The 71,717-nt window shown below is 48.1% G+C and overlaps 1 protein-coding gene across 1 annotated transcript; it reads right to left on the bottom strand.

The window, feature by feature from the left end:
* Nucleotides 1-16,129: 16,129 nt before the first annotated feature.
* Htr4 (5-hydroxytryptamine receptor 4) lies at nucleotides 16,130-51,523 on the bottom strand. Its single transcript, XM_048331627.1, has 8 exons — nucleotides 51,459-51,523; nucleotides 51,287-51,355; nucleotides 50,916-51,041; nucleotides 49,481-49,681; nucleotides 36,467-36,620; nucleotides 35,249-35,908; nucleotides 18,525-18,577; nucleotides 16,130-16,217 (listed from the first exon to the last, which is right to left on the bottom strand). Exons 1-8 carry the CDS (start codon nucleotides 51,521-51,523, stop codon nucleotides 16,130-16,132), a joined length of 1,416 nt encoding a protein of 471 aa, XP_048187584.1.
* Nucleotides 51,524-71,717: the final 20,194 nt, after the last annotated feature.

Below are 71,717 nucleotides of genomic sequence, written 5' to 3'. Positions count from 1 at the left end.
TTGTTTTTATTACTTATTTATCTATATTCTTTTCAGTACTGGGGCTTGAATCTACTTACGGCTTCTTTCTCTGGTTGGCTTTTAGGCTCCTGACTTGTACTCTAGTTCACTTTCAGCTTTCTGCTTGTTCACGGAAGAGAAGAGTCTCACAGATTTGTCTGCCCAGAGTGGCTCTGAAGCTTTATTTACAGTTCCCAGCTAGGCTTACAGGTGCGAGCCACTGGCACACCGCACCTTATTTATTTTTAATATTTTATATGTAGCATTTGGCACCATGCTCAGTGCGAAGAGTCTCCTGGAATATGTCCATGGACATATTTGTTGAGTAACAGAAGAAAACGATCCTCTTCTAACATTATGTAGCATTTAAACCACTTTCAAAGGATGCTGGGACCATTTGGCTGTTGATGCTCATTGTTGTCCTTATGTATTGAACCACTCAGGACCGTCTCTGTCTTTGTACCCTTTCTTCCCGTTCCTTTATGTGTAATCCCACATGTTTACTGGTGGATGTCGAGAGAGGAACAATCCCCTTGACAAATCCATCTTGAAGACATAGGCTACATGTGGAAATGCCTGGGTTTTGAATTCAGAAGGGGAGAGCTCAAAAGACGATAGTGGCCTAGCACCAAAAAAATAAGAGCACTAACAAACAAACCCCCCACAGACGTGGAGATATTCCCGGGAAAATCCTCTCGCACAGGGTTACATTAATGACATTTCTGTTTTCTTTTTTCCATTTCTTTATTGTCCAAGTGAAGTACGGAGGGGCTACAGTGTCATACGTAAGGCAGCGAGTACATTTCTTATCCAACTTGTTACCTCCTCCCTCCTTTTCCCCCGCCTCCCCTGCTCACGTTACTGAAGAGTCTTTTGCGAGACTTATTCCAAGTCAGTTAGCCGCCCTCTGCTGCTCTACCCCCGCGCGGGGCTTACCCAAGGCCGCCCATCACCGGGGAAGGGGTCACAGAAATGTGAACTTTTTTCTCATCTTTCCCAGGTTTCCCCTCAGAAAATATCTAGGCTCAGTTTGTACCCAGTTCTGGACGTTTCCCTTCCACCCACAGCAGAGACTGGAAGAGATGATGCTATGCCAAGAGTCAGTCGGCTGATAGATCATATGTGATACAGAGAACAAACCAAAGAAGTCAAACAAAAAAATTAACACACAGTACATCAACACAGCAATACGAACAAGGCCCACTCAGAATGTTTTAGAGAAAAATGTTTCAGCTATCTCCTGAGGTCTTTATGCTTAGTGCAGGATAACTTAAAACGAATTCAAAATGACAACGTTGAACAGTTGTTCCTAAATAGGTTTGGAGCTAGGTAAGTCCGAATGAAGTTTAGGGTTTGGTTAAAGGTACTGGAACCACGCTAGGTTTCAGTCTGTGGGATGTGAGCACTCGGGGCTGTGTAAGGAGTAAGTGTGTTTTCCGCACGACTTCTATTTGCTTCATAGGTCGAATTGCCTCAAAATATAAAGGTTTTATAAGACTGAAAATAAAAATATCCAGTTTGGCTCCGACGTCATTGCTCTATGCTGACAGCAAGGGGAAAGCTAGCGAAACTGAAAACCCAGCAAGTTTAAGACATGTAAGAGAAATGAGGTTGGCAGAGAAAATCACTGACCTGAAATGGGAGAGACGGATAGGCAAGCGCAGCGAGTGGGAACTTGCTGGAGCAGAACGCGCCCCGGGACCCGGGGCTGGGGCGGGGAGGCTTGAATTCTAACTGAAAAATTGCAGCCAAGTCTGAGAGCCGCGAAGGGCTTCAGGGAGACTCAGCAGAGCGGCAGCCCGGGCTCAGCAGAGCCAAAGCGGCTCCCCGTGCTTCTGGCAGGGAGAGGGGAGAACCAGTGTGTTGAAAGACTCCAGAGCATTCCGCCCTCCTCCGGGGGGACCCTGCTCCATCTACTGGGACTGTCTCAGAAGGAAACGCACTGCCGCACCTTCTCGCTGATCATTCATTCTACCCGGGGGGTGGGGGGGACTTGGGGGGCTGGTGAAGGGGACCTTCCGGAGGTGTCTCGCTTCAGGTCTGAGTGCTCATCACAGCGCCCCGGAGCACCTCCTTCCCCGGCCATCTCGCTGGGCCACGAACTCCAGCACATCCTGTCCAGTCACCAACTCGTCCAGATCACACTTAGAACCCGGCTCAGCAGAGGAAGCCATTCTCGAGTCAGCGGACTTGAGACCTCGATGGACAAAGCAAAGCGCTTCCAGGAGAGCGCAGAGGAGGCCCGATAGGAAGGCCATGTAGACAGGGGCACGGACAGTCTAAGACAGAACTACAGAGACATGCTAGAAGTTGGAAACACCGGCAAATGTGAAGCAGGCCCTCGGTGGGTTGATTGGACCCGGCTGAGGAAAAGCCGGGGGTGGGGAGGGGGGCTGGGAAGAGTCCAGTGGGGGGGAAAAGTAAATAACAAACAAACTGAAAACAACATCCAACAACAGGGACGAGGGTAAGAATACAAACAACAGGAAAACCTGAAGCAAGAAACAGAAGAGATACTTGCAGCAATCCTGACGGACAATTTTCCCCAAATTAATATTCAATATCAAATCACAGACCCAGGAAGCTCAGAAAAATAGCAAGCAGGATAAACGTCACTAAAATTACACCTAGGTAGATCATATTCAAATGGAAGAGGATTAAAGATAAAGGAAAAATTCTGAAGGAAGCCTGAAAGGAAAATAACTTATCTGCAGAGGAACAAAGATAAGAATTATATCCAGCATCTTAAAACCCACATAAGCAAGCATGTATCTTAGTCCACCAGTCTTAATAATCCATTTTATTAATGACTGTCTGAACATCCCGACCCAAGAGCCAATTATTATCCCGAGAGATCAGGAAACACAGCGAGGGGCGTGGCGGTGCCCGTCTACAATCCCAGCCAAGTCAGGAGGAATATGAAGGCCTGAGCTACACAGCAAGACCCTGTCGCAATACACCGCAAGCTAGAGCTGTCACTCAGTGGTAGACTGCTTGCCTCGGTTGGGTTGCCTAGACCCAATAACAAAGGAACAAAAACCAAGGCCCAACTACATACCATGCATACGAATCTCACATTGAAGACACAGACACACACATAGGTGTACATATGGAAGGAACGGGTGGGAAAAGATAAACCATTCTAACAGTAATGAAAGGCAAGTGGGAATCCCTGGATGGCAGAGCCCACACCTGAACCCCAGCTACTCAGGAGGCCGAGACTTGTTGGAGGGTGTGCCATTCCAAAAGACCCACATCCCACTCTTTTGTGCCAGTGCTGGGGCTAGAGTTCAGGGCCGGGGCATTGACTCTTAGCTTCTTCACTCATCACTGGGGCTCTACCTCTTAACTCACCATTCCATTTCTGGTTTTTTTTGCTGGTTAAAGGGAGGTAAGAGTCTCACAGTCTTTTCTGCCCGGTCTGGCTTCCCACTGCTACCCTCAGATCTCGGCCTCCTGAGTAGCTAGGAGCTAGGAGCACTTGTGCCAGTGACCTGAGGATCATGGTTTGAAGCCAGTGCAGGCAGAAACGTCTGAGAGACTCTTTATTTCCAATTAACCACGTAAAAATCCAGAAGTGGGGCTATGGCTCAAAGTGCTGGAGCACTATTCTTGTGCAGAAAAGCCCAGGGACAGCACCTAGGCCCTGAATTCAAGCCCCGTGACCACCTCATCCCAACCCCTCTCCCCTCAAAAACAGAAACATGAAGGATTTCACTATTTATAGCCAAGGAGACAGGTGCTGAATCAAGGCATGGGAATAATTCTGATAAGAGAATCCAGGAGTACAGGGTTTCATAGTGTGAACTCAGCCTTAACACAGTGCTGTGTGCTTGGGTCTAGAGAGGGCAGTCCTCCCAGCAGAGGGCAGAAGCCTCAATAACATCATTACAAGATTAAGAAATGCCAAAGACTCTTCCTAAACCACTGGAGTGATTGCCCAAGGACCTTCCGTTAATAAGTCATCAAAGTCCAGAAGGAACCATCAGTCAAGCTGGTTCTAGACCCACCACGGTGTCTGTGGGAACTCCTTCCATCTTGTTCAGGGAGGTGAGACGTGGGGACACACAGTAAGGATGTTCCATATGAGGAAATGAAGGGGCAGACTCAGACAGACCCACAACATAGAAAGGGACAGACTTACAGAGCGTGTTCAGTTAGACAGGAACTGGTCTATTGCAGAAGAGCAGGAAGAAGCTGGAGACAGAGGAACAGCCACTTTTAGTTGAAACAGAAAACAGCCACAGATGAGGAAGAGCCAAGGGGAAGGTGGGGAAGAAACAAGAGAGAAAGCAGAGAGGTTAGAAGACACCCAATCTTAGCTTACATGAACATCGCAAGATTCTTAAAGGCTTTCAGGGAGGGTGAGAAGGCGCCATTCCCGCCAAACACGGTTCTGCCACTTTGTGTGGCTCAACGGCAACCTTGCAGCGCGCTGCGGTAATTTAGGGCGCTCACAGAACAAGGCAGTGCATAGCTTAATTCCCCGATAAGGAGACGCAGCCTCCTCTACCCACTTCTGCAGCTAGCCTGCTATGGTATCTCCATGCTGAGGAATCTTTGAAACTACAGTGGGATATCCATGACACTTCCTGAATATGGTTATTTCTGACGGTTCCAAAGTGGTACACTCCTTCCTTCATTTCAATAAACATAACGCTTTCTACTTCTATAGTTTATTCGACAATATATGCTCTTGCTGTGGCTTGTTAAATGCCACTGTACAAGCATTTTTTAAAAGCACGTTTGCAGATAAATTACAAGCCTCTCAGGGAAGGGAGCCATGACTTATTCATTCAGCAGAGTAACGTATTTCACCGGCCACTCGCTGAACCATGGTGGAGAAGAGTCAAACATCTAGAATTTCAGTCTTAGTTCCATCATTTCTAATCGTGTCTAACTTCGAACACGCTCTCTAAATCTGTCCCCCGTGTGATGAGTCTGTTTGTCTATTCATGTCCTCGTGCAAAGCATATCCCTATGTTCATTCTTCTGTCGCGGGGCAAGAGAGAAGGTCTCGCGAAAATATCGCACCTGCTGGGCCCCCGACGGCCTTGCACACTGGAGCCTCCCTTGGCTCCCTTTCCACAGGGGCTATGAGGAGAGACTCGCAGGACCTCTCGGTGGGTTATGGTGAAAGTAGAACAAGCGTCGTGTGCGGGCCGTACCTCACACCAAGCTCAGACGCAAATTCACTGACACCCTCTTAGCCCAATAGTGATTAAACAGTGATTAGTGTTTTGAACTCTCTTTGGAGCCAGTTCTCTCTAGCTGTAATCTTCATTATCTTGGCACTAACAAAGACGATACTTTTAGCAATGTTTCTAATTCCACATGCCATCATTGAAAACTATGAGACATCCAGAAGCTTTTGGTAGATGCTATCTAGTCAGTGAATTCAAATATCTGTTGGATTTATTTTTTTTGCAAGGTATTAATTTCTGGAAATCAGACTTGAAGATAATGAAGACCTAGTCACAATTCATGAACCACACTGGGTTTTAGTGTGTGCCACTACTTTGCTTAGTGTCTTCCACTCCTAAACAGTTTTGAGTACTCATAAGAGGCTGGGGTTATATGCAAGATAATACTCTTGTAAACTCTTTCAAATCACTTATGCTTCACATGCGCACACATATATTTGCAGTACTAGAGATTGAACACGGAATCTTTGTTCATGCTATCCCAGCGCTGAACTATATACCCCAACCCATGATTTATCAGACTTCAGCAATTAATGAAGACTAACAATATTTAAATATCATTTATATATTTTCTTTTCACACATGTATGTATATTTTTATTTTTATTTAAAGGTGATGTAGGGAGGGGTTACAGTTACACAAGTCAGGTAATGAGTACAGTCCCTTACTTTCTCCTTCCCATCCCTACCTGCAAGTTGTACCGTTCATTTTCTTTTTCTTTTCTTTTTTTTTTTTTTGCCAGTCCTGGGGCTTGAATCCTAAAACATTATTAGCTCAGAGTGCTTCAAACACCCACGTAGCAACCGGACCAGCTTTACCACTGGAAAAACACTGCCTTTCCTTATGAACCCAAGAAACTGCTAAGACTTAAACCTGTAAATGGAAACGTAGAGACACCATTACTTCTACTAACACGCGGTGAGTCCCGATATACAAAAGGTATCTCATCTTTCTGCCTTACACAACAAGGACAATGCTAACGATTCTTAAAGGCACGTTTCATGATTTTTTGCATCAATCTTACCAGGATTTTCATACTGCCCAGCCTTAGAGCTTATTTGAATATACTGCCTTGAAAAAAAAAGTGAGCTCAAGCAGATTTCAGTCCTACGTGACATGACAGGGTAGTATGTAGACATAATGATTCCTTTCACGAACGAACCTTGAAATGTCACCTATTTTTGTAGTCCACTCCTCCCTCTGGCGCTGTGTCACTGTGCTTTCTCTACACATCACTCCGGTGCACTGTGCTCAAACGAGCTTCGTCACTGCCTTTGGTGGAAACCACATTGGAAATGGGTTCTGATCACACCAGCTTTGCTGCCAGGCGCGTCCTGGCTCCTCCCGAAACACTTCCCTGCTCCAGGTGCCTCTGCTGAGCTCTGGCTGGCCCGGAGGCCAGCTCTGCCCTGGACAGGGATCTTTAGAAGACGGTTGGCTGCCACGGATGGGTCCCCCACTGCAGTGGAGACAAGGCGTTCCCACACAGGGGGTGCGTTGGTTTGCTGAGCACTTTTTCCACTGGGCTTGGCCATCAGCCGTTGGCTGGTTACAAATGCAACCCTGAGACCAAATGGCCGGAATCCAGTGGTCCCAGCTTCCTGTGTGCAAAGCCCTGCCAAGGGGGACGCGGGCACGCTCGCCCCCTCTTCAAGCTCCCAGGCATTTGATGAAAACTAACCAACCACAGATCCCCCGCTTTTTGGTGGAAAGGCATGTGGTGTGGAAAGGGGACTCACAGATCCATAATAAGGAACCTCTGATGCAGGTCAATATTGTGCGTCTTTGTAGCTCAGTGTCTGTCTCTGTACCCCTCCAAGTTTCAGCTCCTCGCTCCTTAAGGGAGGGGTTATAACACTCACCACAGCCCACTGCGAGCTTCGGATACTACAAGGTATGTGAAAGCGCTCTGGGAATTCTAATGGGGAGGATGGTGACATTTAGTGGCGGCCTACCGTGGCAGGTGTGCATCTACGTGTTTCCTATGCGCTACCTCTTTTAATATCCACAAATACCTTCTGATTCTTTGATGACGATGGTAGTGATGATATTAATAAGAACAGCTAATACTTCAGCCAGGCGTCAGTGGCTCACACCAGTGTTCTTAACTATTCAGGAGGCTGAGATCTGGAGAATAAATTCACAGCTGGCGCCAGCAGAAAACTCTTAGACTCCATTTCCAAAATAAGCATCAAAAAAGAGAAAGGGAGGGAGGGAGGGTGGGCGAGAGAGAGAAAGAAAGAAAGAAAGAAAGAAAGAAAGAAAGAAAGAAAGAGAAAGCACGCATGTGCGAGAATGGGAAGGAAGAAAAATGAAAGAGAGAGAAAGGGAAAGGAAGGAAGAGAGAAAGAAAGACAGAAAGGAAGACAGGAAGGAGGGAAGGAAGGAAGGAAGCAAGCGAGGAAGGAAGGAAGGAAGAAAGGAAGAAAGGGAAAGGGCGAAAAAAGAAAAATGGTGTTGAAGGTATGCTTAAGTGGAAAGGCACCAAGCAAGGCAAGTCAAGTGAGCATCAGGCCCTGAGTTCAAATCTTGGTGCCAGAAAAACTAGTATTCATAAATGTGCACCACATACCAGATTCCAATAGCAGCATTTTAATGTTAACGTATATAACATTACATCATGTAAAATAAGTACCATTATCTCTACTTGACGTTAGAGGGATATTAGATGTGAAGTTAGATAATTTGCTCAAGATTACGCTTCTGGAAAGAGACCACAGCATTTGCAAGACGGCCTTGAAGGTCCCAAGACAGGGGTTGCTGACCTTTCCCAGCAGGAATGAACTTCTCCCACGGAGGGCTGGCTGTCGGTAATCTAGGTTCTGAGCTCACATTCATCGCGCTTGTATTTATTCTTTGCTTTTATTTCCCAACTTGATATAATGTGGCTGGTATCGTCGTTGCTTTTAATACTTCTTTGCAAATGGAAAATGTTTTATGTCTCAAGGATCATGATGGCTGAACTTGGCTTAGAGAGCTGGAGTTGGCGAACAAGGGCACTAGGAAAAAAGTCAGTCTTACCGATAAGGAGACTAAAGCTAAAGAAACGAACGCTCAGTCTCCTAGAGTCCCACAGCGAGTGCTGAGAGCAAGGTTCTAACCCAGCTCGTGAGCTTTCAGAAACTCTGCGGGCGCCCGGGTGCTTCCGTGCAGGAGGCGGATCGCTGGCTGCGGCACGCTTAACTCACCGAGCCGGATTCCAAGCGGAACCTGCTCCCCCCTTGCATTACACTCGGGGGCAAAAAGGGGGCCGAGAGCCAGCCGTCCCAACGCCTAGAACAGCCGTGGACGGTTCCACAAACCTACTGACGGAAGCAATTCTAATTTCCGACCAGATTCAGTCCCGCTCCAACATTCTGGCCCTCGGCTCAGACGCATCCGGACTTGACGTCTGAGTCAGTGAATGCTCGGAAGGACGCACGGAAGGACACTCCCTCAAGGTCAGGAATACAGTATGTTGTGCGACACGAGAGCCGTAGAGTTATGTGGGGAAAAAAGGGAGATCTTATCTGAACAAAGAATGTCTCTACAACGAGCCGTTCGTCGGCACAAAAGCACGATGGTACCGCACTTACGCTTGAGACGGGTGCGTCACTAACCAGAAGCAGGACAAGAGGGAAGACCTTGATTTCAGCGTAAATATGGCTGTAGCTGTCTCTACAGTCACCCATTAGAGCAGCAGTTTGTTTTTGGTTTCGCCTTAAGCTCTTATTGTAAGACAAAGAATTGGGGGGATGTATTAAAATTGTGTGCATTATGTTTCGATTCCAAAGGAAAAGGCCAGGTTACGTGAAACTCAAGGGATTTTTTATTATGGCTTCTATAGTGGCACTATAGCAAAATGCTTTCAGTGTGATTTGCACCTGGCTGAGTTGAAGATGCAGACATGGAGTCATCAGAGGCTTTGTCAGTAGGATGCTCCATTATACTCTTGGGATACTCCCAGTATTCCTCACTAACTCACCAGGTTCCAGCTGGAAAATTTATGTGTGTGTGTGTGTGTGTGTGTGTGTGTGTGTCTACCCCATATGCACAGTTGACCACCAGTTCGGGCTAACTACGCTGACTAAAACCCAGGGACTCAACGGCACAAACAGCTACGGAATACAGCAATTCAGAATCTCTCATTGCATCTCAAGGTGAGGCCTACAGATCGCCACAACAAGCCCTAAGTTTATTACGTCGCCTTTTAGCATCGACTACAGTGCCCGTCACTGGTGTTGTTGTAGGCCACTGATGTTGTTTTACTTGTTATACGAGTTTGCTTACATTAAGACCAGTGTGTGGGTAAATTTGATGGCAATTATCCCTTGCATTCTTAAAGAGGTTAATGAAGTTGTTTCATTTTTATTATATCCAGATATAGTCTATAGATATGGGATCATGTGCCCTTGTCTCTATCTTGTTTGCACTGATAGTGGTGTTTGGTTTATGTAGATATTGATACTTCACGCATTTCTGTTTAATGTGTAGGCCCAAGAGTACCCACGGAGGCTATGGAAAATTTATTAGCGAGGTCAAGGTGGCTTGAATCAGGTTTCACAGTCAAGACAAGCCGTGAACTAGGACCTGCCTTTAATGGACAAATAAAGGGAGCGGGCATGGTCAGTGTACTATCGGAGAGTGGGGAGACCTTCCAGACGTCCTGAGCACTGGAAGACACGGGGGGGGGGGGGAACCCGGCCCAACTTTGCTTCCTCTTCTCTGAGTTGGGCCCTGCTGTGGGTGTAGACAGCATGCTAATGGCGGCCGGGACCCCCGTCATGGCTTCGAGCCAGAGTTGTGGAAAATGGAAAGATTCAGAGGTGCGCATGACCTTAGTTGTTTTGCTATTTGATATTGTGTGTGGCTGTACCATGCTTAAAGACAGACTCAGCTGGCGGCGCCTGCAGATGTGGACGGAAGAGTCGAGAACAGAGGGCTGAAGGGATGAAACTGCAAAGCAAAGCTGAAGCGCTCTTACGAGGGACAAGAACTCGGAGACCAAGTGAAGTAAGTCCAGAAGGTCTGGGAATCAGAGCTGACTTCCCACCAGGAACATGGTGAAGCAGCGGTGGTACTGTGTCCGTGCCACACAGCTCTCCGTTCTGTGCTCTGGTGTGTAGAACCTGGCCTCTCCCAGCTGCCCACACCCCACCCCGCTGGCTGGCCCGGACCGGAGGCCCACGGAGCCCCTTTCACCGAGCGATGGGGCGCACACAGCCGCCCTGGCAGCAATCCCTAGGAAGGGCGAGGAGAGGCCGCTCCAGGCTTTGGGAGGAGGAGGTGGCCTGTGGGTCCTAAGCGGGGGGGGGGGGGGGGACTTGGGCCCCGGGCCCCGCTGACAGGAGCACCCTCTACCCATGGCTGTCCGGTGGGCCGTCTGTACCGAGGTGGCGTCACCGCCGAAGCAGCGCCTACCGACAAGAAAGGCTCAACGGAAATTAAATCATCCAAGTATTTAAAACATGAAGACAACGTTTGCCCTTTCGTGTCAGGGACCTCGCCAAACTTCCGTGATGGAGCATCTGAGACCCTGGACTACCGAAAGCTTCTACCATGGGCAGGCTCACTAGCTCGTCAGGGTTTCATGCCGCCGACTCTGGTGGGAAAATCAAGCATAGATTCTCACACTGGACAAATCCAGGCCTGTGTCCTGCCTGCCTGGCTCTGTCCCTTACATACTGCATGACCGGAAGTCAGAAACGCAGCCTCCTTAAGTCTCCTTTGACTTAGCAATAAGAACGAAAACGATAGAAACTCCCGATCATCTGCCCGGGACTGTCCTAATTGGTATGACACACACAATTTTATTGAAATGATACAACCTCACGAGTTAGGTAATGTCGCACCTCTTGATTGCGTGTTGTTTTTGGTGCTGGTCCTGCTGGAACTAACAGCCTGGGTGCTGTCATAGCTTTTAGCTTTCTGCTCTTGAGCCGCAGCTTTTTGGTGATTAAGTGAAGCTGAAAGTCTCATGGCCTTCCCGCCCTGGGGTGATTTTGAACTACGATCTTCAGATCTCAGCCTTTTGAGTAACTAGACTCTCCGGCGTGGGCCTCCAACACCCAACACCTCTATTTTTAATCAATGAAGAGTCAGAAGCCAGGAGAAATCAAGGCACTTCTCAACTTCCCTTCCCCCCTAAACAAGCCCCAAACTGTCCCACAACGGGCAAGTGAGGAGGCTGAGACTCGAGCCAGCCCATCCCGTTTGGAGACTGAAGTGTGGTAAGATGAATGAAGTGTGCAGGCAGCAATAAAGCCGCACCCCTCCCCCACGGCGAGGCGTGCCCACGACCCTCCTGGATCCGAGGACATCCAGAACATTCCTGTACACGGTGCGGAGTGAGACGTGGCGGGGCAGCTAGAAGGTGTCCGTCCACACTAGAAGGTGTGCCTTTCTCGCTCGGCGCGTGTGCGTGTGCGTGTGCGTGTGCGTGTGCGTGTTTTGACATTCTAGCCACATCCCTCCACACCTCCCTTTTTCTCCTGAAGCGCCCCCTGCTGGCTGAGACGCGGGCATGGGGACAGTCACGGCCTGAAGCCCCCGCCCACCGCTTCCCGCGCCGGCTTCCTCGGCGCGTCTGATCCTCCGTGCCATTCCCGCCGCAGCGCAAATGTCAAGGAAGCCCGAGTCATTATAGGAACAGCTATTCCGCGGCGTGAACGCGCGGTGCGCCAGAGACCGCGCGCCTCTCTACCGATCTGCTCCAACCCCGGAACCTCCGCACAACAGCTTGGGGAAGTGCCGGCGGTGTTCCTGCTTCAAAGAAGAAACTGGCGCCCAGGCAGGTGAGAAACGGGCCGGCAGCCACCCGAGCAGCAAATGGCAGCGCCCGAGTTCTCAACTCAAAGCCTGCGAGTTTACACATGGCCCAAGTTAGGGTAGAATCCGGCAGGCTCTGCCCCGTCCTAGGAAAGATATTGGAGAAGAGGTTGGATGTTAGCTAACGCGCGCATGCGCACGTGTGTGTGTGTGTGTGTGTGTGTGTGTGTGTGTGTGTGTGTGTGTGCTGATCCTGGGGCTTGAACTCAGGGCCTACGCATTGTCCTTAGCTTTTTCATCCAAGGCTGGTGCTCTACCACTTGAGGCACAGCTCCACTTCTGGCTTTTTGCTGCTCAGCTGGAGCTGGGAGTCTCACAGAGTTTTCTGCCCAGGTTGGCTTTGAACACTGATCATCAGCTCTGAGCTTCCCGAGTAACCAGGGTTACAGGCGTGAGTCCATGGCTCAGCCCGCCCTTCGCTCACGCCACACTGTCTCAATAAACGTCACTAGGGATGAGACGGTGACCAATGTCCAGGAACTCAGGCAACTTGCATCGGATGCGTCACTGAGTTCTGAAAATACCAAACTTGAAGCCTCAATTCCTTGTCGAAAGAAAGACATGAACCAAGAAAGGAAATAATACATTTGCAACAAGCCAAGGAAGTAATGGTATTTTGAGACTCGAATCCTTTAGCTCCTTGCAAGAACTATGCTAAACGTCCTGAGTTTATCCAAACGGTCACAGAAGATTTCCACAGCTAGCCTGGAGAGGAAAATCTGTGTCACCCTTATCTCCAGTTAACTACCAAAAAAAGTTGGAAATGGAGCTAGGGCTCAAGTCGTCAAACACCAGCCTTGAGCACAAACGACAAAGGACGGAGCCTAGGCCTCGAGTTCCAACCGCGGCACTGGCTACACACACCAAGGTTTTCAGCAAAGAGGCACGTCCCTGGTAACCTCAACCCAAGACTTCTGCGCGACAGCCGGCACTCCTGCAAAGGACTCTGGTTGGTGGCCTGAGAGAGGCCAAGCTTGCCCGCTAGCGTCTACTTGCAGGAGATCTAGCCTCGTGCCTAAGGCACTGGTGGAATGATGGGCAGATAGTCAGGCATCGGAGGTTTCTGGGCCTGTGGCTTGATAGTCAAAGAACCTTCTATTGGAGAAAAAAGTTCTCTTGCTTCAAAGGCAAAGAGCTTTTGGGGGGAGGCACCGGGCTGCGGGGTTTCAAAGAAGCTGCACGGCGCTGAGGCACGGAGCTGACTTTGACGTTGACGTTTTATTGCATCATCAAAAAGTCAGCTATGAGCATTAGGTTTTCATTTTTTCTTTAATATATAGTTTATATAAACATGTACAGAATGCATTCATATAAACATATGGGCAATATATCAATGTGTGTCAATAAATAAAATTCATCCATTAAAAAGAGTTGTGCAGGCTCCTGGTTTTTCCAAGAAAATATTCCTGGGAACTGCATCAAAAAATTGATCATCATGAAATCATGAGTGCTTCCCATGGAAACAGAATCAGGGATCCTAGAGCCTTCAAAGCCGTAGCTTTAAATGAAGCACAGACATCACTAACAACCTCACCAAACCAGAGATAAAACCATCATCCAAATGTCGCAGCTTTCGGAAATGATGACATTACACGTCCTGGATAAACGGGCACCCGTGCCTTTTATATGCTGACTGTGTTGGGGGGCACGTGCCCCGCTGCAGCTGTACCTCATTCAAATGTAAACAAAAGTAAGAGGCCGGCTAAACTCACAGTAAGTAACCATGAGCAGTGACTGCCTCGGACCGTTAGGCCGGGGGCCACAGCAGAAGGAATCTCGTTGGGTTTCTTAGCAGAGTTTAGGCGTCGTTCCCGCCGGCTGGCCGTTATTCTCCACGTTCCTTTTGTTTTCTGCACGTTACACTGTGGAAGCGAGCGCGATGCTGACCGGGACCCTTTTCTGAGTGCACGCGCACCCGGCGCTGGCGCGGCGGCGTTGACTTTGAAGGAGGAGGAAGAGTTGGGCTCATCCTCACGGCGCAGCCGGGGGGCCTCCTGGCCGGGGGGGGGGGGCAGCGGGGAGGCCCGGGGCGGGGCTCACGGGAGCCTCTTCCTGTCCTGCGTGGGCGACCGCGCGAGGGGCGACGCTCGAGGCCCCGGGGGGACGCGCTCCAGGGCGGGGCGGGAACGAGGTCCGGGTGGAAGGACGGCCCGGGCGCGCTCCCAGCCCAGCAGAGCCCAGTCACACAGCCGGGTCTGTGGCTGACGACAGCTGTGTCCTCACTCCAGGTGTGTCCTCACTCCATCTGTGTCCTCACTCCAGGTGCGTCCTCACTCCATCTGTGTCCTCACTCCAGGTGCGTCCTCACTCCATCTGTGTCCTCACTCCAGGTGCGTCCTCACACCCCCTGTGTCCTCACTCCAGCTGTGTCCTCACTCCCCCTGTGTCCTCACTCCAGGTGTGTCCTCACTCCAGGTGTGTCCTCACTCCATCTGTGTCCTCACTCCAGGTGCGTCCTCACTCCATCTGTGTCCTCACTCCAGGTGCGTCCTCACTCCATCTGTGTCCTCACTCCAGGTGCATCCTCACTCCATCTGTGTCCTCACTCCAGGTGTGTCCTCACTCCAGGTGCGTCCTCACACCCCCTGTGTCCTCACTCCAGGTGTGTCCTCACTCCCCCTGTGTCCTCACTCCAGGTGTGTCCTCACTCCAGGTGTGTCCTCACTCCAGGTGTGTCCTCACTCCAGGTGTGTCCTCACTCCCCCTGTGTCCTCACTCCAGGTGTGTCCTCACTCCATCTGTGTCCTCACTCCAGGTGTGTCCTCACACCCCCTGTGTCCTCACTCCAGCTGTGTCCTCACTCCCCCTGTGTCCTCACTCCCCCTGTGTCCTCACTCCAGCTGTGTCCTCACTCCAGGTGTGTCCTACTCCAGGTGTGTCCTCACTCCAGGTGTGTCCTCACTCCAGGTGTGTCCTCACTCCAGGTGTGTCCTCACACCCCCTGTGTCCTCACTCCCCCTGTGTCCTCACTCCAGCTGTGTCCTCACTCCCCCTGTGTCCTCACTCCCCCTGTGTCCTCACTCCAGGTGTGTCCTCACTCCAGGTGTGTCCTCAGTCCAGGTGTGTCCTCACTCCAGGTGTGTCCTCACTCCAGGTGTGTCCTCACTCCAGGTGTGTCCTACTCCAGGTGTGTCCTCACTCCAGGTGTGTCCTCACTCCAGGTGTGTCCTACTCCAGGTGTGTCCTCACTCCAGGTGTGTCCTCACTCCAGGTGTGTCCTCACTCCAGGTGTGTCCTCACTCCCCCTGTGTCCTCACTCCCCCTGTGTCCTCACTCCAGCTGTGTCCTCACTCCAGGTGTGTCCTCACTCCAGGTGTGTCCTCACACCCCCTGTGTCCTCACTACAGCTGTGTCCTCACTCCAGGTGTGTCCTCACTCCAGGTGTGTCCTCACTCCAGGTGTGTCCTCACTCTAGGTGTGTCCTCACTCCCTGCTGTGTCCTCACTCCAGCTGTGTCCTCACTCCCCGGTGTGCTGGCGGGGGGCGGGGCGGGGGGGAGGGGGAAGCCATCCATCTCCAGCTTTCCTCCAGGTTGCTGTGGAGACCATCCCTCCCTCCCTCCCCCCACCTCTGCTCTGCCGTGTCCCGTGGTAAATAACCAGAGCATTCCCTGAGGAGGAGGGCTGCCACTGGAGCGAGGGAAGAGCGAGGGACACGGGCGCCACACAGCGCTGGCCACGAGGACACGGCCGCCACACAGGGCTGACCACGAGGACACACTCAGACCACACACGGGGACACAAGTGCTCCAGTGTCTGGCACAGATGGGGGGAGGAGAGCAGGCTGACCACGGCTGGGACGGAGGTGGCCGAGCGGCCAGGACAGGCACAGGGGAGATCCCGCGCTGACAAGGAACAGGCGAGCTTGCAAGCTCCAAGACGGGGGGACCGTGGGGAACGAGAAGAGAACGAGAGGCCCTTCTGACCTTTGACCCCACAGCCCTTTCCAAGCGCCCAGGGGCCTGAAGCAGCTGATCAAAGGCCAGGCGCCACGTGAGGCACAGGCGGGAGCTCGAGCGCTCGCTCTCTCTCCCTCCCTCCCTCCCTCTCTCCCTCTCCTTCTCCCTCTCTCTGGAAGCCACGGATGTCTTCTGGGCCACTCTCCCGGGAGCCTAAGTGTCACTGGGCCGGGCGGCCACCAGGGGAGACGTCGCCCTCCGAGGGGTGGCACTGACTCTCCCAGCGGCCCCCGCACTCCGCCGCGTCCCTGGAGAAGGAGAAGACGAGACAGCCTCAGGGTGGGGATGGAGCCAGGGAGCACCCAGGGCGGAAGAGCCCATCCCGCGGGAGCCCCCATGCCGACCCCCGGGCCTCCGCCTTCCGCTGGGGGACCCCCAGGGGAAGGCCGGCCCGCCGCCGTCTCGGAGCAACGTCAGCCCACGCGAGGAACCCACACGCCGGCGGGCAAACTCGGACCCCCCCCCCGCCAAACCACTGAAAGATGAAAACCAAACACACCAACTAGAAGCTGGCCATGCGTGACCAGCGAAAACCTGCCCGGCTATCAGCTTAACCGGGGGAACTGCTGTATCTTCCAGGCCTACTCAGAATTCTGCTTTATTCAACCGTCCAAGTTTTATCTTCGCCAGACGACACCTTTCTATTTTCTTTCACAGTTTGCTACACTTTACAGTTACTGGATTACATCCCACAATAAGCACTGTCCTGTGGCATTAATTACGATGGTCTCTCTTTTTCTATCTATGTGGTGCTGAGGAATCGAACCCAGGGCTTCATGTATACGAGGCGAGTACTTTACCACCAGGCCATATTCCCAGCCCTTGGTGGTCTCTCTTAAACTATGGTACCGGGAAGGAGCATAAGCATTCCCAATGAGCCTGATACATTATGTCCCTTCCTTTATGTTTAGGTTATTTTTTATTGTGCATGAAGTCACACTGGTTTGTAACAATGATGAAATACTACTGGTTGATACCAAGTTTGCTGCTAATTTTTGCCGGCTTGACACGACAGCTGTCAATTCTTAGGGTTCTTTATCCTGCTAGGACTGGTTTATTTGAGCCAAAATACAAGGCCTTGTAGGTGTCTCCATTCAGCTTGAACGTATTTGTTTAGAATTATTTTGGTCTACTTTAGATACCAGTTTCAATATTTTAAGACAGTTATTTACTCAAACCGGACTTGAAGTAATTTTCAAGCACATAAGAAGATCAGATACTGCTGGATGTTTCACCTTCATGTCACCTAATTTTGGGGTTTTCAGTCAGCGTAGGCATGTTGAGTAGCAGAGGGACACAGCAACGAATCACGCAAGCCCGTCACGCACCATGTCCCGAGGACAGACAGACGCATCATGCCACGCTTCGTCCCGTGACATGCTAAAATGCCTCTGCCCAAAAACCATGCTGTTCTACTAGATCAAGAAATCACTGGATGTGACAGGCTTTGTTAATGAAACAACTTCATCACAACTCACTGTGCACTAGTGTCTGAAGATTCTAGTTAAGTCGATTTCAAGCATGAATCGGTGGTTTCTGGAATTAGCGTTCGTCTTTCTTTAAGAACCGGGGCAATGTGTACTTGTTTCTGGGCTTCTAGCCTATTACCAATCCTAAGAACCATTTACAAGTGCGGGAAGCCATTGGGTTTAAGGCCCTCAGATTTAATACATCATGGCTCAAAGACATTACTGCTCTGCATCAATTCTGAACAAGTTTTCCCCACAATGCCCCCACTGCCTCCAATTAGAAGTCTTATTCTTATTGCAACCGAATAGGCAACATTTCTTCTCTAAATAATGAGCTCTAACCATTCCTATTCCTAGGCTTGCTACTTATTCTAGTTACAGCTTTTGATTCATTTTTGGTTCTATGTCCATTCTTCCAGGTTTTCTACATGACGTGTGAAAGTGTAAATTCTAGATGACGCCAAGGCGTTTCCTCACAGTGCTACATGCACATCTTACTGGTTGAATAGATCTGTTAAGGAAGAGAAGGAGGGAGGGAGGGGGAAGGGAAGGAAAGAAGGAAGGAAGGAGTAAAGAAGAAAGAAAAGGAAGAAGAAAGGATGGGAAGGAAGGAAGGCAGGAAGAAGGAAGGACCGATCATCTTTTCTTTTTTGCCAAAATCCCTCTGTCACGGCCCAGCCTCTACTCCATGAAAGACTCTCAGCGGAGCAAGTGGAACATGAGAATAAAGACAGGCGGTCTGGTGAGCTGGTGACCTCTAACAGTCAGGGCCTGGCTTGCTGGATGGGAAGCACTGTGAACAGCTTGCAGTTCACCGTCAGTTTAGTCATTGTTCAAGAAGGGAAGTAAGTACAAGGCATTCTACTGCTCCAGAAAAGATTGGCTTCTGGAGTAAACGTTTACACTCAAAGCATATGGCCCTAATCCTCTTTCACTTGAACACTTACTTCTTCCCCTTCCAGCTCGAGGCCCCAGGACAGAGCGCGCCGCCATATGAGCAGGAAGCCCCGGGACAGGGACTTCCGCCCCTAGTGCCGCGCCTCTGCTGACACGGTCCCTTCCCTGGGCCTGCCTTGGCCGGCTTACTCAATGCGGGGGAGACTGTCCACACGCTCTCGGTGGAAGCGCTGGCGTTCTGGCTGCGTGAGGAGCAGGGATGGTGGGTGACAGATAAAGGCCTTCTGATTGGGTGGCAGCTGTGTGTGGGGTGGGGGGGGGGGGGACGGGACTGTTCTCCAAAGCTGTAATTGCTTCGGAATTTGGCTTTTAATATTCTATTGTTAGTATCTGATACTTTATATTCCATGTGGAGAGAAGAGGCTCCGCTGGAAACACAGGGAGGGCAATTGTTATTTTTTTTTGCATTCGTATTAAAGAATCCGTGAGACCTCAATTTCAGCATGGGGCGAGATGCTTCTGCAAAGCTGTTAAATAGGTCTGACTGAGTGGGGTGGGGTGGGGGTTGAGATACTCCCAATTCAAATGCAGCGAGATCACAACTGCTTCAAGCATATGCTTGATCAAAAACACGGGCCCTGGCTCCAAATCCCCGAAGCAAAACAGCATAAAAAAACCACCTCTTTCCTGCAGCAGATGAGATTTTAAAGGCACAGGTTCTTGTTTTATGAGTCTCGGCAAGATCATTACGATCTGCAGTGGTCATTAGCTCCTTTTTCTCCACTTAATCATCAACACAAAACCACGAGGAAGGACTGTGCACAGCACCCTTTCTTGGCTGGCCGCCAGCGCCGGTACAGTGTGCCGGGTACAGTGCTCTACACTGGATTTCTGGCCCGTTCTGCCTCCCAAATCAGGAGTTTACTCCATCGGGGAAAGTGGAAATCACAGTTTCCTGTGGAAGTCTGACAGAAAAACCGACTGACAGTCATGGGGACCCCATAAGGAGGAGGAGAAAGTGAAAAGGAGACTTTCTCGGCAGGTCATCTCTTTCACAGGCCCGGAGATGGTGCGTGAAGAATTGCATTGTGCACCTGCGAAACAACCTGGACACACCGAGAGATTTATATTTATCAGACAGATAGACTGCATTACACAGACCTAAGTGTCGTGGCCAAGACATAAGCCACTATATCTGCAGAGCACACGCTTTGAGATTTCGGGCCAGCACCCTCTTTTGTGCTGCTTCACAACGGCGTCTTGACAGCTCAGTTGGCACAATCTGGATGGAGTGCATGTCCCGATGATCGCTGAACAAGTAAGTGTGGTCCCCAAGGCTCTTGAACTCCAGCCCTAGTCTCAGATATGTGTTCCAGTGCGCCGAAGGTCAAGACCAGGCCAGGCATGGCTGGTTCTAATCCCAATACATGTCTTTCCCTACTCCTCAGTGTGCACACCTACTTGTGAGACTCCTTGTAAGATCATTCTACATTGCCTACCACAGTGCCTAAATGACAAAGGCTTTAGGTGTGTGGGGGTCACAGCATTGCTTTTTGTCCTGAGGGAACCTAAAGATAGCTAGAAGACAGTCATAAAATGCAATGTGTGCCCTAACACGTGAAGAAATGTCACTGTTCTCACCATCTCGACTAGCAAGTCTGAAAGGGGCCCTTGGTCAAGGTGCACTGGGATCCTAAACTGCTCTGTGCAATGTGATTCTTTGGTGCACCTACTTAAAGATAGTAAAAACATAATGAGAAAGGAATGAGGTGTTGAGAAGGTAATTAGGAGATGGGATCACGAAAGAACGGGACTAGTGCCTTTATTTTTTTTAAAGACCATAAAATGCAATATATACGTGTATGGAAATACCACCATGAAGCTCTTTTCTATAATGAACACAGGTGACAAAAATTTTAAAAATAAAGTACAGAATTATACTAAAAGCAGCCAATATTTACCGAGTATTGCCTATTTTGAGTCATGCGTTAAGCAAATCACGGGTCACTTCATATAATGTTCACGACAATCCTATGGCATGGGTTTTGTTTTGGATGCGTGAAATGGACTACGTGGGCCCATGTGGAATAGCTAAGGACTGGCAGGGCTAGGATTTGAACTCAGAGCCCATTGAGCCAGTACCATGAAATAACCACCGTCGCTACAAAGCACCCTCAGCCCTGGAAACTGCCCTTGAGAAACCGTCTCGGAGGGAGAGGGGGGAGCCAGGAATACAAAGAATACTGGCGTTCTCACAGGATGGCCGGAGCCTCCAAGAGCAGGAGAAGCGGGTGGTACGGGAGCCCAGGGAAGAAGCACTGAATGATTCGGAGAGGGCGGGAGTTGGGATGAGGAAAGCTGGCGCTCGGTCTGTTCCTGCAGCAGAGCCTAGACGAGCCCCAGGCAGGTGAACGAGGCCGCTGAGCAGGTCTAGTGGCTGGAGAATCCACTATTTATTTGGGGACAGCAAACACATCTCGCATGCTCATTGTACGAAGAGCTGGGGGAGAGGAGCGGCGCTGCAAAGGAGACAATTGAGAAAAATGAGCTGGAAAGCAAGATGGGGTCAGGGCACGGAGCCGCCCGCGTTCTTCACCGGCAGCCGACTCAACCCCGCCACGCAGATCAAGGTGGCTCTGTGACAAGCCAACGCAGCTGGCATTTGGAGTTTAAATCCCACACGTCCAAGTGGCCTTTCCACCCTCCTGAGTGATAACACGGAGACAGCTTTTCTCTTCGGGGTTATATTACATGCATCTCCAAAGCAAACCGGAGGCAGAGAGAAAATAAATAAATTGCCACTGGCGACCCTGCGGAGGAAAGAGCTCCTTAGAATTGCCAAAACACACCCGTAGCCTTGAACTCGATGACAGAATGCTCCCTTCTGGAAGGTCACAGAAAAACTCAACGAATATCCAGGATGGTTTGATTACTTGGGGAACGTGAGCCTGCTCCCCATGGCAGGGCTTGGACCATCAGCACAGAGGAGGGTGATCACGTGTGTCTGCTCTTTGATGGCAACGATCTTGACTGTCTACCTCTCTGCTGTATCTCACTGCCCACAGCAGGGCCTGAACTCTGCAAAGACTGTTAGAACACGTCTGCGAAGGAATGGAAGGAAAGCCGGCTGCCGCTGACTCACACCTACAAGCCCAGCGACTGGGAAGGCTGAGGTGCGAGGAGCCGGGTTTGAAGTCAGCCACGCAGCAAAGTCTGTGAGGCCCTTATGTCCAATTAGCCACTGAAAAGCTAGAAGTGCAGCTGCGGCCCAACCGGTGGAACACGCATCCTGGGCAAAAACATTCAGGGACAACTCCAGGCCCTGAGTTCAAGGGCTAGGATTAGCGCCAAAAAAAGAAAGAGAAGGGCAGAAGGGAAGGAGGAAGGAAGGAAAGAGGGAGGGAGGGAGGAAGGGAGGGAGGGAGGGAGGGAGGGAGGGAGGGAGGGAGGGAGGGAAAGAAACTTCTTAATAAAAGCTTTGAAATCAGACAGACATGTGTTAGAATCAGAGCCCTAATCACACACTAACTAGGGGGCCCCAGCCAAATTATATGACTTTTGATGGGTTGATTTCCCTACCAATAAAATGAAGATAATAGTAGTTGCTCCATAGAGTTGATTAAGAATTCATTAAGAGGAAACAGGCAGCACATTTAGCTAAACATATACATATTAGGCAGTAAAATGATGGCCATGAGGATAAAGACTATTTAGTCTAGGAAAACATATTATTCCTAAACTTACTTGTCTACTTGTTAGTATATGTGATAGCCATTCATATCTATGTATGTCTTATATGTACACACACACACAGAGATACACAGACACAGACACAGACACACACACACACACACACACACACACACACAACTTTCCCCAAAGTCCAAAAATCAAGGCAAAAACAACATGCAAATAAAGGAAAAAGAAAATGTCCTAGACAGCAAAGGAAAAGGAAGTATACTTACAAAAGAAGGGACAACACATATGTTTGTTTCTCAGGTTTATCAAAACGTGGATTCACTTACAATTTACATGCTAAAAAGAAATCTCTTCTAAGAGCAAATCTAACTGTGAAATGCTTCCAAGAATCTTGTTAATAATAACCTAAGCAAGGCGGGGAAATGAGAAAAGACAACTCAGAAATCATTTCGTAGACAAGACAATCCCCAAATGGTTTCCTGACTCTTGGGGTGAGCGTAGCGAGCCAGCGCACCCTCGGTGCAGTGTTCCTCTAAGCCGAAGAGGTCCGGTGGGGCCCCTCGCGTGGGGTCTGCCGACGACCCAGCAGAACGATGGATGGCTTTTCCCATCCGCGCAGTCGGTGCACGATTCCTCCTCCTCCTGAGCCCACTGCTTGGGACCTGGCCTGACACCATTTCCCTCCCAGCCCTGTTCTGATGCTCACCTCGTGTTCCAGAAGCAGAGGTGTTGCTCTCCTTACCAGTGTGCTTGCTTTCGCTTAACAAGATGGAGACGAAGGTAACGAGACTAGAACGCACCAAGAACTTCCTGGGTTCCATGTCCCCTAGGTGCCCGATCTCACAGAAACCTCACAGAAGTCTCAGGAAGTAAGAACCGTCTCTGCTCTCATTTCTCACAGGACGAACTCAAGACTCTGAGAAGCTAATAAGCTTTTCCCCAGCATCTCATAGCTTCAAAAGGACAACACCACACACACACACACACACACACACACACACACACACACACACACACACACAATCAGCTCCTACACTTTAAATCCTAACATTAAACTGCTTCACTGGCAACCACGTTCTCTTAGATTGGGATTCTGCCTTGCCCCATCTAGAGCCGCATGCAAGTCCTTGCTCCCAATTTCCTCTATGAGAAAGGAATCAGCACAAACATAGACTGAAGACATGTGTCCTTACCCAGCCCCCCGCTTGGCCTTCTTATTCCTCTGTAAATAGCGATTCCATGTATATCAATGTTTCAAACATTTTACCTAGAGCTGAGGTCGAATTAACATTTTCCTCAAAGGTTCTAAGCTCAGGCATGAAGAGCTCGGGGACAAACTTCCGAGCTTTCCACTGGCCACAGGCTGCCAGACGGGTTGCGACGTGAAGGCAGGATGCCCTGGAATCGATGCTGACAGCTACGGCCGACGCGCCCGTGCGGCTCCAGAGAATCTCCCGGGGTTAACCAGGAAAACAAAATGGCCGGAGTGGGTTTTGCACTGAGCTGCACCGGAGGAAGCAAAAGGAGTGTGAACATTTCACCTTCCACCTCCCATCCCCCCGGCAGAAATGCTGGTTGCTGATTAGGAACACCTCTCAGTCCATCGGCCCCTCTAGGGGGCCGCCGGATTTTCTCCTGCACCTTACTTAGGGTCTCTGTTTGCGATGGAGTAGCTGTTCCTGTAAGTGCAATCCTATGTATCCAACCACGATCCCTTTAAACCATGCAGATCGGGTCAAATCCCTGCTTCCCACAGCAACTCTTTAAATATTCAAAACGACGACTAGGAGCTGAAAAGTCCTTTGTCCTAAGCTCACCATCTTCTTTTGCCCCCACTGTTCTTTACATATTACGGATACTACCGAGAAGACGGTATGCCCCGCCCGCGGGGCGCGCTGGAGCTTGTCGGCCTTCGCTCCCAGAGGCTGGGGCTTGCCTGGTCCGCAGAGGGCCGCACGCACGCTTCCACGGCTGGCGGTTTTCTAGTGGGTCCCCTCGCGCGCTTTGGAGGCAATTCCTTCCTGAACAGCTGCTCTGACTAAATCGGGAGGACGATGTCCATGCCAAGTACACGCTGTAAGGGAACAAGCTCGGCGCGCCGGCCGGGTGCTGGGGGCTCGGCTGCACGGTGGCTGCCAGAGCTCCGACCGCGCCAGTTCAGGGCCTACGACGGGATCTCCTCCTCATTGTCCCCAGAGGGGTACGGGGTAAGGTCGGCCAGCCGACTCCAGCGTTGCCTCGAGACTCTGCCTGCGGCTCCTTGGCTGTGACGAGAAGGTTCTCTCTTGTAAAGCTTACAGGAAATTTTCAACCTCAGGACGACCTTGAGATGTGGGAGGTCATACAATTGTTAGGGCGCAGGGTTTTCCTATACAGATGGTAACCGGCATCCCTAGCCGGTACCGGTAGCAATCTCCAGTTATGACAACTGAAAGTGTTCACAGGGCTGGCCACCGCGGCTCAGCTTGGAATCCCAGCTATTCGTGAGGCAGACATCGGGGGGATCACGGTTCAAATCAGCCCGAACAAAAACGCTGGTGAGGTCTTGGTCTAAACCAGCGAGCTAGACACAATGGCCCGTACCTACCCCATCTATGTGGGGTACCATCCCATCTATGTGGGGAGCCCTAGGTAGGAGGATGGCGGGCTAAAGCCAGCCTCTGCAAAAATGAGAACTTTTCTGCAAAACAGCTAACACAAAAACACAAATAAAAAAAAGGCTAGGGTGTGGCTAGGTGGTAGAGCTCCTATCAAGCCGCCGGGAGGCCCTTTGTTTACACCCCAGCACCTGCCCCCCCCCCCACCGTGAAAATACACAGACACTGCCAAATGACTTCTGGGAGGCGCAGTGATTCACTTGTGAACGGCCGTGTTCAGCTCACACCACCTCACGGTTGCAGGTCTGGATCGTGTCTACGCAGGGAACGCGTGAAGGAGGATGGCGGTCGGTTCATTGGTGATCAATAAGGGATTCAAAGACCGGCTTCCTGCTCTCTCCAATAATGGTTCTTAGCCGTGTTGTGGCTTACAGCTTAAAAAAAATAATCTTTATACTTCTGATTCCCACACAGACGAATAGGACTCCCAGGACCAGGAGACTGTAACGGGCAGTCAGGGTCAAGGGCCAGCGTGACCTCACGTAGTCCACGGTGGGCACCGCAAAATCCGGGGGCTGTTTGGGGCTTGCACGGCACACGGGTAGTGTGCGTGTTCCTCCTTCGCCGCGAGCACGCACGCATCCTCCAGGCCTGGCACGCCGAGCGGTGGCCCTCGAAAGCTAAGTGAGCCCGCAGGGCACAGGAGGGAGGGCGAACACACACGGAACGTTCTCAGCTCGCTTGACGCCGTTACCGTGCTTCGTGCTGGGTCAAATCGATGCCTATAGGTAATGTCAGGGCCAGAAGGCACATTCAAAATAGCAGTTCCCACTGCTCAGCACAGGGCATGATGTACCCAGGAAACAAGGCATGTCTCATGTTGCTTAAACAATTATTTATAAACAGCGTGATTAATTTAATTCATTTCTGGCTCTTCTTTTAGCAAGAGGGAGTTTTGTGTTCCCTATTTAAAGAGCAGCATTTAGAACATAGAGATTTTTTTGTTTTTTGACTCATCCCCCAGGAGATACGCATCCGGAAGCAGAGAAAACAAGTCTCTCTGAGACCCAGAGAAGGGAGCTTTATCAAGGTACAAATGATGGCATCTACACAGTGATCACAGCTGTAACTTGCCATCCATGGACAAGTTCTCGACCGCAGGGGCTGGGCGTGGCGCTGGGCAGATGTTGTTGTACGTCGCCTTAGAGGAAGCCCTGTGAGTTCGGGTCTACTAGTACCCCTATTTTACCCAGCAGGAAACCAACCCAGAGCAACTTGGTACCATGTTCTAGGTCATGGGAGTACTCGATGACAAATGTCACACAGGACTAAACCCTGCTCTGCCAGACATTATCCCCTAGAGTTAGGATGATGATGTGCTTTGGTGACACACCAAGCTCCCTTTCCACTGAAGTCAGAGCAAGAGCTTTTCCTTCAGGAGGAGTAATGTTTGGGCTTCCATCCTTTGGCCCAAGGTGGTCACCCTGGGAGAGACGAAGGCCACTGAACACATTTCTAGTAAAGAAGACTATGTCTATGAAGAAGTTTCTAGAAAGAAGACTAAGCTTTCTAACCCTGATAGTGTGGTGAGCCAAGCGGAGCACTGTACAGTCGGCTTTGCCAGTGGTTCTCTAGGAGGACAGCAAGGGGCTCTTTGAGCAGGTGTTTGTGTTGGGCAGGACTGGGGCGAGGGAGCATTGGCAATGAGGTTGCAAAGGGATACGGAGGTGGGTGAAATGGTCTCCTGCCGCCATCTTGAAGTTTCTAATAAATAGCTTTAGCTTTGGACTGTAAACATTTGTCGAATGTGCATGTATCAACAAGTGGGCTAAAAGCTCAATTAGGTTTGTGCTGTATTCTTTCCTGGCTAAAACATACATGCATGCACAACAAAATATTATAGGATATGTATCCATAAAACAAGATGTTGTTTGTGTTAGCGCAGTAGCTTGCCACAAGTGAAACATTCTTACGTGCGCATTTCAAGTCATCACTGCACAGTAATGGTAGCTTTTATGGTAACAATTAAATTTATTTCTACTTTATACAGGTAGAAAGCAAATAAAAAGAACACTCAGATAAGACAGATGGAAAGAAAAGCCTTTGCATTTCAGTACCTTAAATGGCAAATTTCCCTCGACTTTTGAACAGACAGACTACATTTCCTTCTGCACTGGGCTGTCAGTCACGCAGGCCCCGGGTCAAGCCAAGGGAGAGGAGGCAAGGCTTCCTTCCATTCACCCACACCGAGTCTGCCTCGGCTCAAGACGATGAGCCAATGCCGAAGCCAACTGTAACCCCCCAAGTTCAAAGCAAAGGTCACAAAAATGCCTTCTAAATGTCAAAGGAGTTTCTAGCATTAGCAGAAATCTGTAAGGATCAAAAGTAAATCAAGTCTAAATTATTTCTTTACCTGTGAGTAAAATCTTCCAACCCATGGCTTGAAAAACCTTTATTTAAAAGAGAAAAGGAGAACAATCCCAGCACACATTTTTCTTGCTAAATCAAAACACAGTCTTTCTTTCCTTCTTTCTATACACATTTTCCAAATGAAGCACTTTTTTTTCTAAACAAAGCTTTCTTTTTCTTCCTATTATAGAGCACTTGTTTCTCAACCTTTTTTCCCCTTCCTTCCTTCCTTCCTTCCTTCCTGCCTTCCTTCCTTCCTGCCTTCCTTCCTTCCTGCCTTCCTTCCTTCCTTCCTTCCTGCCTTCCTTCCTTCCTGCCTTCCTTCCTCCCTCCCTCCCTCCCTCCCTCCCTCCCTCCCTCCCTCCCTCCTCTCCTTCTATTTTTCTTTCTTTCTTTGTGAACTTGTTTCTCAATAAAGTGCTTTCTCTCACTCCTTCTTGGTTTTCAAACCACTCTTTCCAAGCAGAGTGCTTCTGTTTCTTTTTACGTTTTCAAAGCTCAAAACACGGGGCTTTCTTAGTAAGTCAAAGCAGTTTCCAAACACAATGCATTCTTGCTACAAGAAATGCCAATCAAAACCACACTGAGATTCCACCTCACCCCCGTTAGAATGGCCATTATCAAGCACGCAAATAATAACTGATGCTGGCTGGGAGGCGGCCGAAAGGGAACCCTACCACACCGGTGCTGAGAATGTACACTTGCTCAACCCCTCTGGAAAGCAGTACGGAAGTTCCTCAGGAGACTAAACATAGGGCTCCTCTGTGCTTCAGCAATCCCATTCCTGGGTAGTTACCAAAATGATCACAAACAAGGCCACACTTAAGCTACCAGCACGACTATGTTCATTGCAGCATTATTTACTGCAGCCAAGAGCTTGATTTTCTAAAGACGATGCTTCCAAAACACTTTCTAAAGGAAGTGATTTCTTTGTCTCTCTCCCCCTCTTCTATATGCACTTGCGTTTTAGAAATGCTTTCCTTCTTGCTTGCTTTTTAAGCACTTCTCTTCCATCTGAGCAGAATGCTTCCATATGTTTTTTGGTTTTTCAAACACTTTTTATAGTAAGTCAATGTGCTTTCTAAACAAAGCACTTAGCTCTTTTTCTAAGCAAAGCACTTTCTTCCTTTCTTTTATAGAGCTCTTGTTTCTCAACCTAACTCTTCCTTGGTGTTCCTAAGTGCATCCTTTCTTTTTAGGTTTTCAAAGTGCAAAACACTTCCCTCTCTTCGTAAGTCAAAGCGCTTTCTAAGCATTGCGCTGCCTTTGTAAGCAATGCGCTTGGCTTCCTAACGCGCTCCGCTCAATGGCTCCCTTCCTTTCCTTCCTTCCTAGAACACTGTGCTTCTCAACAATGCACTTCCTGTATTTTCAAAGGGCTTTGTCTTCTTCCTGAGCAGAGTGATTCTGCTCTGATTTTTAATTTTTATGGTTATTATAAAGGTGGTGTACAGAGAGGTTACCATCACGTGAATCAGGTCAAGGGTGCATTTCTTTTGAGCAATGTCACCCTTCCCTCCACGACTCCCGATTCCCCCCTCTCGACACCATGCACGGGTTGTATGGTTCCTTTCCAGCATCGTCACCGGCAGGCACCACCGCTGCATTGGCCTTTCTTTCCTCTTTTAGGTTTTCCAAGCTTCTTCTCATTAAATCAAAGTGCTTCCCAAACTTTGTGATTTCTTTCTAAGCAAGACACTTTCTAAAAGACACCATGTCCTTTCCCCTCCCTGCTTTTATACAGCACTTCTCAGCAAAGCGCCCTTTCCCCAGATCTTCAAGCTTTTTATCTCCTTTCTAAGCAGAGCGCTTTCTTTCTTCCTAGATGTCCAAAGTTGCTTGCTTTCTTAGTAAATCGAATCATTTTCTAAACACAGGGTTTTATGGCTTTTCATAAATAATGTGATTTCCAAACAAAAAGCTTTCTTTCTCTTTTTTCCTTTCTTTCATAGGGGACTTTGTGTCCAGGATTTCAAAATGCTTTCTTGTCACCTTTCTAAGGAGACTGACTTCTTCCTAGGTCTTCAAAGTACCATTTTGTGTTTTCTTTCTTAGTAAGTCAAACTGCTGTCTAAACATAGCACTTTCTCTTTCTAAACAAAATAATTCCTAAACAAAGCGCTTCCTCTCCCTTTCATCCCTTGGTTCATAGAGCATTTCACTTCTCCACAAAGTGTTTCCTTCCTTTCACCTGTCCTCCCTCCCTCCCCCTCCCTCCCTCCTCTCTCTTCCTTTCTTTCTTTTCTTCTTACTTTCTTTCTCATAAAGCTTTCCTTTAAAAGAACTATTTCGTCTTTCTTTTACAAGGTGCTTTATTTCTTTCCTTGTTTACTCTTTCTTGTACAACCTACTTCATTCTCTATTTCTTGATAGACCATCCTAGGTTTTCAAAGGGCTTTGTCTCCTTTCTAAGGAGAATATTGTCCTTCCTTCCTAGGTTTTCAGAGTTCAAAACATTATTTCCTTTCCTGGTAAGTCAAAGTTCTTTCCAAAGATAGGACTCTCTCTCTTTCTAAACAAAGCATTTTCTAAATCAAGGACTTTCTCTTTCACTTGGTTGTCAACAAAGCTTGCTCCTTCCTTCCTTCCTTCCTTCCTTCCTTCCTTCCTTCCTTCCTTCCTTCCTTCCTTTCCTTTCCTTCCTTCCTTCCTCCTCCTCCTCCTCCTCCGCCTCCTCCTCCTCCTCCTCCGCCTCCTCCTCCTCCTCTGCCTCCTCTTCCTCCTCCGCCTCCTCCTCCTCTTCCTCCTCCTCTTCTCTCTATTTCTTTCTTTCTTAGCTTTCAAAGCACTTCCTTTCTCTCTAAGCAAAATGCTTTATTTCTTCCTAGGTTTTCAAAGAACCAAGTACCATCATTTTCTTTCCTGCTAAACCAAAGCACTTTCAAAATGTAGCACTTTTTTCTCTCCTTCTTTCTAAACAAAGTGGTTTCCTCAAATGAATTACCTTCCTTCTTTCTAGAGCACTTGTCAGCAAACTGCTGTCTTTCTTCCTAGAAATGCACTCATCACCTGACTCTGTAACTGCGACCCCTCTGTACATCACCTTTACAATTAAAAAAAAAAAACAAGTTAATTTTAAAAAGGACCCACGAACTGTAACAAGTCCTGATGCACAGCCAATGCCAAGACACTGGGCCATCCTAAGCTATGAAAATGGAGAACTGTGATTTTTGGAACTCTATTATGCAAAATATTCATTTTGGTAGAAATATCATTTATAGCCCTTCTCTAATGTAGGACTATAGCCTGGAATCTGTGTTTTTACTAAGCTGCCAATGTGAGTTCCTTATTGGTCATACTGCTTCTTCTTCCTTAAAAGATTAATGTCTTCCCAACTGACATGTTAGTTCTTTCTCAAAGACAAGTGCTTAGAATTAGTAACAACAGAAGTTTCTTCCATTTATGAAAACAAGGGAAAATTCTGGAAACATGTGGCTGGAGAGGAGAGGAACACATTGCCAAGGATTCTTTTTGGCTGCATTACATTTGAGATCCCTTAGAGATATCTCTGTGTGGTTGTCCGGGAAGCAAATTGGATCTTCTGTCCGGAGCGCAGGGAAGAGCTATGACCAAATTATAAAGTTCAACAGAGATGGCAACGTGAAGATGGTAGCTGAAGTCATGGGCGGTGCCATCTCAGAGAGCGAGCAGCAGTTGAGAAAAACACCAAGAACGTGTCCTGAGAACCCTCACTGTCGGAGGGACCCCACGGGATTAACAAGGTTCCCCATGAGTGTAGAGAAACACCAAGGGAGGACAATGCATCAGAAAATTAATGTGGGGAGAGCTTTACGAAAGAACCCCGGCCCAATGGAGACGTCAAGCATGAGCATGTTCACAAAAGTCAAAACATCTATATGACAAAAGTTAACCAAGCCAAACACCAGTGACTCCAATCTGTAATCCTAGACACTCCGGAGACTGAGATATGAGGATCAGCACTCGAAAGCTAGCCCAGACTGCAAAGTCTGTATGGGACTCTTATCTGCGGCCACTAAAAACCGGAAGAAGAGCCATCATTAAAGTAGTAAAATGCTCTTCTGAGTGCAAAAGCTAAGGGACACAGCCTAGACTCGGAGTTCAAGCCTTAATTGCAGCACACACACACACACACACACACACACACACACACACACACACACAGAGTAAAGTTAACCAAAATTAAAACAAAACAGTAAGATGTGTTTGCCAATTATATAGCAAAGAACTGATATCCAGAATCTGACAAAGAACACTCAGAAACTGATAAGAGAAATGAGGATGAAGTTCTCACAAAAGGGCCAAACATAGAATGATGCAGTTCATATAAGGATAAAATGTCAAGAACTAATCTAAAATAGGTATAATCTAACAAATTATCTGGAAAAATGAAAAATTACATGTTTTTAAATTAACAAAATGACAAAGCATTGATAACAGTATGGATGGGAGAGACGAATGAACGGTCTCCAGCTCTCCAGGAGAATACGAATTACTGCAGAGTTCCAGGTCTGTTTCATGGTAAACATGAAAGTCATAGATGGACATTCGGGTTAATAAAACAATTTCACTTTGGCATCTATCTGAGAAAAGTATTCAAAGGCATCGGAATAGTACATTTTGTAATAACAGAAATTGGGAACACCTACACGCCTACTAATGGAAATAATTAAATAAATTTTAAGATGTATTTTTAGTACAGAAGATTAAGGAGGAGTTAGAAAAGAATAGCTATATGTTCTCTAGTGGAATTATCTCGCCCCATCCAACATGTATTGTTGAAGAATACAGTTTGGCACGGATGGCTTATGCCTGCAATCCTAGCTACTTGAGAGGCAGAGATCAGGAGGGTTACAGATTCTAATCCAGCCCAGTTAAAAAGTGCAACCCTAGGTCAAAAATGACCATAGCGCTGGTGGCTCTGCCTATAATCCTAGCTAGTCAGGAGGCTGAGATCTGAGGATTATGGTTCAAAGCCAGCCTGGGCATAAAGCCCTTGAGACTCTTTAACTACCAGAAAACTAGCAGTGGCACTATGGCTCACAGTGGTAGAACATGTGCCTTTTGCTGAAGAGCTCAGAGGATAATGCCCAGGCCCAGAGTTCACGCCCATGACTGACAACAAATAAACAACAATGCAACAATGGTTGAAAGTGTGGCTCACCAGTAGAGTGTCTGCCTTGCAAGTGAGAAATCCCGAACTCCACGACCACCAAAAGACAAAATGCAAGGGGCAGAAAAACAGTGCAGATAGACTATGCCCGTTCTTATAAGACAATGAGAATAAGCTATGCACTTGTGTTTTTTTTTAAGAATGTTTATGAGATATCATAAATCTGGAGCTATCACCAGACTTATGTGAATTATTGTCTCTGGAAATGACTAACATTTGTAGAAAAGAAGCGTGTTTCAATTGTTTCATTTTTATATTTCTTCATCTGAATTGTTGCTGTTTTAAAATTCGTGGGATCTCAAAGAAAAATACTAATTTATCTAAAGCTATGTCAAGCTAAAACAAATGACCTAGATAACTAATCTGATGAGTTGTTCATTTATTCACTAAGAGTTTAAACGACTATATATCTCAGGCAATGTGTTGGGGATTTGCTATATATCAGTGAGTCAACCGGACAGAATTTGTCTGCATCATACTTCACCTGTAGTAGATTCAGGCCTGAAAGGATTTGGCCTTCTCTGGATAGGCTGTCCTCACTCATCAGATTCCCTGTCCCCCCCCAAGGAAAAATAACTTCAACCAATTCTGGCACTTTGCTGGCCTCATGAATAAATCCCAAGAATTCAGTACGGCCAGCGAGTCTTTGCTTGACAATCACGCCACAAATTATGAAAAGCAGCAAGGAAAAAGAATATGAGTTTCGAAAATGAGGTATTCTTGAGCTGCCATAGAAACTCTCAGCTCCCTCCTGTGATGGTGTCTATAGAATAGAGCCACCAACACCAAGACACTAATTTAGCAAACACATTGTCCAAACATATGCTGTTTATAAGTGGTCACCAGCCTGTACTTAGGCAACTGGCAGCTTAAATAGCTGAAATCTCTCTGGCTCCCACACAGAAGTTCTTGTACCCATACTCTGTGGTGGTTAGATTCTTTCTGTGACACTAAGGCACAATAATTAAAAGAGAACAACAGCCAGGCTCTGGTGGCTCTCGCCTATACTCCTCCTAGCTACCCAGCAGGCTGTGATCTGGAGATTGTGGTAAAAGCCAGCGCAGGCAAGAAAGCCTGTGAGACTCTGACCTCTAATAAACTACCCAGAAAAAGCCAGCAATGGCGCTGAGGCTCAAGTGGTAGAGCACTGGTCTTGAGCAAAAGAAAATCAGAGACAGTGTCCAGTCCCCTGAGATCAAGCCCCAGGACCAGCAAACGACGAGAGAGAGAGAAAGAGAGAGAACGCAAGCACAATCCTTTCTAGACGAGTATGTTTTGAGGTCCTCCCCCCAACTAGAACTCAATACCATGCTAGACTTTCGCTACCAATGTTCATACCGGTAGCTGAAAATTAGATCTATGCTACTGAGCAGCTGCTAAGACCCAGCATTTGTATCTCATAACCATTCCTGCGTTCTCGTCTCTCACACGTGCAAATGAAGACGCCCCAATTGCCACCCAATTGTCACTGATACTCCATCTTTGCTGCAGAATAAATATACTTAAGACCGATGGATGGCTTTTCCTAGCTCAGAACAACTCAAGCTGAGACGGCCCAAGCCATTCTCGGGAAAGCCCCATCCCGACTCCCCGCTCCGCGTTCAATCCCAGCAACCTAGAGACTTCCATGTCTCTCAGTTCCTTGGAGGTTGCTTGGGGAAGGAAGACTTGCCTGCGATCCTTAAACCAAGTCAGCTTCCTTTCACCTCGCAAACCCATCCCAAACTGCTCATCTCTCTATTGCACGCCTATGCGTTTACTTACTTTAGTATCATCTTACTTTATTCACGTCTGAGTTCATCAGGCAATATGTACCTATGACGAGTTCTACTAGTATTCCTAGTGCTACCAGCCCTTCCTACCTGTTGAGCCCTGTGAAGGTATCATGTGGAGCTGTCACAAACCCTAGGTGGCATAACTATCATTCGTGCTGTCGGAATAGGTTATTTTATTTTCAATATTCATAAAATTAAAAAGTAACTTTAGGTCAACTGTCTCAACACCTGTCTAGTGTTTGCCCCCTGGGTTGTTTATGCAGTTGACAGTGAACCCCGTCCTCTCCATTCACGGCTCCTGTGTTCAACCACTTCCCCAGCACATCACCGCCTCCGGGTCGGGCGGGAACCCCGAGGCCGGGCTCGCGGGGCGCCAACGCTGCGCTATGCACGTGAGGACGATCATCCGGAACCAAAGGGGGGCCCGGGGTCGCCATGGCGAACCGGCCGCCCGGGCTGCTGCGGAGACGGCGGGGATTTGGATTGCAGAGGTGGAGGCCTGACTCGACTCTGCCCACGACCCCGTGCTCGGCGGCAATCCGTGCGCCTCGCCCCTTGGGGTGCTCGGTGGGTGGGAAGGGTGCTCCCCTGACCCCTTGGAGGGGGTGGGGAGGGCGCGCCCCGGCGGCACCTCGCCCCTTGGGGTGGGTGGGTGGGAGGACGCGCACTGACAGGAGCAGGTTCATGGAGCAGTTGGCGGTGGAGGGGGCTGGGTGGGCGGGGCGGGCGCGCACTGACCTGAGCAGGTGCGTGGAGCGGTTGGGTGGGGTGGGGTAGGTGGGTGGGCGGGGCGGGCGCGCACTGACCTGAGCAGGTGCGTGGAGCGGTTGGGTGGGGTGGGGTAGGTGGGTGGGCGGGGCGGGGCGGACGGGGCGGGCGCGCACTGACCTGAGCAGGTGCGTGGAGCCGTGGGCGGTGGCCGTGGCGGTGGCGGGGGCTGGGTGGGTCGGGTGGGGCGGGGGCGGGTTGGACGGGGCGGGCGCGCACTGACCTGAGCAGGTGCGTGGAGCCGTGGGCGGGGGCGGGGGCTGGGTGGGGCGGGTGGGGCGGGGGCGGGGCGGACGGGGCGGGCGCGCACTGACCTGAGCAGGTGCGTGGAGCCGTTGGCGGGGGCGGGGGCTGGGCGGGGCGGGGGCGGGTTGGACGGGGCGGGCGCGCACTGACCTGAGCAGGTGCGTGGAGCCGTGGGCGGGGGCGGGGGCTGGGTGGGGCGGGTTGGGTGGGGTGGGTGTGGTGTGGGGTGGGGCGGGGGCGGGTTGGACGGGGCGGGCGCGCACTGACCTGAGCAGGTGCGTGGAGCCGTTGGCGGGTGGCGGCGGAGGCCGTGGCGGGGGCGGGGGCGGCGGCGGCGGCGGCGGCGGAGGAGGAGCCGGGCCCCGCGGGGGGGCGCAGCAGCACGGACGGCCTCCGCGAGCGGCCCCCGCCGTCGCAGCAGAGGATGGAGAGGAAGGCACGTCGGAAGGCCTTGTTGAGGAAGGCGTAGAGGAAGGGGTTGAGGCCCGAGTTGATGTAGCCGAGCCACAGGAAGGCGGTCCACACCTGCGCGGGCACGGCGTAGTCGAGGAAGGGGTCGGCCACGTTGGTGACGAAGAAGGGCGCCCAGCACAGGCAGAAGCAGCCCATGATGACGCCCAGCGTCTTGGCGGCCTTGGTCTCGGTGCGCATGCGGTGGGTGGCGCCGTGCGGGTCGGCGGGCGGCGGGGCCCGGCCCCGGCCCGCGCCCCGGCCCCCCTCCGGGGCCGCCCCGGCCCCCGCGCGCTGCAGCCGCCGGATCTGGCGCGCGTGCGCCCTGGCGGTGACGTAGATGCGGTAGTAGGCGAGCGCCATGAGCAGGAAGGGGATGTAGAAGGCCACCACCGAGCAGGTGACGGCGTAGGGCTTGTTGACCATGAACACGCAGTAGGTGGAGTTGGAGTGCTGGTTGAACTTCCTCTGCTCGATCTGGGGGTGGGGGGGAGGGAGGGAGGGAGGGCGGGGTGGGGGGGGGCCGGGAAAGAATGGATGAGAAGAACCCAGGAAGAGAAGGGGAAAGAGGAGGAAGAAGGTCTATCAGCAAACCTTGGCTTTTCTTAGGGTCCTGTAGCAGGGAACTTGGGGATTAAACACAAACAGCAACAGAAAGAAAGAGCGCCTGCGTCCCACGGTATTAAACGATGTGGGCCCTGGTGGCTCAGGCCTGTCATCCTAGCTGCCCAGGAGGCTGAGGTCTGAGGATGGAAGTTCAAGGCCAGCCCATGCAGGAGATTCTAATGTCCAGTGAACCACCAGGAAAATCAGAAGTGGCGCCGTGGCTCACAGGGGTAGAGCGCTAGCCTTGAGCACAGGAGGTCAAGGACAATGCCCGCGCGGGGCCCGCAGTTCAAGCCTCACAACCAAGGTTAGCTGAAAAGTCAAGTCTCCAATCACACACAGAATCTTCCTCAGATGGTCCACCCAGTTTCTCGTTGCTTATTTAGAGTTCCAGGGAAAGCTGATGGGACAGGAGAGCTGAGTACTCACCAGCTCGACTATGCCGATGTTGTTCCAGCCTTGCATGATGGGGAGGAAGGAGATGAACATGGGGACGAGCCAGCAGCCGCCCAGGAGGAGCGCGATGCGCACGGGCGTCATCTTGTTCCTGTAAACCAGGGGTTGGCAGCAGATGGCGTAGTACCTGGAGAGGCGGCGGAGGAGGCGGCCACGGGCAAGCCCACACCGGGGGCAACGGGAAAGGAGGGGGGTTAAGGAGCAAGAGGAGGGGCCACGGAGACGGAGGGGCGCGTGGGGGAAGAAGAGAGAACGTGGAGGACGGAAGAGTTAGAAGGGAAAAGAGGAATGGAAACAAGAAAGGAGGGTGAGAGTCACGGGGGAAAGGGGAGAGAACGCGATGGAGGAGGATGGAGAAGGAAAGAAAGAAAGGGAGAAAAGAAGAGAGGAAGGAAGAATGATTATACGGTGTCTTGTGTTCCCTCGTGGCCAGTGAGTTTCAGTTGCTAGGAGCACAAGCTTTGGATAACATCGGGGGAGCCCTGGCTGGAGTTGGCTTTCCATCCTTTCTCGTCTCCCAGTGCTTGACCGAGTGTGGCACGCATCCCTGCAGACACACCGCCTTCCTGCCCCGGACTTGCCCTCAGGCCTCTGCGCCAGGGGTCTCAGGCACCTGCAGCTCCCGTCATTGAAACCCGAGGATACCCGGCTTTGCCCTGTGCACTTTTGCACCCTTGCTTTGGGTCACCTTCAGGCTTTGAGGTGGTGTTCTATGTCTGTGTCCCTCAAACTGTGGACGAGGCATTCTCCTTCCTCCTTCCCTCCCCACCGGCCTCAGAATCAACCAGGGAAGCCTCACAAATGCAGACCGCCTGCCCAGCACCCGTGGACTGATCACACCTGTAGTCCTGGCTACTCAGGAGACTGAGATCTGAGTTTGAAGCCAGCCCAGGAAGGAAAGGAAGGCAGTGAGACTCTTATCTCCCAGTCACTACCAAACAGCCAGAAGTGGAGCCGGGGCCGGAGTGATGGAAGGCCAGCCGTGAGCAAAAAAGGAGCAGCGCGCACACACACCTAAATGCAGACCTGCAGGAGTTTCTGAGTCACAGCTTGTGGGGATCAACCTGAAGCCTGCATTTTGACAATGGGGGATCAATATCATCATTGAGTAAACGGGTCTAGTTTCTCCTCTTTGGGAGGGAGGGGCGCAATCACTTGTCTGCCTCCTTGATTTGGGTGGGGTTCTGTTCAGTGAGTCATGAACAGAATTCCCAGGCATGACTCCTGGGCAGACCATTTGTTTCTCTGAAGCTAAGAATGTAAGATTGCAAAAAACGTTCTTCTCCATCACGGCCTACCTTCCCTTTCTCCGTTATTTCCTACCTGACCTGTTCTACCCGAGTTTGTTCTCCCTGGTGGGGTATTAGACTTTGTGAGGTCAGGCTGTACCTACAGTAGTACTTTTCTTCCATCTGCAAGCTGGCAGTGACCTGTCCTGCGAATGGCCTAGACTCTAACGCCCGGGCCCCCGACACGTCCTTCCAGCATTGGCGATGACCCCCTCTTTACATAGCATGGCATGGAATTCAACACGCAAACTGCTACAATAGGTCTATTAGCTACTTCTCTGTGGAAGAGTTAACAAAAAAAGCACAAAAAAGGACAGGGTGGAGGCTGTCTCTTCTTTAAGATGATTATACTATTTAATAATAAGCCACCTCCTTGTACCCCTAGTTTTATGCAGTTGGCTTTGTTCCTATTTTCCACCTCTTCTGGGTTCAAAGCCTATCACGCCTCACAATGGCTGTGTTCTCGGAGGGGGCGGTGGTGGGGGAGTGGAGCGGGGGGGGGGGGGGGGGGTGGGGAGTGGGGACGAGCGGACACCGCCCTGGGCAACTGAGCTCAGCGGTGGCCAACTCGCCCTCTGGGGTGTCCCGACCTTTGGGGGGGGGGACGGGAAAACAGACCAAAGGACAGGAAAAGAGGGTCCTGGAATTTATGGTCCCCACGATTACAATGACATGGTCATACAATGTAATTAGAGATAAACTCAGAAGGAACCGTCATCAGCCGAATGGCTACTATTTCTAAACGGTGGCAATAATCATCTGTGTTCATTAATAATAGAATTAGTGACAAACTTGGGATTTTCTTTTGTTTTACTCTTCTCCTTGATTTCTTACAGGGGACAAGAATGATGATGATGATGATGATGATGATGATGATGATGATGATGGTTTCACCTCTTTCTTCCTTCTCTCTGGAAAAGCCAGCTGAGCTTTCCAGATCCCAGCAGGACCAAGGATTAGTCTCCTCCTAGGGCAGAGGATTCGCCCCCAGGGCTTTGGAAAGCAGTGTGTGAGCAGCTTCCAACTCTCCTCCTTTCACCCTTCCTTCAGTGAACATAAGCACTTCTTACTTTTCTAGTAAGCTCCATGCTTAAGTAGGTATTCTGAGTTGAATGATGTACTCCTGGTCCCCAGAGATATACTGAAGCCCTGCCCTTCAGGAGCGTGGAGCGTGACCTTAGGTGGAAGTAGAGTTTTTACAGAGGTAGGCGAAGGAGAAGCTCTACGTCCAATGAGAGTTGCATTAGAATAGGTGACCAAGCTTTGGAGCGGTGAAAGATCCTTTTCTACAGAAGGGATGGAAAAAGACTATCTGAGTGTAATTGAGGTGCTACAGACAGCTCAAAGACCTGAAAGAGGAATTATACATGTGCAAGACATGACCATAGTTATGTATCCAAATAGCCATGCAAACATACAAGAGATTCACTGGATTGTGTAGGGATATTTGTAAGGAAGAAAAAGGAAATAAGCCCAGCAGGCTAGCTTAGGGAGGTTTCTGAGCTGTGCTTCCTAAATCTATCCTGTCAGAATCACAGGACTTGGAATGAGACTCGAGTATGACCAGCAAGCATAAGGCCAGGAGTTCAACTCCCAGTACTGCCACCCCTCCCCCCCCACACAGACACACAATCATTTGAAGGATTAGTTGAGGCACAGATTTCTGGTAGGTCTCGAATGGGGGCCCGGTAATTTTCCCTTTTTATTCAGGTGATGTGTTAGCCACGGGTGGGACCCCATTTTGAGGATAACCGTCCTAGAGATTTGGAGTGCTGGGCTTGGAGACGCTACTGCCTGGTGTACGTGGAAGAACTGCCACAGAGCTGAACTATAACAATGGACAGAACGGTTACAGCCACAGGCATAGGGGCGCCGTGGGCAGGTAAAGCAACTGTGTCTCATTTTAGGTTCCTTTGCCTTCCCTGGGACATTTCCCATTCTTTTTAACAACAAAATCCCCTTACAAAGTAGCTGAATGAATGTTCAAGTGACAAGTGAGTTTCCAGATGGCCAGGATTCAGTAAGATGTAGCAAGGGTATTTACAAAGTAATTTCTTATGCAAAACATTTCAAAGTATTGCTAATAAAGCTCCATTAAAATCTCCTTTGGTAGATCAGCTACCCGCTTCTCCAACTACAGCCATGTGCAAATGTGTGATCTAATTGCTTGTCAGTGTCTCCGGGGACACAATTTACTTTGACAACCCTCAGAAGACAGCTGAGTATGTTCAGCTCCATGCTAATCCCTTCTCCACTCCTGCAATTAAGGAAAATTCTTCCTCCTCATGTTCTGCCCCCCCCGCCCTCCATCTTCAACTTTGGGGATTGCCAGCTATCGCGAGAGTCTTGATGTCTGCACAAATGGGCACTAATTTTGTTTGCGGTACCCACTCATTAGATCCGTGGTCTTTAGTCACTTAATTCACCTCGCCAAGATATGTTTTCATCATCTGGGAGCCAACTGACAAGATAACATGATGAAAACAAAGGATGTTTATAGTGCAAGAAGTTCTCTCTATCTCTTTGTCTCTGTCTCTCTCTACACACACACACACACACACACACACACACACACACAATATGTACATATCTGCTTCATAAATATAAGTACATTCAAATACATTATGGAATTAAGGACACTAGGGTAACATAATTAGTATTATTGACAAATAACATTGAAGTCAGGCACTGTGGCTCCTATCTGTAAGCTATTCAAGAAGCTGGGTCTGAGGATTATAGTTCGGCAGAAAATCCATGAGAGTCTTATCTCCAATTAATTACCAGAAAGCCAGAGGTGGAGCTGTGGTTCAAGTGGTGAAAAAAAAAATACAAAAACAAAAAAAAAAGCTCAGGGACAGCACCCAGGTGGAGTTAAGCCTCAGTAGTAGCACAAAACCAAATAAAAACCAAAGCCAAAACCAGATAATATTCAAGTCACTTGGTTCAATGCTTTGTCAGTAGTTGCTTCTCAGAAACAACCACAGAAGGAACGTGTTGCTCCCTAAAGGTGAATGTTGAGTGCTACGATTTATCGTATCTGTGATCTAATAGTTGCATGTGCTGCTCAAGTTGCTAAGTTTGGGGTCGATTTTGCATATCAGTGGGGAATCACAAGACAAAGATATCAGACCTAGTCCAGAGGAGTGAGGTTCCTGGGCTGGGGGGCAAACCCTGCAGGAGGGGGCTCCGCCCGGCTTTGTGGGAGAGTGGTGGATGGAGAGACTTGTCTTTCTGCTCCTAGTCACCGGTTGCCTGTCGTTTTAGCTCTTCTGGCTCCTCTTTGAGGAAATGGAGATGAGAGAAAAGCAGCAGTAGGTTTAATAGAGAGCGAAAGGCTGCTTCCGTGCGTCCCCAGAGTCAGGATCAGTGAGGAAGACAGCAGCAGGTGCACTTTCCCGGAGCCAGGGACGGGGAGGGGGTCCAAAACCATAATGAGCAGAGGCCGAGCACGTGGGGTTCCAGGAAGGAAGTCAACGGGAGTGAGGAGCCAGGGAGAGACTCCTGGTGGTCAGAGAGGCAGACGTAGACCTGTACTGGGCAGGAATCACAAGCTCATGCTCAGTCTGCAGAGTTATTGCTGCCTCTGCCCTTCTCGGCTACTATTTCTTCTGCATGGTGAGAAAACTTGCCAGAAGGGAAATGTCCGCTCTTTAGGAAGGTGTGTTTCTAAGCTATAGAGGAATAAAGATAATCTGACAAAAATGCCACGTGCAAACATCTCGGCCCAGGCTGACTGGACACACGCAGAGGGTACCAGGGCATTCTGTAGCCTGGATGGACTTCTGACTTGCCAGCAGACATGAAACAACGGCTCACACCGTTGAATCCACTTAACCCACACACAACTGGAATATGGTAAGATCTGGTCTCTGACTACAATTGTCAACACCCCTGCCCTAGTCATGCTGACAAAGGGGGCAGGGAAGACAACATGGACCCGGTCCAAAAGGAGTGGGGAGAATATTCAGTGATGGGGAAACTTTTTGCACCAAGGATACGGGAAAAGAATATATATTTAAAAATGAACTCTGTCCATCAGGTCATTAACTCAGAGGCTACTGCAGGAATTCGGAAATGGGAAGAGAGGTATAGAGGAAGTAGACCCACTTGAAAGGTATGAACATAGAACTGCCATTTGGCATCCAGCTGATCAGAATAGGCAAGTAAAAGATGGCCTCAAAACTGCATCTGAATGACTAAAAGATGACTAACAGAGGCACCTTTGATGTGCAAAGTGAAAGGGTATTAATTAGGATGGACGTTTCTACTTTGAGCACATTGTGTTTGAAGAAGCAGAACGATCTTGGGCAGGAAGGCAGAGATAGGACATTGGAGCCCAGGAAGAAGCAAAGGGGAGACGCAGGGTGGAGGGGAGTGTGAGCCACAAGAAGGAAGAGCTTCCAGAAGGCCTGAGGGATGCAAGTAGCTTCTAGGATTTTCCATTTAGAAATCTGTTGAACTGCATGTGCAGCTCACTGGCAGAGTATGTGTCTGGCATGCACAAGGTTCTGGGTTCGATCCCAAGCCTCATAAGAAAACATGACAAAACTAACTTTTCTGGAAAGAAAGGAAAAAAACAAGGCAATATGTTTGACTAACAAATTATCACTCTGTGTCACGCACTGGTCTATGAACTTCGCCTGTGCTCACATACCATTTCTTTCCAAATCCCACGGGGGAGGTGGGGCGCGGATTTTACATATTAGATGAAAGCTAGAAGGTTTAGTTACCCTTCCCCATGCATGTCAGTCTGAGGTTGAGTTTAGTTACCCTTCCCCGTGATGGAGAGCGTACCATTCATGACCGGTCAGTCTGGGGTTGAGTTTAGTTACCCTTCCCCGTGATGCGAGAGCGTACCATTCATGACCGGTCAGTCTGGGCTTGAGTTTAGGCACTCCACCGCTCCAGGCCTTATTCTGAACCACTGCTGAGTATTCCAAGAGGAGACACGAATACTAAAATTACAGCGGACACGTCTTACACCACTCTGTGCTTTGGCCAGTGTACAGAGAGGAGTTGCTCTTCCCTCCAGGAGAACACAGAGGTGGAGGAAAGGTGCTGATTCTCAGAACTCATCTTCTAGGCGAGACAAAGCAACCACAAGACAAGCTCCGGTGTGTACATTCAGTGTGCTGTGAGCGTTCAGAGGAGTAAAATAAATAGAAACAGTCATTGCAGAAGGCAACACGTATCTAAGTTAAGATATGTCAGGGTGGTGCTCACCAGAGAAAAGAAAAGGGGTGTGTGTGTGTGTGTTAGTATAGTAAGAGTCTCATGGACTTTCCTGCCCACGTTGTCTTTGAATGGTGATTCTCAGCTTTCAGCCCCACGTAGCTAGGACGACAGGGGTGAGCCACCAGAGCCCAGCTGGGAAAGGGATTTGAGGCACGGGAGGCTACACCGTGTGGTGGAGAAGAATATGGGGTAGGTATACACAATGGAATTTTACTCATCCATTAGGAAGAATGATATTATACCATCTGTAAAGAAGTAAGTCAGGCCCAGAGAGACCAAGGATCCATGTTTTCCCGTATATGAGGTAGCTATATTTCGCATACAAAGCCATAAATAACCAGGCTGGTGGTAAGCAAGTGTATACAGATGTATTCACCCAGTAGATCCAGGGGAGACGTCAAATGGTGCAATTCTGAGGCAAAGTCAAGGCTCAGCACAGTGAACCCCCAGGAGGAGGGCGGGAGCTGGCCAGGGGCGAGGCCGGGTGGAAGGGAACTCGGTAGATGGGGAGAGGAGGGAGGATGCAGCCAAGAGTGAATGATACCGTCCAGAATGGAGAGGCGTGAGGGAAGGGGAGGCAGGCGAGGGACGGGGGAAATGGTGAGGACGGTGACATCGATCAAGACATATTCATAGACGGCTTTTGTAAATGGCAACTCCTCTCTAAGACTACAAGATAATAATAAAAAATGAGTATTTTTTCCAAGTCCTTCCATTTCCTTAGGAATGGGGCGGTGTCGTTCTTTCTGATAAAGGCGTATTTTTTGTTTATAGAGAGATTCACTTGGGCAGGAAGTGCTAACAGATGGCTCACGGCGGGAGCCGTGGTCGGGAAAGCAGGCTGAGGAAAGACTGGGACTAACGCACGCCCCAAGCTGAACGCCGAGCCCCGGGTGGACGCGTGCGGCGGTGGGCGAGCCTCGGGGCGCCCGGCGCGGGCGGGGGCTCTCCGTCTCCTCTCTCCTTAGCCCTAGGACGCTCAGCATCTCCAGCTTCCGCCTCACTTCCTGGGGAGCTGCCCCGGCTTTGGAGCAGACACACTCCAACAGCCTTTCGGCTTCTTCCTTCCTCTAGTCCCGTGACCAGCAACTTCACTGTCATCATCTATTTCCTATCTCGGCATGCTCCACTGGACTAAAAAAATGCCTGCGATGTCAAGGTTTCCCTAGACGCCACTGCAAATCTAGGACCCAGAAGAATTTCTAGCAATTAATAAGCACTCCATACATATTTAATGTCATGAATATAAAAAGGACAGTTCTTATCCCCGGGCTTGAAATCCAACTCAACAAATATGATCCTTAGGTATAAACCATCAACCTGCTGGCAAAAAGTCTGGGGGAAGCAGCAAGTTTTGATACGCTTTCCTTGTAGAAATTCATTCCGTGCTACTGGGAGCACAAATGCAGCTCTGTGACATGGGTTCCCGATGACTGACACTTTGGATTTACACATGACAAAACTGCGCTGTTCTCCTGGGAGGCCATTAGGAAATACAGACCCAGCCTCCTCCAGCACGCGATTCAATATGCAACCTTCCAGTCAGAATCACGTGTTTTACAAGTGAGCCTGTTCAAAAGAAAATCTGCGACTAGAGGACTGCTGGGGGGATCTTGCGGATTGCAACTATGCCATGCCCCTGGACTTTGCAAAAGAAAGATGACAATTCAGCTTGATATATCAAAGAGAAAAGTCTTTAATGCTTACAGGTGACGCCTCAGTGAAGTAAAATAGATTGTTTAGAGGCAACTGTGTTCGATGCCAAATGCAGGAAAATGAACTGCATGTCCAAAGAAAGGGACGTGGAAGGGTGTGCCCAGAAACCAGGATGTGTTATCCTCACGCTCATTGGCTGGAGGACTGGTGTATGGTAAGTGTGACTTCAGCAAAGCCACACAAAGTTCTGTGAGAAACATTTACGCTTTTTCTCCCTGTAGATTCCCTCTATAGATTTCCAACTTGCGTGTTTAAAAATGGCTCCAGGGACAAGCACGGTGGCTCACACCTGTAGTCCTAGCTACTCAGAAAGCTGAGATCTGAGGACTGCGGTTAAAGCCACCCCCGGAGACCCTTATCTGCAATTACCCACCAGAAAGCCAAAAGTAGAGCTGTGGCTCAAGTGGTAGAGCACTAGCTTTGAGCCTAAAAGTTGAGAGACAGGGCCCACGTGGTGAATTCAAGCCCCGGGACTGCAATACACGCATGTGCACACACACACACACACACACACACACACACACACTCCTAGAAGAAGTCTTCCCATTGCACACGAGTGGGCTTGACTTCATAAGGGTCTGTTTTCTCCCAGTGGTCAGGGGTTATAATTCAGAACATGGCAGCTGAGGGGGTAGAGATGAAGAACTGAGGACTTTCTTATGTTGGTTGTACTTGTGAACTGATAGGCTTGTTGTTTGTTTTATAGATACTGCTGTGGCTTCTTTTGTTGTTGTTTTGGTTTAGTTTGTTTGTTTGGCAGTCATGGGGCTTGAACTCAGGACCTGGGTGCTGGCCCGGTATATTTTTTGCTCAAGATTAGCACTCTACCATGTTGAGCCGCAGCTCCACTTCTAGTTTTCTAGTGGTTAACTGGAGATGAGTCTCACTGACCTTCCTACCCAGGTTGGCTTCAAACTGCAGCCCTCAAATTTCAGCCTTCTGGTGGTTACAGGCCTGAGCCACCACAGCCTAGGTTTCCAGGGTCCTGGAGAAAACACAAACCATCGGATCTCATCTTCCTAAGGCCCTGGAGGTTTCGCGTGATCAGAGAATGGAATGGAAGTTTGGGTAGCACTCCTCAAAACAGTACTGTACTGACCACTCCATTAGTCCAATATTGCCTGGCAAGTATCTAAGAAAGTCTTTATGTCACTGGTGCTCAAGTGTCGAGACGCTCATTAAAATGTAAGTTCCCCGAGGGCCAGAATCATCTTGTCCTCTTATCTCGTCCTCTCCCACTGCCTTGACAGTCCTCCACCGAACAGAAAGAGCACTGTAAGAAGCATCTGCAGGCCAGGCGCGCTTTGATTTTGCGAGTGTAGAGGAAGTGACCTCAGAGCCCAGGGCCTTTGTCTGACTCACAGTCGGGTGATTACCAGGGTCAGGCAGGTGACTTCTGAAGGCTAGGTGCTGTCCTTCACCAGGAGAAGGGGCGTGTTCTCGGGGCACACCTAACAGTGAGGGCAGGCACATTAATACAATTAATTTGGAGAGAATCCGTGGGGGGGGGGTTATTGCAGCGATTGTGCAAGGCATGGTGTTAGGTTTATAGACATTAGTTTGATAACATGGAAGCTGTGACATTAGGATGATAGAGATGGGCAGAAATAGAATCTATTTAGGGAGGGAAATCAATAGGACTTGATTTTCAATGCCCAAAGTAATAACTACATAGTCCCTGGATGATGAAGCCAGAGGAGCGGCCGTTCGGTATTGACTTCCAAATTTGATTTTAAAAAAAACAAAACAAAGATAGAGGGACGACACAGATCAAGATGCATTATATATAAACTGCTTTCTTAAATGGCAAAAAATGCAGTCATAACCTAAAAATTAAGAAAAGTAAGAGAAGGAGGGGAGTAGGAGAGGGTGGATAAGAATGTGGAAAGGGGTGAAGTTGGTCAAAAGGCACCATATTCATAAAATGCTTTGTTGAGTAGCAACTCCTTCCTACAACTACTTAAAATTAATACAAATATTCTAAAATAAGACAACAGTTTATGTGGAGTGTTGCAAGAAACTACAACTTACATTTACTAACTTGAAGGTTGTGCCACGCTGGATCAAAGCCATGGCTTAAAGGGATTATCTAATTTATTTTTAATTGCAGCCCTCCAAAATAAGCACTTTCTTCTTTTTGAGATACAAGAAAATGGAGACTGGGAAAAGCTTATTAACTTGGCAGCTTTTGGAGTTAAAAGTTGGCCACATTGAGATTCAACCTTAAATCTCTTCAGTTCTAAGGCAGGTGTTTTTCAGTGACTAACTCATTCTTGTTGTGGTAATTCAGGCCATCTCAGAGAGCGTGAGCACAGATCTGAGACTACAAGACAAGCAATTTATGAGAAATTTTTAGCTCTTCATTCAGGGAAACCCAGAGAAAACTCTGCAGATAGAGGAGTCTACATTCTCTCCTTCCTTACTCCGGGCCGGGCTGACTTTCTTCTTGTTGTTCTTGCAGAGGAACCTTAGTGACCCCCAAGTTCCTACCTACCTGGCCTTGCCATTAAAAAAAAATTCCTGTAATAGATTGTCTGGCTTAACAGCAATGATAGTATCCAGATTATCCTGTAGGATTTTCATACACTATTCTACTTCCTGAATTTTACTTTCCATGATGTGATATATGATATAGTACATACAAACTGCCCTTTAAAAAGTGCAAGTCTTTAAAGACTTATTAGAGCCAGGTACCGATGGCTCACACCTGAAATCCTAGCTACTCAAGAGGCTAAGATCTGAGTCCCATGGTTGAAAGCCAGACTGGGCAGCAAACTCTGTAAGACTTTTAGCTCCAATTAACCAGCTAACATCTGGACATGGAGCTATGGCTCCAGGGCTAGTATGCCGGCTTTGAGTGAAAAAGCGAAGGGACAAATGCACAGGCCCTGAATTCAAGCTCCAGTCCTGGCGCATGGACACACACATGTACATACACAAGCACACACACGCCACACACACATACACACACACACGCACGCACCACAATCACACAGTTTTTCACATATTGGGATCCGATTGTTTTAAATAAGCTAGTAAGCACAAATTTCAGACTGTGAATAGATGGTTCCGGCTGGGGATCAACATTATTTTACCTGTGTTTATATCTCTACCTCTATAGTGGGGTTTCCTCATAGGTGCAAGAAACAGACACACTCAAGCATATGCCGTTGGCAGAGCAAAAAAGAGTGATTACACAGACCAGGCCTTTGTGCCAGCTTTGTCCAATCAATACACCCATGTCCTCTGAGACAAGAGATGTCTGTAGTCTCTGAGGACTTGCTTCACTGAGAGGACAGGGCATGATTCTCCTGTTTAAAGGTAACTATTTTAGATACACCACAATACCTAATTTCAGTTAGCCACTCTTCCTAGACTTCCATGAAAGGAACAGTGATCTTTCCCAAGATGGCGGGGAGGAGTACAACAGTACTGTGGATTGCTCCAGAGGAAGGAAGAGGCTGTTCCCGGGCATTTTGTTTCCATGTCACTTTGGTCCCATGTGCTCTGTCGGCCGGTAACCCCTCAGACGTGACTTTGCTAATGTATGTTCCAGGGATCACCGGGCTTTTAAATTGCATTCGGCATTGATGATTCAATACAAATGAGCCGGGATTGGAAAGTGAGGACACAGTTGATAAACATGGATCTCCAACAAACGAGGTAGAAATAGAAATCATACATTCCTTACATATGAAAAAAAGAACAAAATCGTGCAGAAATTCCAAACTTAGTCCCTACCCCGAATCAGCAATTAGTAAAGATCTTATACTATTTGTAGCTTTCTAGAAAAGAATCCTCACAAACACATGACCCTAGCTAGACATTATCACATAGACATATTTTATTTTATTACTTTTTTCTTGCTGTTGTTGTTGGTCGTGGGGCTTGAATTCAGGGCCTGGGTGCTGTCCCTGAGCTTTTTTGCTCAAGGCTAGCACTCTACCACTTTGAGCTACGGCTCTCCGTCCAGTTTTCTAGTGGTTAATTAGAGATATAAGTCTCACAGTTTCCTGCCTGGGCTGGCTCCCAACTGCAATCCTCAAATCTCAGCCTCCAGAGTAGCTAGGACGACAGGCATTAGCCACTGTCACCCAGCACACAAAGGCATTTTAGAAGGAGATCATGTTCAATGGATAGCACTGTGTTTTGAATTGGCTGTGCTGCCTTCCCAGGGAAATGTATTCATTCTTTCTGCTTGGATCCCTTTGTCCATGTCATTAGTATAAAATCCAGAGAGCTATAGCAAACTCAACTCTTGGTACCTATCATTCATGGGCTACTGAAGCTCTTTGAGGTGGTTCCTGAATCTTACTAATCTTAGGGTCTACAAGGGCTGGGGATATGGCCTAGTGGCAAGAGAGCTTGCCTCGTATACATGAGGCCCTGGGTTCGATTCCCCAGCACCACATATACAGAAAATGGCCAGAAGTGCGCTGTGGCTCAAGTGGCAGAGTGCTAGCCTTGAGCAAAAGGAAGCCAGGGACAGTGCTCAGGCCCTGAGTCCAAGGCCCAGGACTGGCAAAAAAAAAAAAAAAAAAGAAAAGAAAAGGGTCTACAAGAACTTGGAGAACTCATGCCAAAAGGAGCTCTTTGTAAAGGCTAGGAGTAGGTGAATAACCAAACTACCAAGTTTTTCTTCTTGGAGATTCACTTCTTGTCATGAATCAGGAAAGAAAGACGCCGCACAATGTCCATACATTGTCACCAGCGCCCGGTTTCGCTGTTCTCCTGGCTCTGCCCTTACCTGTCCAGAGAAATGCAGCACAGGTGGAAAATGGACGCAGTGGTGAGCAGGACGTCTAGAGACGTCCGGACCAGGCAAAACATCTCCCCGTAAATCCAGACGTCCTGAACCAGCTCAATGGCACCAAAGGGCATCACCAGCACCGACACCAGCAGATCCGCGAAGGCGAGGGAGACGATGAAGTAATTGGTTTTGATTTTCCTGCGAGTGAACGGGGGTGGGGACAAGGTGGTGGGGGAGGGAGGAGGAGAGCAGGAAGAAGGAACGAGAGAAAGGGGTGGGAAGGGAGCCGGGGAGGGAGAGGAAAGAAGAGTCACACACTTGGCGGTCTGCGTTCACCTAACAGCGGTGTCGTTGAACAGCGTCTCCTCCGTCCCGGGGAAGGAGTCCCTTCCTCGTCCAGCCTCGTCTGAGTCCTCCCGAGGCCCCTGGTGCCCAGAGCCCTGTCCTGCTCTCCCTTCTCACCTCTTGCCTGCTCTGAGGTCCTGCCCCAGGCTTTGTACACAGAAGCGCTCTCTCCCCGCTGCTGGCCTATGTCCGTACCACCGTGGCGTGGGCCCTCGGTTGGACGCTCCTAGGGAGCCCTGGATTTGTGACGCTCACCTGAATTATGCACTGACATTTTATTTGAATCGCCCTGGGATCAGGGCACGGCTTCCCTTTCTAAGGCCCAGTGCCTCTTACTCCATACTGGAATCACCTAGGATATTGTGTGTGTGTGTGTGGGGGGGGCCAGCAGCAGAATTTGAACTCGGGGTCTCATGCTCTTGCTGGGTTTCAAGCACACCTCCAGTACAGGATCATTGCTAATTAACTGGAGACAGAGTCTCAGGGACTTTTAGGATAGGTGACCCGCACCTGTAGCAGGAGTTACATTCCAGAGACCACTCCCCCCCTGCACCCCCCACCCAGGCGAAAACCCGTGAAGTAGCAGCATGAGACAGTCGTTTCTCGCTATCTTGTGGGTCCCTCACCAAATCACGGTTCATGTATTGCTGCTTTGCAGATTTGTGGGGTCTTTGGAACATAACTCCCACGATAGGTGGGGGATCACTATGTATGGTTTTTTTTGTTATTTTTTTTTTAACCTGCGATACAGTGAAGCTACAATAAGTGAGCCATGATACAGCGGGGGCTGACTGTATAGGCAGGAGCTACCAACTCCTAGATGCCCTAATGGATTTTAACAGACATCCAGATGTCTATTCAGTACACACCCTAATTGATCGATGCACCCAGCTGCCACCCCACATCAACATCTGCGTCCATCCAGTGAGTACTGGGTTAAACGAGGATCTCAGCAGTGAATAGTTTTCCTGTGTTCCGCGTTTGCACAGCGGTGTCACTCGAGGAGACTCTAGGGACACACTTGCGGGGACGCCGCTACGGACTCGGGATTCGCCCACCGCGCGCCACTCAGGCGTTCCCCACCCACCTGAGCTGCCTGTCCCGGCACACGGCCACCATGACCAGCAGGTTGCCCAAGATGGCCATGAGGATGATGGCGGAGAGAAAGGTGAGCAGCAGCACCTTCTCCACGGACCCGAAGCCCTCCTCGGAACTGCAAGACAGGGAAGCACAAGAGACGTGAGCGGCGGGAGGAGTCCGTCCGCAACAGCAGAGAGCATCTTCAGGAGGGAGACACCGCCCTCGGCGGCGATGTGCGCGTGCAACACACCTGACAGGCCAGTCCGTTCGCCACCCGGAGAGCTCCTGCTCAGTGACAGCAGGCGGCTCCCGGGGTGACCTCCCGGCCCCAGACGGCACAGGTGCTGGTCAGAGCCGGGCTTCAAGCCCAGACCTTACCTGAGCCCAGGGGTGCTCTGGGTGCATTCCTGATGCTTCCCAGTATCGTGAAAGCTAACCACAGCCAGGCTGTGGGGATACGTACACGATCAGTCAGTGCCTACCCCAACTTGGTAAGCCCGGTCGATGGGGGGCTGTTTTCCGTGTTTGGGGGGGTGGGTGAATCCTTTACCCATCGGACGCGGGGGCGATGCCTGGGGATGAACGGAAGGCATCAGCTGGAACGAGGATCCCCATGGACAGGTTTAAAAAGCCACCGTGGCTCGGGATCGCTCTTCTAGATGGCTGTGTGCGGGGACGCGGGAGGGGGGGCCCGACGTGGAGGTCGCGCTCGCCCACAGGCCAGGCCAGGCCCCTTCCCCTACCACAGCCACCGTTCTTTGGGTGCCAACCGTACGTGACTTTTGTCAAAGTTCAAATGAATGGTTTTATAAATTTTGGGTTTGTTGTTTTTTTTTTTTTACTTCATTCTACAAATACCTCTTTCCCAGTGAGAACCCAGAATTTGGTTCTATCACCTCAAACTGAGCATACTTTATCAACGACAGCATAGAATCTACAGGTTATCCGAACTGTTCTTTCAAAGACAGCTCAAAGGTGCTCAAATAGTTCGCAGTGTCATAGCACCAACGGTTTGCTGAGCGGACTTATTGATTCTGTACATTGCCTCCGCAGCTGGGCTTCGGCTAGCGTGCTCAGGGTAGCTCCCAGTGCCTGGAGCAACGGCTGCTACACAGTGCGTGGAGTTTGAGGAGTTCTATGTAACACGTAACAAGTTCTTGATTGTCTGCTGATAATCCTAGCTACTCAGGAGGTTGAGACCCGAGGATCAAAGCCGGCGGGAGAGCCCATGATACTACTCCCTTCTCATCAGGATGGCTATGGCAACAATAAAGCAGCAACAACAATAACCCATGAAAAGCACGTCAAGGAAGGCAGGGGAGTTGGCATATACGTAACTGCGGGAACAGTGCAGCCACCGTGGAAAGCAGCTTGGTGTCGCTCTAAAGGTAGATCTAGAATGACCATACAACCCAGACGTTGACTCCTAGGTATACATCTAACAGAACTGAAAGCAGGCCTCCAAATGCATGCATGTTTACCTAAGTTCCAAGCAGCTTTAGTCATAAGAGCCCACAGGTGGGAACAATTCAGTGGCCATTAGTAGATAAAGATTGTGGCTATACACATATCATGGACTATTACATTGCCATAAAAAGGGATGATGATCTAATGCACTGATGTACTTCAAAAACATCTAATACCTGGAAAAAATCTAATAACTGGCAAATTCATAAGGAAAGAAAGTAAAATCATAGCTCTCAGGGGCTTCAGCAAAGAGAAATGGAGAATGACTATTTAATAGGTATAAATTATTGTTTGAGAAAAGCTCTGAAAGTGACTGTGATTATAACAGGTTTACAGTATTAATGTACTTAATTGAAATAAACGTAGTTGACATAATTATTGTATACATTAATGGTCATCTTGATCTTATTTCTTTAGTTATATTATAGGAAATACCCGAACGACGATGTATCGGGTCCCAGCGGGCTGCTCTCTTCAAGGCAGGTGGGGCTGGATAATTGTAGGTTCCTTTCTTATTTACAGTTGGTGATTAGACCATGTCCTTACAGTGTGGATTGTTTTGCTTTTGATGTGCGAGTACAGGTGGTACTAGGGCTTGAACTCAGGGTCTCCAGCTTTTTCACTTGAGGCTGGCACTCTACCACTTGAGCTACAACTTCACTTCTGGCTTTTTGATGGTTAATTGGCGATGAGAGTCCCAGAGAGTCTTCTTCTTGGTTGACTTCGAAACACGTCCTCAGATCTCGGCCTCCTGCTTAGCTAGGAGCCATGAGCACCAGCAAAACCCTGGACCTTCATCGTGCCCCCTTCAGCACTACAATTGTCTTCCCTGGGCTGCTTTGCCTCTTATAAGAGGAAAAACCCCACTCTCCCTCGGCGTGTTGGTAATGAGCACCTCGCTGCAGGGAATATATATTTCAAACCAAGTGAGATGTCAGGGTCAGAAGGCCCTGAGTTCAATGCTATGGTTCATTTATGCCATACCAATTAGAAGCTAGAAATCATTAACCTATTAAACAGTGAGTGACAAGCAAAACTTAACCATAGAAAAAACTTTTCTAATTAGGTCGAACTGTCCAGTAAGATAAATGTAAGTTCAGTAACAATAATTAAAGTAAATTAGGAGCCGTCTTGGCAAGATCCATGGGAGATCCTTGGGCAACTTCTGGTCCCTCCAGGAAGAAGAGCAAGTACTGCCAGACAGGTCTCGTCTGCCCAGCTCGCTGCCCACCACACTCCATTGCTTCGCTGACAGCCATTCTTAGGAGAAATTTTGACTTCTTTCCTGCTTTTTCAGTTTTCTTTTGACCCGTTCACAGGGAAATGCCACACACTTGCTGGCTATGTCGGGCATTTACCCCTCTTCTCAGAGAAGTACAACACGAAGATCCTATTCTGAGTACATTTCCACATAGGTTGAATCTCTGTGAAACGAGATGTCAAGCGACAAAGTGGAATGCAGCGAAGTCACTGTTGGTATTTACACCAGAAGCCCACAGGGCTCACAAGCAAAGAACTCACTAACACTTCCGTGAGAGCTGAGAACACGGTTCACTTGTTGTTTTTTGCACTGGCTTGGTTAATAGCAAGCTGTGTGACTCTAAAAAAAAAAAAATCGATGAGCTCCAGTTTCTCCCTGGATCAACTGAGAGTTAGCTTAGGACTTTCACATGCACCAAATATGGCTTGAATATCAACTCTATCCCAGGCACTGTGTGGAAAAAGACCAAGTCCCTGCTCTCGCGGAGCTCATAGGATGGGTGCAAAGAGACAAGAAGACAGCTAAAGAAATGCACGCTCTAAACTCAGTGCTTTTGAGTGCTAGTCTCCCAGTTTCCAGGATATTAACCAACTGAGGAGCTTAGGAAAACATAGATCCTGACTTTTTAGGTCTGGGTGGGTCTGAGATTTTATATTTCTTTCATTCATGTATGCATGCATGCATTTATGTATGTACTCATACATGGTTGTGCTGACACGAGGGCAGGGCCTGGGCGCTGTCCTTGAGTTTCTTGCTGGCTTCTCCAAGCTGGCTCTCTACCAATTCAACCATAGCTCCACTTCCAGCTTTTGGCTGGTTCACTGGAGATAAGAGTTTCCTTGGCTTTCCTGCCCAAGGTGGCTTCAAGCCTCGGTCCTTGGATCTCAGCCCCCCCAATAGCTAAGACTGCAGGCATGAACCACGGATTCCTGTCACGGTAATACTTACTTCTGCTGCTGGTTGCTGAAGCTTACCTAAGAGGAACTAAACTACAAATGGCTTCCACCCGTAGGTGAGGCAGAGAACCGCTACTTTAGCCCAGGAACAGGGCAGATGACTTGAGCTAAGTTCTGATTATGGCAGAGGACTTAGGAGTTAGAGGGAACGGGAGTGAGAAGCAAGCACAGAGGGTGTGAGCCAGAGCAGGCTTTGTGCTCCCTGTCGGAGGCGAGTGAGCAAGGGAAAAGCATCTGGGATGAGCTCAGCAACGTGGCCAAACGCTAGACGCTCGGGGCTGTGGCAGAAATGCAGCGGCAAAAGCTGCGGCTCTCCTGGGAGGAGACATAAGAAGTTACAGGAATCAAGATCTGACCAGTGGAAGGAGACGAGCGGTGATCACGTGCGCTCACCCCGCCAGGGGCCTTGGAAGAATCCAGATCAAAGACAGATAAACCAGATAAAAGTGTCTTAGAGTATGAGCGTAGGATGATGGAGCGTGTCAAATAAATTGTATTTGGAGAGTAAATGGACAGATTAGAATAAGCGCTTGCCAAGCTGGTGGGAAGATGTAAAACATGAAAACTTGTATTCCTAATTTACATGTCTGTATAAATATTGGTACAATTTGATGAAATGGGGAACGCATTAAGTGTGAGCTAGCTGCAAGACATTTGAGTGGAGATATTAACTACGCAATCCATTGCCTGTATCTTGAACTCAGAAGCAATGTAGATGTCACAGAACAGGGAACAACTTGCATTTCTATGGGATTCGGGACAAGGGGAGAAGGATCTGGTCATTCAAGAAGAAGACCTGGGCTGGGAACCCTACTATGGAAACCCGCTATAGAGCAAGAGGAATCAGCAGAAGACAACTGAGAAAAGAAATGCAGGCTAAGATTCCATCCCGTCCAGGTCAAAATGGCGGCCATCAAAGAAACAACAGCAGATGATGGGAAGGATGCAGGTGGGGGTGGAGTCCTCACACCCGGCTGGCGGGACTGGAAACTAATGTCGCCACTGCGCAAGTGAGTATGGAGGTTCCTCAAAAACACAAGCAGGTACTCCTCATGATCCTGCCCTACCACTCTCGGGTGGGCAAAGATTTGGAGGAGTCTACATCAATGTGCAGAAAAGACACTAGGATACCTGTGTTTATGGACACTTTGTTCCCAAGAGTCAAATGGTGGAGTCAGCTAAAGCTCCCAGCAGCCAGTAAATAAATGCAAAATAAGGGACATCTACACCATAGAAAAGCGCTCAGCCGCGAAACAAAGTGAAACTATATCATCAGCATATGATGCGGGGTAAGATAAGCCCAGCTCAAGAAGCCAAATACTGCGGATCCTCACTCTTTTGTGGAACCTAGACTTTAGACATACACGTGCACACATGTACACGCATGTGAGTTGATTATGACTATGGGACTGTTTGAGCTGATGGGTGGGGGAAGGCAGAGGGAAAGTGAAAGACGGCGGGTAATGCTGAAATACAATACACGTCTATATGAAGATTGCATAAGGAATCTCACTGAAAAGTATCAGTATCAGAAAGTGAAGAGATGGGGTAATGGAAGGAGTTATTCTGATTAAAATATAATGTGTGCGTACGGAAAGCAGCAAGAGTGAAATCCCTTGGTACAACTAATATGCAGTAAAAAATTAATGACAGCAAAGTAAACCAGAGCCTGCTAGAGAAATTGCTTCTGTGTTCTTATTTTTTTATTTCATTCTACTTTTATTTTTGATTGTCTCTAAGTAGCGGTACATAGGTTTCGACTCCACATGTTAGTTTGAGAGCACAATGCAGCCTGACCAATGTCACCCTTTCATCGTCCTTCCCGTCTCTCCCCAAACCCACTCATCCCCTCAATTTACTCCACTTTCATTTTTACCTGTGTACAGTGAGTATCATGAAATTGCTTTAAGAAAAGGGAAAAGGGACAGGAGGCTGTTGGGATAAAATGGGCGCCCATAGGAAACTGTCACCGTGAAATCGCTTGTTGAGTCCGTGTTTCTTTGGGTCTGACTCACTTCACGTAATATGATTTTTTTTTCCAGGTCTTTCCATTTCCTCACACATGGCGCAGTGTCACTCTTTCTGACAGAAGCGTAGAATTCCATTGTGTATAGTTAGTATGGATCTAGGATAGTCCTAGCACCGGATTACAATAGCTCAACGGCTACGTACGTGTGATCACGTGAGATGTTGAGGAGGGCGGCTAGGGGGAGGAGGGGGGATGAAAAGGGATGAACAAGGGACAAGTACAGGTAGAATCCTCAGTGTCCATACAGGATGGAGGACGTGGAAATGTGAAATGAGTCTGGGGGAGGAGACAGAATGATGGAAGGGGTGACTCCCATCAAGAAGTATAAAAAGATGCACACATAGACGTCCAACTGTAGCATCCTTGTGCAACCAGTTGAAGTTTTGACAATAAAATATTATAATCTGCCTTCATGGAAATGTAAACACGAAGATGACACCCTAGCTCGTCCACTCAGGGAGAGTAAGCGCCTAACTTCAACTGATACCTCGCTCCAAGCTATAAAACCCCTGTCAAAAGGCGAAGTTTGTTCTTTAAAGTGGGGAAGGCCAGTCAGCAAACACAGGTGGCACATGGCTCTACCAACCCACCTCACACTTCTTGGGTTGTTTTGTTGGGTCATGCCAGTACTGGGGCTTGGACTCGGGGCTTCGTGCTCCCCTTGATTTAGCCTTTACGCTCAAGGCTGAGGCTCTGCCACTTCAGCCACACTTCTATTTCTTGCATTTTGCTGGTTTGTTGGAGATAAGAAACTCCGATTCGCCAGGGCTGGTTTTGAGCCACGATCCTCGGATTTCAGCCCCGAGTAGGTAGAATTATAGGCATGAGCCACCAGTGTTCAGATCACATTTCTTATAAACTCTTCCCCACCCTCTTTTCTGGTGGAGTTGTGTTTAGACTGCAGTCCCTTCAGTTGTTATGGTAGCAGTGCTGAGAAAATCACCCTTCCCTGTTTAACTTTAACATTTTGATTGTATTTATTATTTGTACAACTGATTAGGTCATACATGTACTTTCTTCCTTACCATAACAGTTGAACAAAATCCATGACAGTTGGAATATACATGAGAGAAGTAAGCTCATAATGTTTGTGTTGATATTTCTCATATCGATTAGTGTCTCTAAAGCAGAGGCGACAGAGCCTGTGAATGTGGCAACTGTTTTCCCCATAACCAATAACATGAGCAATAATGTAACTATAATCCTTCATAAGCACGTGGTATTTACTTTTCACTTGTGCGTTTCTCGAGACACTGAACATGCAAACAATGGACAGATGACATATAACAAGATACACAGACAATCTCTGCAGCAACCATGCAGAATGATTGACTCATTCAATTATTCCTTGTACTACCAACTCGAGATTAAACACAGAAAGGCACATAGGTTCAGCCTGCGATTGCTGAGGGAACCTCTGTTCTTGGTCTCACGTCCCCTGTTTCTGCATAGCGTCAGCCTCCCGATGGCTCTTCCATCCTACGAAGATTATTCTGCTCCCACTCCTTTAGTCTTTCCTAAGGAACAGGAACAGTGGCTGGCCGCGTTCTATAGCACATTCTGAATCAATTAGCTTCTGCTTGCTACCATTTGTATGATTTTTTGTTTGTTTTACCATTCTCCATATGTTGTACATGTTACATTTATTTAGAATCCTCTATTTTCAAGGTAGATAGCCATCTTTATTGAGGACAATTTCTTACAGTAAGATTTTAGGCCTTTTAGTCAGTGTTTGTGAGTGTGTGTGTGTGTGTGTGTGTGTATTGGTTCTAGGATTTGAACTCAAGGTCTGAAAACTTTCAGTTAACTTTTTCACTCAAGTTCGGCATTGTAACACTAGAGCTCCACTTCTGGCTTCTTGTTGTTGGTTCGTTGGAGAGAACAGTCTCATTCACTGCTCTCTCTGCCTAGGATGGCTTTCAGATCCTAACCTCCTGAGTAGCTAGGATGACAGGCATGAGCCACTAGCACCTGGCTTCTAGGTAACGGTTTAATGTATTTTCCCCAAATGTGTTTCCTTGCTGAAGGATTAAGCGCACCAGAATTGTTGCATAATCAGACGCAGCACGGCAGTGTTGCACCTGATCCACTCCTCAGCCAGCAGGGGCCTCGTGGGAAGGGCTTCGCTACCGCTTACTGCTGGGCCCACTCAGCGTTCAGTCCAGTAGGGAAGAAGCCCAGAGGTGTGCCTTTCTAACAAGTTCCAGGCAACACCAAAGCCGCTGGTCTGGGGGGCTGAGGACCACTGATCTCGGACCTTTTAAGGGATGGAAATGCTTGGCTATCTACAGACTTTTAAAGAATTAACTAGTTTCTCCAGAGCATACAGAGGAAGCAAGTCATATTCCAAGTCTGACAATACTTAGAAATACATTTCCTTGTCATCTCCTGGACACTGAAATCATTGCGAGGATTAAGAAAATGAATGTGAAATACTTAGAATACTGCTTGGCAAGAGGAACATCCTCCCCAGATTCTAGCTACTCTCCTTCATCGTTTCTATCCGTTTCAGACGGGCGTGGATGTTATTGACGTTTGTCTTATTCCCCTGGCTCACAATGTAGCAAGAAAACCAGCCTGGTCGATAACTGATCATTATGACAGAATGTGGTAATTTGGCCGAGGGCTTTTGAAATGACAAATATAAATAGCATACAGAGCAAAGGCTCGATGAGTAAGAATGTACTGGAGCTTTTCCATAACTGGTAGAAAAACAAATGTGCATAGAGCGGAGAATAAGAAAAAAAATGTGCTGAACACGAAAGCTCATAGAGCGGGGCTGAGAGGGTGGCAGGCAAACGCACCTTCACGCAACTTCAGGAGGCCTCTGGTGGATAATCCCCAAGCCTCGAGTTGCAGTGTGGAGGTCAGGTCCGGCCAGCAACATCACTGGCCACGTGGCGAGTTATACTACCTGGCACCTGGTCTTGATGGGCGTGCCTGGATTCCTAGAGGAACGGAAGTCCATCCCCAGGTGATGGGTGGTCCTGAATCCCTGGAGACAGGGGCGGGCACCTGACCTATAGGTGACTGAACCTGTCAGTCCAGTGCTTGGGACTGGGAGCTTCCTGTGACCCAGCCCCTGACCTGACCTTATTTAGGGTCAGGCCAGCTCAGGCACCATGACGCCATGCCACGTGTCTCCATGTTCGCGTCCTGTGTCCTGTTTTCTGGCTCCACTCCAGTCCCCATGGCGTCCCAAGTCAGCTCCCCATTGGAGCTGGATTGGTTTGTTCATATTGTTTTTGCTCTTTCTTCCCTCTCTGGCCTGTTTCCTAACAGTGTTAAGGGCATTTGTGGGCCGCAGGCCTTTGTAACAGCTGGCTGCCTGCAGACTGCTAATGCTCGAATAAACACTCCAAGATTCCCTCCTTCAATCTGTGGCTTCTCAGATAATTTACCATGTAACACTATTAGTGACTAACATCTTTCCTTCTCTCTCTCTCTCTCCCTCTGTGTGTAGGAGTGTGTGTGTGTGTGTGTGTGTGTGTGTGTGTGTGTGTTTGCATAGGAAAATCCAAAGAAGTAAGAAGTAAAAATAGCTCATCATAGCTGGAAGTTACTCATTATTTTTGTTGTGCTGGTTCTGGGCTTCAAACTCAAGGCTTGACCACGGTTTCCGGGCTATTTTGCTCAAGGTTCACACTCTACCACTTCCAGCTTTGGGGTGGTTAATTGAAGATAAGATTCTCATGGACTCTCCTGTCCTGGCTGGCTTTGAACTCCAGTCCTCAGATCCCAGGGTCCTGAGTCTCTAGGACTGCAGGCAGGAGGTGGTGGAGGTGGCGGGGCGGGGGGGGGGGGGAGGGAAGAGGGAGAAGAAGAGGAAGAGGAGGAGGAGGAGGAGGAGGAGGAGGAGGAGGAGGAGGAGGAGGAGGAGGAGGAGGAGGAGGAGGAGGAGGAGGAGGAGGAAGAGGAAAGGAAAAGAAGCATGGATCCTTCATCTCACTGACCTTCCGCACCAGCCCGGAACTATCTGTTGTTCTTACTCAGGACAGGAAACAATAGAGCAGAATTCCATGCTCTCCTCCGCAGCCATTGCCGGGAGCGTGGCTAGCTTCCTGGTACTGGGAAAGTTCTGTCACTTCTCTGAGTGTTTCTTTGCCCAACTTGCAGGGCAGATTTAAAGACTGAACTACATGGAAAAGCCCTTAGAAGAGTGCCAGAGGCTTCTGGCCTCCAGGCGTCCATTTGTGAAGTGATGGTGTCGCTCGCTAACGGGTGTCCAGGGAGTACGTGTAGAACCTGCGCACTTGGTCAGGAAACAAGGTGAACTGCACTCTCAACTTGGAACCATAATTCTTAGACCTCAGCCTGCTCGGTAGGCTGAGATTATAGGCGTGAGTCACCAGTGCCCAGCAAGATGTATGAATTTCAAAGCTGTATGTTTTATTCATTCTTATGCTTATTGAATAATGACATCCTACTTCGGTACCCTTTTGAAAGTTGCTTATACATGCAGTATCGCTCTTTGGAGATTACCCACAGAATGTTATAGATTGAGGTAATTAATCTTAATTGCTATTTCTCTACCAGCCACAATCTAGTTGAGCTTTCTCTGTGAGGAGCAGTAATTTGTTTTCTGTATTTTCTGTCGATAAGCAAACTGTCATAAACATTCTTGTGCACAAGTTCAAGCATTTTGCAAGAGATAGAAACTGAGATGCAGAATTGCTAATTTACTGGGATGAACTCTCTCAATCTACTGTTCTCCAAAATAGATATAGCAATTTTTTTTTCAAAATACTTAGTGAAAGTTTTGCCAAAGTACTCTTCAAAATAATTAGACCATTTAACTCTCAGGAATTAGCATTCCCATTTTATCCCCTATTGCCAATGTTTGGTGGCAGAATTTTTAATTTTTTTTTGCCAACAAAGCTCTACTTATAAGGTCATGGAGATTTTTCATTTTTTCTTCTGGTTATCCCATTTCCTCCCTCTGAGAATAGTCTTGTTTCCTACCCTCTGGTTAGGATTTTTTAAAAATATTTTTATAAGTATTTGTACAAAGAAGTTGCCATTCAACAAAGCAGTTTATAAATACAACGCCACACCTTTCAACATTCTCACCCACCCCTCCCAACCCACCTTTCCCCTTCCTTTCTTAATTTTGTAGGTTATGCATGGTTCTCCTTGCTCTTCATTCTTCTGACTTCCTTCCCTTCCCCCACCTCACTCCTTTCCTGGTTAGATAGTTTTATTTTTTTTCCCCTCTTATTATCTTGTAGGGACTCTTTAGATGCTGTGATAATACTTTGTTTAAATTCGTTTTTATATTCTATGTGATAATCCTCTCCTAGTTGTCTATTGACAAGTAACTTCTCCAGTTTGGCTTGTGTTTCACCTTTTGATTTGGTGTGTAGTTTGTCATAATAAAGCTGTATTTCCCCTCAGCTTTATAGGAGCACATAACTCGCAAAGAAAAGCGATGGGTTTTATGGTGTGTTTGTATACAAACAGACTGTCAGGTGATTAAATCTAGCTAAGTAATATACCCTTCCCTGTGTGTGTGTGTGTGTGTGTGTGTGTGTGTGTCACAGTCACGGGGCTTGACCTAGATGCTGTCCCTGAGCTTTGGTGCCCTTCCAATTTTCCTGTCTGGGTTGGCTTTGAACCTTGATCCTTAGATCTCAGCTTCATGAGCAGCGAGGTGACGGGCACGAGCCACGGGGGCCCGGCCTTACTTACTTTTACCTTTTGTGATAAGCACATTTACACGGCGGGGCGTCGCTCTCACCCCAGGACTTGGAATGCTGGGATTGCGACTCAAGACCCGTCCCCACTACACACGGAGACTCCAGATCTGCTCTCTTCATGCTTCCCGAGGGCACAAGGCACGATGGTGAACCATGCCCACCGTGACGCGCAGTGAGCCACCACACCACTTACTCATCCTGTCCCACGGCAACGCTGCACCCCCTGGCCAGAGTCCTCTCACACACACCCCCCCCCCCCCCGCACCTCCCCGGCCCCTGGAAACGACACTTCACTCTCTGCTTCTACGCATCCGGCGGCCAGAACCTTCCATTCTAATGGAGACAGAAGGCCGTCTGATCGTTTCAGATTGGCTCTCAGATGATTTTTGTCTTTTGCTGTGGCTTGCCTCACAGTCTTCCGCTGAAGCATTTTTATTTGAATTGCTGTGTTTTTATTTGTGAAAGTTCTACTTGGTTACATGGGCTTTTTTTCTTTATCTCAGTGTCCATTGTGGTGTGGTGGCTGCTTTCTGCTTCCAGTTCTGTCTTCATACGTCGTGTTTCACGGATGCTAACTATTAAATCTGTCCACTACCTGAAGTTCCGGTTGTTAAAATCTTTACAGGGGTCTGCTGAAGACAACTGAAGGCGATTTTCCCTGACCCAGTTAGCAACTCTGTTCACTTTGACAGTTTTGTACTGTGGTTTAGCTTCATGAAAATTCTGGACAACTTGGGTTAAGCATGTGCTCCTCAAGAAGAGTTTTTAATTTTCTCCAGCCGGAGGAGTTGCCAACTCCACCTTTATCATATTTTATTGTTTGGTAAGTGAGTAGTATAAGCTTGAATTCTATTATACAACAGGAGACTTCCTCATTCATTCTCATAGCCACAGATCTTTCTGATTTGCCTCTAGTCCTCTGGCATTTCTTTATTCCCTCATGAAAACATGGGGATCTCATTATAACTTTCATCCCTGTACTGTTCCCCACGCTCATCTACTTCCTCCGCTTTTAATGGCTGTAACTCAGTTCTTTAATCTTATGCCTCAAACTCTCTGGTCAGCGCCTCTGCCCTAATCTCTGTCTTCCTCTAATCCATGTCTACACTGAAGCCACACAGATTTTCCTAACATTCAAATCTAACCATGTCACTTCACTGCTTAAAAAATCCTCATTGACTTCAAAATACATCTAAGGATACAATTCAAGGTGATCTGATCTCTGATTGTGGTTTTTTACCTCTTGTCAATTTGTCGCAGTGTTTTCAGATGACCAATATCCGAACCATGCTACATTTTCAGTCTCCTTGCACCCCCAGAATATTGTTATGTGCTACAGAGAAAATATCAGTGAGCTGACAAACAAATTTCAGGCTCAAGCTTGTCAGCATCGAGTGCTTATCACATCTTTCCTAATGGGAAAACACATTTTTTAGGTTTCATAGTGAACACTTAAATCACAGTCACTAACAACACAAAAGGCCCAACCTTTTTTTTTTTTTGTGGATTTGTCAAAGTGTGGTCAAGAAATAAATGTTAATAAATCAAGACAGTTCAAAAATTAGAGATTTAAATGTCTGTGCATCCATGATGCAGTTCAGGAACGTGGGTTGTTGTCAATGGTGTTTAAATTGTCATGGCATCTGCTGACTTGTTTCCTGGCCTTCATTTTGTGAAAATTTGCCTCTCAGTAACAGTAGATCGTGCTTAGAAGCAAAGCAAAAAGTTAATCTGCTTAATCGAAGCCAGCAGGTGAAAATGTTCGATGTGTCGGAGGCGGTATATGTTTAGCATGCGGCGTGGTGTTCTGGGGAAAACGGACCACAGAAGAGCGTGGAACTCCACGCCTCCCACCCCTGCGTGTGTCTTCCGGAACAGTGTTCTCCCTGGACGCTGAAACTGGAGCAGCCAGGGTCTCCTGCACCTGCTTAAAGTATTCCACCTACTGGAATACTATCCACTCATGATAAAAGCATTCCTCACAATAATAATATCCCTAGCAGTCATGTGATTTTCCTTTTTAAACATACTGTCCACGACAAAGGCAATAATATGACGCTTATGGACAGATGCATACTTGAGAAAATGAGCTTGTAAAGGAGGAGGCTCTTAGCTGATGAGCTTAGAAATATAAGAATAAAATATAGAGGTCCCAAAGGTATTTTCCAGTTTAGGATAGTGTAATTGTGGGGTCTCTCTCCGTCTTTCTCGGTCTCTCCTCCCTCTGTCTTCTCTGTGTGTGTCCTTTCTCTCTCACACAGGAAAAACAGTACAATCATAGAATTAAGACTGAAAGAGAATTTAACCAAAGGATAGCTTCCTACTCTCAGATAGGTCACCAGCCAGAAAAATGGGTGTTTTGTTGTTGTTGTTACTGTTTGCTTTTTTAAATAAAAAATTAAAATTGAGTGTTTGACTCCCATTTTCTGCACAGAGAGCAGGAATTTTTTTTTTTAATCCAACTTAATTCAGGGCGTAAATCGCTTTGGCTAAAGCCACACCTATTCCTTGTTTTCCTCTAGCAAGGCGGAAGCTCCACAGAGACAAGTGTAAAAATCGCTAATCTGTTCCTGACGCAACCACATTGCAAATGAAACTTGGGTCCCTATGAAGGTGAAGGATATATTTAAAGTCACACAATAATTAATTGGGTCCCAAGTTGGTTTTAAATCCATCTTGCAAGTTCCATAATTTTCTGTGGAATCAATCCAATGTCTTCTATAAATGAATTGAAGTTACAAACAAATGAATTTTCTCATCTATTTACGCCCTACACGCGTATAAAAAAGTAATTGCTTGTTGACTTTTTTTTTAAAGAAAGAGAAACAAAAACATGAGCGCAATCTTCAGAAGTCCCACCTGGCATAAGTAAACAGCATTTTAGTTTTCTTCCACAACAACACAATTTATTTTACCCGCATGTGATCATGTAGAGCAGAGCATTTCTGTTTACAAACAGCACAATGGTCTTTAGCCAATTTTTACCATAGATTTTTGGTGTCTACGGGCATCTGGCTCCGAGGGGACTGCCCTGGAGGAAAATCCACATGTACCCAGGATACATAGTTTTCATGTAACTGATGATAACACAGCACCAGCTGACAGTTTCTCCACACCAATGGAGCTGCATAATAAGCATGCAGCAATATTTTCTTAACCAACTTCAATAAAACTGCATGTAATAAAGCCATCAATGAAGTGGGCTTACTTTACAGAGAAGCGTTATTGAAGGACACCAGGAAGTTCTAGAATCTCTAGGAAGGCCATTAAATCAGAGTAACAGCGGATCTAACCAAATATAGATAAAGCAATCAACTACTCTAAAATATTATAATGGGGATGGGTGGTGGGGTTGGAAGAGATGGGGGAAAGATGGAAAAAGTGACATTTATTGATCAAGATGTACTGCACTCAAAGCTGATATGCTGAATTATAACCCCATTGTATAACTACTTAAAGAAAAAAAATTATTTTGAAAAAAAAAATAACATTATAAGCTGGGCAGCCATGGCTCGTGCCTGTAATCCTAGCTGCTCAGGAGGCTGAGATCTGAAGATGATGATTCCAAACCAGCCCAGTTGGGAAAGTCTGTGAGAGTCTTATCTCCATGGGCTGGGAATATGGCCTCGTGGTAAAAGTGCTCACCTCGTATACACGAAGCCCTGGGTTCGATTCCTCAGCACCACATATATAGAAAAAGCCGGAAGTGGCGCTGTGGCTCAAGTGGTAGAGTGCTAGCCTTGAGCAAGAAGCCAGGGACAGTGCTCGGGCCCTGAGTTCAAGCCCCAGGACTGGCAAAAAACAAAACAAAAGAATCTCCAATTAACCACCCCTCCCTAGCTGAAGATAAAGCTGCGGCTTACATGGTAGAGAGCTGGTTTTGAGCAGGAAAGTTCAAGGATAGCACCCAGGCCCTGAGTTCAAGCCCCAGGACACACACACACACACACACACACACACACAAAATTAAAACTATAAAAATCCATTTTGGACATGCTCCAAAGAGCATTCCAACACCAAAATAAAACAAAACAATAACCAAAAACATAGAGAGTACTAAAGTAGCAGGAGTCTAAAAATTGAAATGACCCAAAAGTTTGCTCTAAAATGAATTTTAGAATTATGGTATATTCATATAGGTAAATACTTAACCATGCGAGTAAATTAACCACAGCAACAAAAATGGATGAGTCGCAAAGATGTGATGATGAACCAGATAAGAGACACAGAGTCCAGGCACAAAAGAATGTAAAACGCACCATTCCATTCCTATAAAACCCAAAATGAACCGATGATGGTAGATGTGATGACAATGGTTCCTTTTTTAGGAAAGGGCTTATAAAAGTACATTTGGGCTTCGGTAATGTCATTGCTTTTTGGTGCCGCTATTTAATAATGAGAATAACATTTGTTTAATTGTGTCCTTGAGACAGCTGAGCAGGAGGCACAGAGCAGGTGACAGACGCTGCTTCGTGTACTCAGTGACGGGGGAAATGCGTTCCAGATTCTCACATTGCAAAGCTGCCATGTGCATGAAGGGCAGAGGGGGTCAGAGGTCCACCTTGGCATTAATGATCTGTGTCCTTGAAGTCAGGATTGTGTAATAAGCCTTTTTTTTTTTTGCCAGTCCTGGGGCTTGAACTCAGGGCTGAACACTGTTCCTGGCTTCTTTTTGCTCAAGGCTAGCACTCTACCATTTGAGCCACGGCGCCACTTCTGGCTTTTTCTGTGTATGTGGTGCTGAGGAATCGAACCCAGGGCTTCATGCATGTTAGGCAAGCGCTCTACCACTAGGCCACCTTCCCAGCTATAATAAGTCTTAATGACTTTGCACAGATGAAAGACACTGATGTGACCAAAGGAAAACACCTCAATGGTGTCTATAACAACTGAGATCTTTTATCCCCATCAAGAGCTGAATGGTTATGAAGCACACGGTAGATCAACTTCCACCAATCAAGACACACGCAAAGCTAGGATGCCAACGAGGCAGCACATGCCATGTCTACCAATGTACGACATGCCAGAACCTGTACTACACTCACCCCACCAAGCAGGCCGCTGCGAGACCTCTCAGTCTAGAAGCGACAAAGTCCAAAAGAAAAATGACTTGACTATAAAGAGCACTGTCTTGAGCAAGATAGCCCAGGGACAGTGCTCTGGTTCTGGGTTCAAGACCCAGGACTCGCATCCAAAAATAACACAACCCCCCAAACCAAACACAAGAAAGCATCAGTGGGGCCTGCGAAATGCTCTTAAGCAAGAAACAGCATAGCATGATTCATGGTTCAGAAGCCTCATTCCTAAAGCAATGTACGGAATGGACCGGTGGGTTTGACGACGTATTTATTCACATTAGGTGTTCATTAAAAAAAAAAAAAAAACCTTAGTGCAATTTGTATCCAGGGGAAATTCGAGTAATGGAATTTGCCATCTCAGAGGTTATAGCATCTAAAAGTACAAATTTTATAAGGTCCCAAAGGCCACGAGGGAAAACAGGGCTCAAGTGCCATCTCAATGTGCTAGTATCCTGCCGAGGAAGCTTTCCGTACTCATGGTAAAGGAGCAAGGCCTTTCTTCATCACTCCTGAACTTGAGAAGAAATGATTAAATTCTTGCAGGCTGCTCAGGTCAAATGCTGTCTCAAGATTTTTCGCTGAGGAGTTGTTTATATATATATATATATATATATATATATATATATATATTGGAAAAATATTCCCTTGCTTCAATGGACTAAGATGCTGTGATTTAATTGGCAACTGGAAGGTGTATTCTGGGCTCTGGTTTCCATTGTCTTTGATCCCTCCTTTTTCCATGTTTTGATAAAAAAATAAAGGACAGGACTTGGTGGTGAGGAAGACGCACGCAGCAATTGCACTCCTGTTGCTAGGCGACGGGGCCATGGACCAGCTCAGCGGATGCTGGGCCTCTGTAGGCAGCCGGAAGTCAGGAGCCGTCCTACCGTCTCTGTCATGACAGCATTCATACCTTGGGGCACGTGCGCTTCTGGATTTACCTGACAAAGGGGAAGCGCATACTCATCGCCAACTTCACTTTCCCGAAGTGCTTGCAGAATCCCCGTCGATGGGAAGTTGACACGACGCATGAGAACAATCATCGCCTCAAGAGAGGGCAGCAGGTGCACCTACCGTGCCCCTGCGTGGAGCCGCGTGGCCAGGCCTGGGTTATATCGCCCCGGTCAGGCTGGATCCCCACAGCCCTCTGCCTCCCCTCCCCCCACGGCTCACGGGCTCCAGCCTGGTACACGCAGGGGTGTCTCCTGTCTCCTAGCCAACCACTCCCAGCTCCTGTGACTGCGTTCGCCCTCTTCAGGTGCTGTGAAAAGCCTAATACCATCAACTACGGTAAACCCGCCCATTTCGTTCTCATTACAAGGCAACGAGTGTTCGCTTTTTTTAAAAAGCCAGAAAAATACAAACAGATCTTTTTTTTTTTTTTTTTTTGGCCAGTCCTGGGGCCTTGGACTCAGGGCCTGAGCACTGTCCCTGGCTTCTTCTTGCTCAAGGCTAGCACTCTGCCACTTGAGCCACAGCGCCACTTCTGGACATTTTCTGAATATGTGGTGCTGGGGAATCGAACCCAGGGCCTCATGTATACGAGGCAGGCACTCTTGCCACTAGGCCATATCCCCAGCCCTATAGACAGATCTTAATCAGAAGCAAGCAATGTAAAAATATCTTGGCCTATAGCATTCTAGAATATTTTCTACAAATTTACAGATAATTTTTTCTAGAAGTTTTATATTAGCCATTTACATAAAGTTATCATTTCTTGTGGGGTCAATAATGGGCAGCATAGTTTTAAGGCCTCTAGGCAGTAGCAGAAATATGCAAGTATTACCATAGAACATGAAAGAATAACGGGATAAGCAATCAAATGTAATGTAACTTTATTAATCTTGCTAAATCTTTCCTTTCTTCCTCTGAGTTTAACCATAGCTAGCCAGCTTCATTAATTCCTGTCTTTTTTCAAACCAGGATTCTCAGATGTTAGCCTCCGGGCACTTGGCCTCTTCATTGGGTGTAGCTGTGCAAACACCTTTGCCATTTGTGTGTGCTTTCTCTTTACTATGCAAGCTTCACAACTGAAGCCTGCTATCAGGCTGTTCAATCTACACACATTTTTTTTCAGTGACAAAGCTTGTTGAAGTGCTCATTCAAGAACTGAATATTGAATATCGAAGTTCAAGGCTGATACTGTAATACAAACCACCAGTCACTAGTACTTAAGACTTTATTGAACCAAAAGTACACTGACAGTCGTAGCATACACTATGCCACAACTGATTTCGTTTTTATTGACTTAGTAGAGTGGATTTGGAATATGCTCAAGAAGGTTATACCTTTGTGCAGATCCCTACTAGACAAAAGGAAATGAAAAAGAGAAGCAAGAAAAGAAACGCAAAAGAGAGGATGAAAGAAGAGCAACATTTTTTTTTTTTTAAATACAGTGGCAGGGTTTTGCCCTTTGAGGGCTGAAGCCTGGGGCTCAATCTGGCAGTGTTAAGTGTGCTGAGTCCTCTTCACCTTTTACTGGGCCATTGTGTCCTGCTCTGAGATTTAGGGGGTGGACCAAATCATTCGCTCCCTTCTAGCTTTAATAACCTATCAAGTTTTAATGAACTGCAATTAATAATGCTTAAAAAATACACTTAAAACACTGTCTCCTTTGAATAAAGGTATGTTACTAAAGCAGATAAGTATGTCTCTCCCAAGGAAGCAATTCTTTCTGGAAACCAGACAATCGTTCAGTAATGCAACGAACACCTAAGGCCCTGGCCTCAATTCAAGATGAAACTTTTTTTTGTCCAGGTTTTTGCTGTAGACCAAATTTATGGACAGCCAACGTGGGGCTTTCAATAGGGTTCTGCAGTGAAGCAAAGCCCTACCGAAGCCAGCAGGGGCCCCTCCAACCCCTCCAGGGGCCCGATGCAAGACGGGAGCGGTGACTGAGAGTCTGCCAAGGAAGGAGGCCCCGTGCCGCTCTGCGTGGCCGTCTGGCCTGGCCCAGATAGAGGAAGTCGTAGGAGGAAGATCAAGAAACGGCCGAAGCAAGAAATGAGCTGGACCTGGACAGAGTCACAAAGGAAAATACAAAAGCATGAAGCGGATCAGGTCCAAAGATGGAGCTTGGAAAAATATAACCTGTTTATTTTGAAATGATTCAATTCATTACACTGAAAAGGGTATCGAAAAAGAAAAGCCTCGTGGTGTGTCATGCTAAGAATATCCATTGCAAATAGCGAGGGTAGAATGGGAAGTAGACAAAGTGTGTTTGGGACATGAAGCATATTGGAATATTTGGCTGGGGTGAGATGGTGGGGGGAAGCTCTGCTTGTGAAGCTGACGTTCATTCGGGACAAGTTAAGGCAAAGCCAAGATGCATTCACCAAGCCCGACGAGAGGACAACGCCGTAAGGCAGAGCCGGAACATGGAAGGAAAGTCAGGCGGAACAGCATTCATTGCCAGGATGGCTGAGAACGGCTCAGCAAGCAACAGGTCAGCTGTGAGCCGTTGCCTCAAACACTTTCAAGAAGGATGAGGTCAGAGCAGACCCAGGGCCCCGGAAGAAGGAGTGAGAGGTGGCAGTGTTTGCTCCGCAGATGGCATAGGATGGAGAGTTGGTCAGGAGGTGGCTCATTTGAGCAATGTCTCATCCTTGGGATTCTACAACGACACGGTCCGATACGGTAGCCACTAGTGACTGGTAGTTACTGAGCACTGGGTTAGCCACAGGTCAGCTGTGCTGGAAACAGAACATACACAGCAGATTTCGAAGGCTATGAATAACAACAACAAAAAAGTCAAACACATCATTAACAATTGTTATACTGATTATATACCTATATATCACTCATATGTTGGATTATTGAGTTAAACTATTTAAATTATTCAAATTGATTTTACACACATGTCTCCTTTTATTCTATACCTAACAGAAATTTTAAAATTGCCTATGTGGCTCACATTTGTGGTTTGGATTAAATCTCTATTGAATATTCCTGTTCTTTAACTTCCCTCCCCCCGCCTCTCTCTCTAGTCTCCTGTGGTGTTTCTTACTGGGGACAACTTGACCCAGTCCGCGCTGGCTTTCTTATCTCAAGCAGAGCCAACTTTCAGGAGAACTGGGAGAAACCCACACTGAGACACAACAGCTGCGGTCTCCACACAACAACTCCCGCCCACCTTGGAATATACACTGACTTAGAAGATCAGTCACCACCTCCTCGCATATACACCCACTGGCCCTATATGTACACAACCATCTTTGTAGGTGTCAGAACAATATCCATAAATAGGGAAGGAATATCACCAGGATCATTCGTTGCCGTGAAATTTGCATTTCTGCTGTCAACTGTCATCATTTGTTTGAAGG

The sequence above is a fragment of the Perognathus longimembris genome, chromosome 22 (assembly GCF_023159225.1).
Source record: "Perognathus longimembris pacificus isolate PPM17 chromosome 22, ASM2315922v1, whole genome shotgun sequence".
Classification (NCBI taxonomy): Eukaryota; Metazoa; Chordata; class Mammalia; order Rodentia; family Heteromyidae; genus Perognathus; species Perognathus longimembris.
Note: the sequence above shows the minus strand (reverse complement) of the source record. Positions and strands in the feature narration are given on the sequence as shown.

Coding starts and splice junctions, on each gene's coding strand:
- Htr4 (XM_048331627.1), bottom strand. CDS start 51,523: ATGGGGATCCTCGTTCCAGCTGATGCCTTCCGTTCATCCCCAGGCATC. Junction 51,042..51,286: donor CAGAGCACCCCTGGGCTCAG/GTAAGGTCTGGG, acceptor CCTGTCTTGCAG/TTCCGAGGAGGGCTTCGGGT. Junction 35,909..36,466: donor ACATCGGCATAGTCGAGCTG/GTGAGTACTCAG, acceptor CCCCACCCCCAG/ATCGAGCAGAGGAAGTTCAA.